General features: G+C 39.5%; 1 protein-coding gene and 1 long non-coding RNA gene across 4 annotated transcripts in view; one reads left to right on the top strand and one right to left on the bottom strand.

The window, feature by feature from the left end:
* Nucleotides 1-3409, bottom strand: part of CCNL1 (cyclin L1) — a 13064-nt gene extending 9655 nt beyond the window's left edge. The window contains exons 1-3 of one of the 2 annotated variants that reach the window (XM_043595047.1): nucleotides 2650-3409; nucleotides 2277-2351; nucleotides 1727-1836 (exon numbers count right to left, since the gene is read on the bottom strand). In XM_043595047.1, the coding sequence (XP_043450982.1) occupies nucleotides 1727-1836; nucleotides 2277-2351; nucleotides 2650-2952 (488 nt within the window). In that variant the 5' untranslated portion in view covers nucleotides 2953-3409. The remainder of the gene's footprint in view (nucleotides 1-1726; nucleotides 1837-2276; nucleotides 2352-2649) is intronic. The other variant, XM_043595045.1, reaches the window with a different exon arrangement.
* A 10172-nt stretch (nucleotides 3410-13581) lies between these two features.
* Nucleotides 13582-51943, top strand: LOC122491809. Of its 2 annotated transcripts, XR_006299448.1 has the most exons (9): nucleotides 13582-13963; nucleotides 20007-20039; nucleotides 24032-24098; nucleotides 27324-27530; nucleotides 30461-30652; nucleotides 31158-31262; nucleotides 32030-32123; nucleotides 50747-50834; nucleotides 51594-51943. It is a non-coding gene; the product is annotated as an uncharacterized LOC122491809 (long non-coding RNA). The 2 variants fall into 2 exon arrangements; XR_006299449.1 differs by lacking the exons at nucleotides 50747-50834; nucleotides 51594-51943 and adding an exon at nucleotides 48467-48629 and having other exon boundaries at nucleotides 13607-13963.
* The last annotated feature ends 20146 nt before the right edge of the window (nucleotides 51944-72089 follow it).

The raw sequence follows: 72089 nt of genomic DNA, 5'->3' as shown, positions 1-72089 counted from the left end.
GAAAAAAGAGTTGAAGTTAATAACATATACAAGTTACGTGTCTGAGTAAACTTGTAATATGCATAGAAACACTTTTACATCCTGCTTTAAAAAAAAGGCTTCCATGCAATTAACAACTCCTTTTAAATTTCATGCTATAATCAGACTTGTAAGACTGAGACAAAGTCAATTTCTCTGTAATAATGACCAAAAACACACCATTACATCAGGCGCAACAGTCAAGTGAGATGTTTTAAATTCCAAAGTTTGTATAGTTAAGACGACCTACTCTGACCTCAAGGAAGAATACTCTAAGTCTCATAGAAAAAGTTCAAAGTAGATAGTCATTGTTAAGTTACAATACAACAGTTGGCTCAATGGTTCAAAGAATACAGACCGAAAACTCCTTTAGGCAAACACTGAATCCTCGGATTAAAAGCCTTTTAATTACTGTCAATTTGTTTTAAACACCCTGAAGAGTCCACTGAATATCTAAAAACAAATTTTAGCTCAGACCACACTAAATACCAATTTGAAATCTTCCCAATTTCCAGGGATTCCTCACCAAGAAGCTAAAGGATAGTTTAAAATAAAATATTAGTCTGTCCCTGGACGTGGTTAGGGTAAATGAGAAAAGATGGAAGAAAAAAGAACATAAGAAAACTGAAAAAATGCTGTGGAAACTATCTGGGTAGCAATGGCTCAGACTTTCTAACTAAAGGTTACTTTACTATGTCTCTGCATAGTTCCATTACTGACAACTTATAGATTCAGCCAATAAAGCCCACACATGTAGGATACTAATTTGGCACTGACACCCAACCCCAACAACTTAAAATCCTTTTGAAACTAACTTCCTTTCAAACTCAGTACAAGTTTATCTAACATCACCACAATTTCTTAAGAAGTGAACACAGAACTAATCTATGCCAAGTGTATCCTTCTGCAGGATGTACTAGAAGTCACCTCTAGATGCAGGAAGCCTGCAACTAAAACTTTTTGCACTGCCTCTCATGAACCCATAGGTCCACACAAAGTGTTGTCACGTAGCCACAAAATCTCCAAGACACTATTTGGTTTCTATTTTCTTCTTACAAGATCAAATAAAAACGGTCCTTATCTAAATGTAACCCAATAGTTATTTCTCTACCCCACTCACTGATACTGTATCTGACCAAAACAAAATACCTGTGTAATCCCTTTGACTTCAAACTTCAACCTTTATCCTGCAGTCCTTTCAGATCCGGTATTATGCGATATATCGTAGTTCAATGTTGAGAAGTATTCTAACAAAAGCCAACCTCAATTGATAAAGAATTAACTGGGACTTCGCGTAGAAAAACATGATCTACACAAAACTTTGCCACAATATTAACTTGAACTGCAGTGTTTAACACTTCCAACCTTCAGTCTTCCAAGAGGGGAGGGAGGAAAATAACTTACAGAATACACTCACACTTGAGCCAAACGTATTCCCTTTCTTGTTTAATCTTAAACCACAGGACTGGCTTCACAGCACTGTTAGGATTGTCCATAAATGCAACTGCCTCTACAAACTTTAGATAGCTGGTTAATTGTGTTTTTTTTTTAAATTGAGTATTAGTTAGCTCCTATGTGAATTTTAACACCTAAATTAAAGCCGGTTTTCCTTTGCATCAGTTTTGAGAAGAAAGAATGTTTTGAGTTGATGATTGGTGCACAATGCAGTAGCAGCAAGAAACACTGTGTTCAATAATGCCAATCTTACCTTTTTCCTCTTAACTGGCGTAGGTGGTGAAATACATTAATCACATCTCTTATTCTTCTAGGTGCTTCTTCAATTTTTGATGCAAGATTAATACAAGCCATGGCAACAATCTGAAAGAACCCATAATCCAATAAAAAAATTGTTAGACTACAACACTATCAAATAGGAAAGCCTCTTTCAAAGTCTAAACAACTTATTCTGATGGGAGAATTTCAGGACACAACTGGGACTTTTGGTGAAATAGAGTACGACACACATTTCTACTCCCCATAGGCATACCAGATACGCTGCTACTATGCTTTTTTTTAATGCTGAACTAATCTTAATTGAATTTGATTGAAAATTGTGATTTTTGATGACAGCACATGGGCTCAAGAGAAGCTTTATAGTTTTAAAACACATTCCAAAAGTCTACTTCTCGTGGGTGAGAACTAGGTACAAAGGCCTAAACTAACCACTCCCTTTTTAGAAAAGCTGGGTGGAGACACTACCCCCTCCTCCTCGTTTCCGGATGAAGAAATCCCTTTTCACCCGCCCCCGCAGCGCTTACCTCGAAACTGTGTTTGACGAAAGACTTGGAGTAGAAAAAACGATGAAACAACACCTGCCCCGTTGCCATCGCCACCTGCAGACAAGAGAGAAGAACGGAAGCGCAGGGGTCAGGCGGGCCCGCACCAGGCGCCGCCGCCATTTTGTGCCGCCGCTCTCTCCCCCTCCCCCTCCCGCCGCGAACTGTTCGCTGCCGGGTCCTCCTTTCGCCTCGGCGCCCTCCCACCCTCGACACGCCCGGGATCCGGCTGGGACCTGTGGCTGGAGAGCCCGAGGAGGCATCCCCAACCTGCCGAGACACACTGGTACCGGGATGCAGCGGAAGGGACAGCGGGGAGAAGCGCGCTGGGCCGGCCCGGGGCCGAAGCACTGACCTGCGGCAACCGGAGGAGAATGCCGGCGGCTTGGATGAGCTCGCAGCCCAGGATGCGCAAGTCGGTCTCGCTGGGCAGGTCGAGCCCGTCCTGCATAGACGGGGTAGGGGAGAGCCGCTCCTCCGGAATCAGCGAGTGGTCGATGGTGAGCGAAACTTCCGAGTACAGGCGGTCGCCGATCAGGATCCCTCCCGTCGTAGTCGTCGTCGTGGTCGTCGTGCCGGAGCTAGAGCCGCCCGCACTCGGGGCGGCCGACGAGGCGGCGGCGGCAGCGGTCGCGGTCGGGTGAGGCCCGGACGCCATAGTCTCAGCGAGCTGCACGCACGCCCAACGCAGCCGGAACCCGGAGCGAGACTAACCAGCGTCCTCGGCGCGACGGATATTCCCGTGACCGCCTGATTCTGGGCCGCTTCACGCAGCGTGCGCTTCCGCCCTGACGTCACCACGCCCGGCTGGTGCGCGCCAACTAGTCCCTTCAGGCCTCGCCTAGGCCTGCGCCGCCCGCGAGCAGAGGACGGAGTGAGAAGTGCCGCCTTTGTCACCTGATGACCTCTCTCCTGGGGCCACGGAGTGGTCCAGGAGGTCGTCTGTTTAGCTAAAAACAGGTCTCAGTCTCCGCGTTTTTAATATTATTAGCCACGAGAATAATAAGGAAGCTTTAGCCCCAAGTTGGAGTTGGTAGAATTTTGCTATAATCTCTGCGCGATTTCGGTAATTTGTCAAGGACCTGCGTCTCTCTGCTTCTGTCTCGCCCTCCTAACTTTTAGCATTTGCGCGGCGCAGAGTCAGCGTGTACAAGAGGAGTTTAGGGCCGACCTTTGCCCTCATTGGCGGGTAGGAGCGGTTACTGTGATGTGGTGTGCAGACTAATTTGTGATTTAAAGTGATCCGCGAGGAATGTGGAGAGGACTGCCGTACAGTATTTTTAGAAAACATTAATGTGAACTACATTGGTTCCCCGAAAAAGCTCTACGATGAGCATGTAATTCCCCCTGGTATTCAAGTAAGACTAAGGCTTCGTAACGACAAGGAGAGCGGCTGCTTTCGCCTGTTAGCTTCTGAAACTCTGGCCTGAGCCAGTGACAGGGCCCCCGTAATCTGGAAAATCCCTAGTTTCCAAAAATAGGGCGAGAACTTTACAGAGATAATTTGATTATGTCCAGGGGTCAATGTATCCATGTTGGTTACTACAGTTAGGCAGAATAGAAGAAATAAATCTCATTTGTGTTTCTTTCTTCTGGGATTTTAGCTAGCGATTCCTGAAATTTCCTCATGTTTGAAGTAAAAACAGTGATACTGATAGGAACAGGTAGAGTCTGGAGTTGGGAGTAAATGAGTAGATCTTGGTTTATTCCAACTATCTTTTTATCCCACACTTGAACCTCTGATACGTTAGGCTAGAGATGAGAAATCCCATTATCTTTCTATTCATAGCTTGGGTCTGTTAAATTGTGACAAGTGCATTGAAACTTGGATCTTTAGAACAAAGGAAGTTTGAATACATTTCAGTATTTGTCAGTGGTGTCATTAAAGCAAAACATTCAGAAACCTCATCTTTAAAAAAGCATTACATCAATTTTATTTGGTAAATCCTTATATGAATAGTTCTGAACCCTGGCTGTGAATTAGAATCTTCTGAGTTTTGAAAACATATTGATGCTTGAGCCTTACCTTCAGCCTTGCCAACCTTATAGAGGTTGATGTAATTAATTTAGGGTGGGCTCAGCCAGTGTGTGGATTTTGCCTATCCTCCAATGTTCAGCCAGGGCTAAGAAATACTACTCCAATGGAGTGTATGTAATTCAGGTTCTGGCTAAAGCACTTAAACTCTCTGATTTTAACTTTTTTTTTTTTTTTTTTTTTTTTTTTTTAGTGTTTATTTTTGAGAGAGAGATAGCTGGAGAGGAGCAGATAAAAAGGGGACAATCCAGAGTGGGTTCCATGCTGACAGCAGCAAGCCTGATATGGGGCTTGAACTCACGAATCATGTGACTTGAGCCAAAGTCAGAAGCTTAACTGAAGAGCCACCCAGGCACCCCTCCTTGACCTTTCTGACTAGTCTGCTTCCAGGGAAACTTCCCTAGCCAATATTCAGAAGTCATTTAAAAATAATATTAATAAACTTTGAAATCTTTAAAAACTATTTAATGGTACACTATTTTTCTGGTTCTGATAACCTACTATGGTTATGTAAGATAGTGTTTTAGAAGTTTGGATCAATGATACATGGAACTCTGCTATTTTTGCAACTTTTTGTGAGTTTTCAATTATTTCAAACTAAAAAAAAAGGCTAATTGGTAACATGATTCATTGAAACATAAAGTTTCAGTGAAATCACCACCTGTATTTATAATGACCTGAGAGTAATATAATTTATTTTTAAGATATTTCTTAATGGAAATTTATTCCTCTTTAGAGGGTCTTCCACCATACCTCTTCAATATGCTGCCAATAAACTGACTTGTTGATGTCTTGATATATTTTATAATATGTTTTTACTCTCTAGATCCATGATTTTTAAAAACTTACAAGCGTAGGAGGGAGTTATGGGAGGAGATGGGGTTCCTTTTCTATTCCTGATATCTTATCCCAGTAGACCTCTCTGCTCCCCACCTCCTTCCTGTGTCTGACATTCATTTCCAGAAGAGCAGAAACACCCAGATCATTCCACACTTGGGCCTATTTCCCACTTCCTCGGACTGTACCCCCAAATTATGTCCAATAGAGAGGAGTATTTTCACTGTTCATCCCTTTAGCATCAAAAAAGGTGGTAGAGGAGGTGGGCCAACATTTTATTTGCTTAGCATTAATTCATCAAACTGATGTTATTTTTAATTTTAACTTTTTTTTTAAATCCATGACTAATCCATAGGATGGAAAGCAATAGGTCTAGTGGTTCTGCTCCACAAGGTTGTCTAAGGATAGGGATTAAAAAAAATTATGATTATCCTTTTCAGGGTCAAATTCTAGATAAATCATAGTTTAGAAAATTGTTATGTTATTTCTAAATTATTTTGAAGAAAGTTTGTTTTTCCATATACCTACTTCCAAAACATAAACATTAAAATGTAGAAAGACTAAGACCTATTCAGAGTTATAAAGGTTCTAGACCTGGGACTAGTAAAGCATATGTTTTAATTGTATGAAAGCATTAGTAGAAGTGCATTGAGGCAAGTGAGAGAGTTCCATTAGGAAGGTACATGATTGAGTTTTTTGTCACGCAAAAGAAAAATGGAATGGTGTATCTGTAATTTTGTATATTCTTTCAACAAACAGAGGTCCTGCTAGTAGACCTGGAGTTCACCATGTGTAAAAGAAAATCCATGATAAAGTTGCAGTTTTTATTGTTTTAAGCCTTGCAGCCTTCGTATGATGGCTCAAGAGACCAGTGCAATTATGAGTGGCCTTCCTATAACTATTGAAGAATCATATTCTTGATGCTTTGATCAGTTCTCATTCCATTAAACACTGTAGCCTTTCTGGGGAACATGTTTTTCATATTATTTAACAGGTTCTTTAATCCTAAAATCATAATTGATAAAATTTATTAATTTCTTCAGCAATCAGTTATTCACCAGTAGACCACCAGAGTTTAATAACACTGTAATTAGGGCTAAGGGCAAATGAAGTGTAAGTCCCCATCAGAAGAAGCTACACTCTTAATAAAGGGAATGATACACACAAAGCTAAATGTTAAGGTGACCAGTAAGTGCAAGAGCAGGCAGAGAAAGGATAAGTCATTATGGTAAATGTGACCAGGAGAAGTTATAACCTTAAGAAGTTCCTAAGCAAGTTTCTGTTTATAGAAGAGATCATAGAATATTTGATTTTACACATGAACTATTCATGTGGCTTCATGACTTTTTAGTCTTGTGGTTATGTGACAATACATTCTGATCTGGTTGCTCTCATCATTAGTTCTGAAATTGATTTATATGTAATTAAGGCTTAGGCATATACTGCTTGGTAAATCTCATAACAGCACTGGGCATTCTGCTGCTAGCTCTGCTGAGAACTACTTCTGAGATTTTAAGCAACCAGTTTACTCAAGAGGGACTCCAGCTGGAGCCCTTGCAGGTCTAAACTTCGGTGATTCTGGTCATCCAAACATCTTGAACCTCAGACTCCTCTTTGGTTCTTATTTCTTCTTTATTTTAGTCACCTAGTCCTGTTGTTACTTCTTTCAAGGAAGGAAATTGTTCTTGAATCTTCCTGTTCTGTCTATCCTATCATATCTACTGGTATCTCATGCATGGACCATTATAGTAGCTGTCTAAATGTTCTTCTTCATTCTCACCCATTCCTCATTCAACTGGGGAAATCTCTAATCTTTGAAATATCAGTTTCCTCACCTCACTTCCTCAAATAAAAACTTTGGAAATAAAAGATAGAGATCAAACACCTTTTGGAAGTTGAAGCTTTGTACAGTATAAACTTGCTTTGTCAATGATTCCTTATCAAATTACCAGCTTGCCTAATTCCCTTCCTTTCTCAAGCTCACAACATTCTAACTCTTCCTCTCTGTTAATCAAATCTTTCCAATTTTTTTGAGATCTAGATGAATTTCTACCTCTTGCCAGAAGCCTTCCCCACCTGTTCTAGCTTTCATTACCTTTTCCCTTTGTTTAGGTTCCCTCCTGGCATTTATGACCTTCACTATATGTTTTGACACTTGATTTTATACTGTTATGCATTGTTACTTGATCACCTCATGAGTGTGTGTCTTGACTTTAAAAATAGGACCATATTTGCATTTATTTTGCATTGTGCACAGAACTTGGCAGACACTGTGCCTATGGTAGATACTTAATCAGGACTTGTGGAACTGAATTGACATTTGTTTCCTCGTGCTTGGCCTAGGAAGCCTGGTTTTGCCTTTTCCTTTCCGTCCAAACAGCCAGTTCCATCCTCAGGTATCTGTCCTACCACTGTAGCCATCTCCCTAATGGAGAACTACTGTACTCCCAAATAGAGGTCCCCATTTGCCCTGTTCGCTTTGCAGCACTCAGCCGTGTTTCCACTTCTGCTCTATTCTGTGTCCTTCTTATAGTGGGCTGCTTAAGTAGCCCACAAGTTCTGTTCTATATAGGCATGAGCTACAGAACAGAATGCCTGTTGGCATTGTTATAACCAGAGTTGTGGTGCGAGGATGGGAGCTCACAGAAGGTAATACAGTGGAGTAGTTTGGTGTTTGATGTAGACAGAGGCTCAGTTTTTGGAGGTATGTCCAGAAATTGGTCATGTGTGACCAAGAGTTAAGGACAGTGCCAGTTAGATAAACTGAACTGTAGAGCCAACAAAACCATAGGTTTGCTTTTGGAGCTAGACTAATGTTAATAGTCCGATGTCTTTTTCACACAAGGAAACTAAGGTCCAAGGAGGAGGCTGCAAATGTAGCTACTCATTAGTATTTGCTAATTGCAAATAATTCAGTGCAGCCTATCCTTGGATGGATTCATTCTTTATGGTATTTAATGTCAGAAATTGGCCAGCTAGTGTTGGTTTCAGTTACCTATTCAAGAATAATAAGAGCTTGTTGGTATGACCTCCAGACAGACTACATCAAGGAAGTATGACCCTGCCAACACCTGGAATTTGGCCCAGGGAAACTAATTTAGGACTTCTGACCTACAGAACTGTAAGATAAAAATTTTTGTTGCTTTAAGCCCTAGGTTTGTTGTAATTCTTCATAGCAGTTTTAGAAAACCAGCGTACTAAGAGTAGCTATTTGCTGATATTTAAGAAATGTTTCTCAAACCTTAAGATGCTCCACCTGGGTGGAGCCTACAATCCCCAATTCTAAAAATGACTCCTGAGTGATGCTGAAACTGCTAGTCCAAGGGCTATACTGAGCAGCAAGGCTTTGAGGCACATTAGATGATTTTGTCTTTTATTACTTCCAGTATGAGGAAGTAGACCCAGTGGTTAAGAGTACCGGAGGCTCTGGAGTTAACATACTGGGGGGAAAATTCTGTCACTTAATAGTTACACAACTTTTGGCAAACTACTTAATTTGCTTAAATTATTTAGGCAATTATTTAAGTTCAGTTTTCTCACCAATAAAACGATACTAATAACACCTACCCCAGATTACTGTTTGTTAGGTGAAAGGGTTATACATGAGTTCATTTCCCAGTCCTTGGAAATGCAAATTATTTACCTGATGTTGGCCAAAGGGTAATGCCTATAATCCTGGTCCCAGGGACTTTTGGGTTGCCAGGTGTGAACATTTTGTATTCATTCATTCATTCATTTTTCACTTTTATTTATTTTTTTATTTTTTTCAACGTTTTTTATTTATTTTTGGGACAGAGAGAGACAGAGCATGAACGGGGGAGGGGCAGAGAGAGAGGGAGACGCAGAATCAGAAACAGGCTCCAGGCTCCGAGCCATCAGCCCAGAGCCTGACGCGGGGCTCGAACTCACGGACCGCGAGATCGTGACCTGGCTGAAGTCGGACGCTTAACCGACTGTGCCACCCAGGCGCCCCCATTTTTCACTTTTAAACTCTTATTTGTTGACAACTAAGTACTAGACTTTATTCTAGGCATTGGGGATATGGTGATAAATAAGACAGATTCTGCCTTCAAGGAGTTTGTAGATGATACACAGATATACAAGTGTGATAATTTTGGCTAATTCTTTTTTTTTAATAAAATGATCTTTGAGATATATTATTAAGTGAATATTATTATTGAAAAGTGAACATGTATATGGCACAATATGTGTAGTGTGATCCTTTTTATATGAAGTTAACTATACATATATATGATGAATTACTAGTGAAATGAAATTTTAAGATGTTGAAAATGCAAATCTGAATAGTTTGTTATTAGATTTAATAGATGTAAAATTACTTTGTCAAATTTCCATAACAATTTCTAGACACTGAATTTCTAGATTTATCTCATTGATTACTCATAATAAATAGTTCAGAGTTTGGTGTCAGCCCATGGGCCATTCTTTGAGTGATATTATTGTTTTCATTTTTTAAAATACTATAACATTTCTTGTATAATTGCAATTGTTTTGAAAAAAAATCCTAATTTGGTCTGATAACAGACACAGTAGAGAAGCGGTTCTGAGGATGGGGTAATTTTATGGACAAGCAAACAAAGAAGGTGGCAAAAAGGAGGTGATATGTGATCTGGATTTTAAAGGCTACATAGGCATTTGTCAGAAGGATAAGTGTGGAAGAGTATTTCATTTTCTTTAATTTTTTTTAATGTTTATTCTTGAGAGAGACAGAGCACAAGCAGGGGAGGGGCAGAAAGAGAGGGAGACACAGAATCTGAAGCAGGCTCCAGGCTCTGAGCTGTCAGCACAGAGCCTGACGCAGGGCTCAAACTCACTAACTGCAAGATCATGACCTGAGCCAAAGTTGAATGCTTAACCACCCAGGCACCCTGGAAGAGTATTTTAAACAGAGGGAAAATGGGAGCCATGGCAGGGAGGTGTGAAATTGCTCGTTGTGTTGAGAAAGATAGTGGACATCTGTTGTTTTAGCCTGCTCAGCATCTAGTCACCCTTCTTCCATTTCCCTTAGGGACCCACAACTTCTCCATTCCCAGCGTAGGTGGTTTGGGTAGGGCTGACCTCTTCCCTAGCTCACAAATCAATCAGCATTTCTCACCCCACTGCCCTTCCAGTGATTGGTTCAGGACATCAATTATGTCAAGAACTTTTGCTGTAACCCTGGCCAGTGGAGGGGAAAGAAGTGCTTGTTCCTTCTGGGGCTGTTGAGAAGGGAGATGTAAGCCCAGACTGACAGAGTACCCGTTTAACACTGGACAAATGAACCAGTTTGAGAATGGAGACTGCAGAGAAAAAGAGCAGAGACCAGAGATAGAAACTCAATCCAAAGACTTTATGCCCTCACATGTAGCCATACCCTATCTTCTACCCCTGAGATTTTCAGTTACATGAACAAATAACTTCTTTTTTATTCATTTAATCTTAACTGAAAGACCTACACAAGGAATATTTTGGTGTGCTAGAATATTGTGTGTGTGTGTGTACACACTAGGGACTAAGGCTGCAAGGGTGGGCAGGGGCTAGAAGAGTTTAGGAACAGGCCCTCATTTACGGAGACTCCCAGGAGCTCTGGAGGGTCTAAAGCAATGTTAAAAAGGAGTCACTAGTGCTAAGCCTACATCACCAAACCAAAGCAAAACTAACATCTAACTTCACTGCAGTTTCAGTCTCCTCCAGGAATGTAATCTTAACTCATTGATCTGGAATTTCTTGGTTGGCAGTAGTGAGGTAATTTAGCTAATAGGCCCTCTTTTATCTCCCAAAGGAAGGTGACCTTGACTGAAATAATCCTTTCTTTTTTTTTTTTTTCTTCATTTGTGACTTCCTTATCCCATCCCTTCTCTGCCTTTAAAACCTTTCCTTTTCTGTAGCTCTTTGGAGTTCCTTTCTATTTGCTAGATGGAATACTGCCCAATTTATACATCATTCAATAAAGCCATTTAGATATTTAAAACACAGTTGAATTTTTTTTACTCTGTTGAATTTTTATTTAACAGCGGTGATTACCTCAAGAAAATGAAGAGCTATAACTCAGAAACTAATATTAAGAACATTTACTTCCTCAGGTTTTTCTAGCAGTTTCATTTTTATTCTCTTTCTTTCCCTCTGGTTGGGGCTAGGCAATTAAACATAGAAAGGACCTAGCAAGTCCCTGAAAATGACATTTTAAAGTGTTTTCCTATGAAGAAGTGAGAGTTGTTATTTTATTTTGAACAATGAAGTAGCAGACTCCATTTACTTGTGTTTTCTAATAAGCAGTCAGTATAAGCAGACTTTCACTGTAGAAACTTTTAGGAATATTAAGAATCTTCTTTTCTGAAGCACCCTACTCACTGAATTCATTTTCTCAGCAGGAACAAGAAGTAACACTTCAGCCATTTTGGACATTATAACAAAAATAAATGAGCTTCACATCAACTTCCCTACATATATTTGTCCTGTCTCTTTAGTCTATAACAATTCCCTAGGCTTTTTTCTTTTATATTTTTCATGATTGCAAGTTAGTGGTTTTACAGCATGTCCCTTAATTTGGATTTGTCTGATTGTGATTAGATTGTGATTAGATTCAGGGTGAACATCTTCCCACAAACACTCCATAGATGATGTTGTATCTCCAAGTTTAAGAGCAAGGGTCTTATGATATCTAGTTATTGTCCAATTTTTATTTAATTTTGATGGTTTAGTTAAGGTGGCGTCCACCAGATTTATCCATTATACCTTTACACCTTTTAATAACCTGTGGGATGATTCTTTGGCAATAAATAACACTCTCAATATCTTTTGTACATTGTTTCAAAGAAGAAAAATGGCCCAGTTGAAACCTTACAGAGTTGGAAAGGATTATTTCAACAAATTTCTAGTTACTACCCACTAAACTATGTCATCCTAGGTGCTACGACCACACAGTAGTGAGACTGACCAGAGTAAAACAAAGCGCAAAATACCACAGGAGAATTTGGGAGAATGACAGAGACCACATTAAAAGTGAGGAAGAGGAAGTTCAGAGATAGGCAATGACTTGACCGAGATTTTACTATCAAATGTCAGAAGTGAGATTAGAACTTTGGTTTTTCTGATATCCAATCCAGCGTTCTTTTCGTGACAGCATAAGAAGACTGTATTGTAAAGCTGGTTTTCCAGGACAGGTGTAACATTTGTTCTTACAGTGAAAACAGTTCATGACACCTTACTATGTAACTAAAAGAACAAGCTTTCTCCAGGCCCACCACAATGTGTTTTAGAGAAAATGTTATTTAGATTGATTTAAATTATGTACATTGTGACATTTAACTCCATTGGACACCTAGTCTAGTTTTAGCTCCGAGAAATGCTTCCTCATACTGACAGTGACAAACACACTTGCAGATCTGATGTTGCTCATCTGCCACACCTTAAATCTACTACGGAACAAGATTTTTCTATTCACAAGTCAGGAAACAATTCAAAGGTATTTAAATCCTACATCCTGAGAGCGCTTACAGTTGACACATAATTGCTTTATGAGTGCATACATCTCACTGGAATCTCAAAAACGACCCACTTACTCCTTAAGGTGGGAAGTGCGGATCGGTACATATAGTCTGGATTGCTAAATGCTTTGCCTTTACATTTAAGAATCTCTAGTGTATACTTTTCAGAATAGAAACATAAGAGAAATAGTCTTATACATACATTCGTTCAAGTATGTATTATACATTCGTGCAGGACTATCGGCTTCAAATTTAAAAGCTGGTTCTGGAGATGAACTGTTTTAGGCATTGGTTTGGTGAGTCATGAGATTCTTTTGGGCTCAGTTTTGGATCTATAGACCCTGAAGGCCACAATATCATTTGACCTTTGTTCGTGCTTCTCAATACCGAACTTTGTAACATTCTGCGTGCTTTGGGATAAATGAATTTAATTAAACAGTTAAATATTACATTTACAATTTTTTACATATGACTCTGGAGAGAACTCCCTCCGCCAACTGCTAAAGAGCCCGCCTTCCCGATTCTGGAGGACAGGCAGGTTTCCCAAAGGGCTCTACCGTGGGGGTTAGTGACTGAAGTGGGCTGGTCAATCGGAAAGTCCTTTTCCCCTTGCTACGAGCTCGAGCTCGGAGAAAGCTCAGCACCCACAGGGCGTCAGACAAACAACCCACCACCCCAGGCTCTCAGGCCCCGCTGAGCCTCACGGTCCGTCCAGGGACAATCGAGCCCAGCTCTGCCGCTGAACCCATGCAAGGCCTGGCTGGGCTGACGTAGGCTCCAGGCGAGAAATTATTTCACAACTGTCAAGAGGAAAGCGCTAGGCCACTCCGTCATTTCTAGGAAGGCCGGGGCCTGCCAGGCTGCGGGGGCGGACGGGAAGGACCGCACACTCCCCAAAACAACTGCAAACCCAGGGACTACCCGCGCACGCGCAACGCTCTCTTGTGCCTGAGGTGGCGCGGCTCCCTCCGCCAGCTGCCGGATCTAACTTGTGGGCCTTCTCGGCGCGCCGACTTCCGCGCCTGAGCGGCCGTGACGTAGCCGGTCTCCTCCTCTCGTCCTCCCGCCGCGCCGGTCTCTTGTGACGTCAGCAGCAGAATCCTCTCAGTCGAAATAGTGCTAAGTGAGGGGCGGGCCGGATGGGCTGGTTGCCTGCTCCTCCCCCAACCTGAACTTGTTTTGTAAAGGAAACCTCTTGTAATTTCCTAAGACTTTAGATTAAGTCTTTAAACTGTTCCCGTTTCCTAATAAGGGAGAAAACGGCCCTCACCCTAGTTCCAGCTCCTTCCAAGCTGAGAGTTCTGTTAGAAGTAAGCTGCAAAATGTGTTGTTATTTGGATTTATTTGGAGGCTTTTTGCTTGTTGTTTTTATGTGTTCTCTTGGTGTGTAAATTGGCAGAAAGTGACATCCATAAAATCGTAACTTTGTATATTGGAAGCTGGGATAAGCAGTACCTAGTCTGGGTTAATGAAATTAATGTAATTTTAATTTAGTTTAAATTTAGTTTCCATTTGAATTATCCAGGAGTGTCATCAAGAAAGCGTGGGTATAAAAAACGGTTAAAGAGCTTCCAGGAGTATTTAATCGTTTTGTAATCTGTTTAAAGCCAAAATGAAAATCAGGGTGTAATACAAGTAAAAAGAATTTAAACTTGTAAGGGGTGAAGGTTTTGTTTAGGGATAGTGAAATAGACACAGAGATTTGTGTGACTTGCTCAATAGGGATGAAATTCAGGACACTGCTTTCACAACGCCAATACTCTTCCCAGTTTGACTAAAGCTGCCTTTAGAACCCGCTGCTGGACCTGGGCATCTATTGCCACTTTTCTTGGCTTCCTCCCTCACTGGTCTTTTCCCCTTTTCCATGATTCTGGTTCTTGCCCTCTCCTCCCTTTTGCTTTCTCTGTTTAACTTACTCTGTTTCCTTGATAGTTGAATCAGCCTTTCCTTTCCTTTGAATACCTCTTTTTAAAAAATACCTGTAAAAGTGGGGGCACCTGGGTGGCTCGGTTGGTTGAGCCCTCCCTCCGACTTTGGCTCAGGCCATGATCTCCCAGTTAGTGAGTTTGAGCCCACCTGGCCTCTGTGCTGACAGCTCAGAGCCTGCTTTGGATTCTGTGTCTCGCTCTCTCTCTGCCACTCCTCTGCTTGCACTGTCTCTCTTTCAAAAAAATTTTTAAATACCTGTAAAAGGAAGTAGAAGGATTTTTAAAGTTTATTTTTTTGTGTTAAGGGAGGTTTTTGGGGGTGCAGGTAAGTTTGTATATGGATAGATATAAAACTTCCTCTGGTAAAAGCTGCCTCATAGCTTTTTTTTCATTCATAGCAATACAGTGAAAGTAGGAGTGTGTGTGTGCGTGTGTGTGTGTGTGTGTGTGTGTGTGCATATGTGCGTGCAGTGAAGAAAAGAGAAAGAGAGGAGAGAGGGGAGGGAGTGCTGTGGTGCACTGTTTGGAATCAGAAACCGGAGAAAAAATATATAAACAGAGGGGTGCTCTACTCAATTCAAAATGACACAACTGTAGGTTCTATGAAAGAAATACATCGTTTCCAATCAATCCCTGCAAGTGCTTCAGTAATGCATTTCCTTAGATGATTTGTGTCTTTCACAGAATAAACCTGTAGCTTTAGCAGCGTTAGCTGCCCCAGAAAAAGTAATCCTAGGAGTTCTGTTGATCTATTTCATAAATAATGAAATAATATATCAGTGTTTCCAGACTACATGGCCACCCAATAGGCTTCTCAGTATGGTGGCACCTGTTTCCAGTTCTGCCAGTGGATGTTGTTATCCTTCTTCTACACGTGGGGAACCTAAAGCACAGAGTCCCTTGCCTACCTTACAGACCTACAATGAGAACTGCTGTGTTTTTTTTTCCATTTTCTAGTTTCTGGGTGAACATATCTAGTAATAATATCTAACTTTGAACGAATAATAGAATTCACTAAAATACACCAACTGAGTGAAGTATGTTGTCTTATTACCAATTTATTTCTTTGGTGTTTGTCTTACTCTGCTTGGTCAACAGTAACTTGCAGAAGTTGATTGGAAACATTTTTTATATTGATTTGAGGGTAGTCCTGAAGTTTGATTTATGTGTTATTTCCCTATATTGAAAGAAAATACACTGTTCTGTATTCCATAATTTAAAAATAATTGGAGAGGCACCTGGGTGGCTCAGTCGGTTAAACATCTGACTCTTGATTTTGGCTTAGATTGTTGAGTTCGAGCCCTGAGTCAGGCTCCACATGGAGCCTGCTTGGGATTCTTTCCCCCTCTCTCTGCCCCTCCCCTGCTTGCAAGCTCTCTCTCAAAATGAATAAGTAATCTTAAAAAAAAATTGGAAACTCGAGTGCATTAACCTAAGTGAAACAGACAAATACTATTCCATATTCACCAGGATGTACATTACATCCCAGAACTTATTCCTCTTATAATTGGAAGTTTGTATCCTCTGACCAGTTGTCTCCCCATTCCCTGCCTCCTTCCACCAGCCTTTGGTAAACACTACTGTTTCTCTGAGTTTGGCTTTTTAGATCCCACATATAAGTGAGATCATACACTGGCTTATTTTGCTTAGCATAATGCCCTCAAAGTTCATCCAAGTTGTCTCAAATGGCAGAATTTCCTTTTTTCTCATGACTGAATAGTATTACATTATACACCATATTTTTGTTATATACATCCATTGATGGATGCCTACATGGTTTCCATATCTTGGCTATTGCAAGTAACACTGCAGTAAACATGGGATTGCAGATATCTCTGTGAAATCCTGATTTTAATTCCTTTGGATTCAGAAGTGAGATTGCTGGATCATTTGGTAGTACTGTTTTTAATTTTTTGAGGAACTTCTCTATACTATTTTTCATAGTGGCTGTACCAATTTATATTCCTACCAACAATGCACAAGGATTCCTTTTCCTCCACAACTTCACCAACACTTGTCTCTCGTCTTTTTGATAATAGCCATTCCAACATGTATGAGGTGATATCTCATGGTTTTGATTTGTATTTCCCTGATGATTAGTGATGGGAGCACCTTTTCATATGCTAGTTGCCCATTTGTATGTCATCTTTGGAAGACTATTCAATTTCTCTGCCTATTTTTTTTAAATTTTTTTTTTAATGTTTATTTATTTTTGAGACAGAGAGAGACAGAGCATGAACGGGGGAGGGGCAGAGAGAGAGGGAGACACAGAATCGGAAGCAAGCTCCAGGCTCTGAGCCATCAGCCCAGAGCCCGACGCGGGGCTCAAACTCACAGACTGCAAGATCGTGACCTGAGCTGAAGTCAGACGCTTAACCGACTGAGCCACCCAGGCACCCCTCTGCCTATTTTTTAATCAGGTTTTTGTTTTGTTGTTTTATGCTATTGAGTTGAATTCTTTATATATTTTGAAAATTATCCCCTTATTAGATATATAATTTGCAAATATTTTCTCCCATTCTGTAGGTTGCCTTTTAATTTTGTTAGTAGTTTCTTTTGCTGTGTGGTTTTTTTAGTTTGATGTGGTCCCGTTTATTGATTTTTGCTTTTAAAAAAAATTTTTTTTAACGTTTATTTATTATTGAGAGACAGACACAGAGCGTGAGCAGGGGAGGGGTAGAGACAGGGGGAGACACAGAATCTGAAGTAGGCTCCAGGCTCCGAGCTGTCAGCGCAGAGCCCGATGCGGGGCTCGAACTCACAAAGTATGAGATCATGACCTGAGCCAAAGTTGGACGCTTAACGGACTGAGCCACCCAGGTGCTCCTATTGATTTTTGCTTTTGGTGCTTGTGCTTTTGGTGTCATATCCAGAAAATTGCTGCAAGACCAATGTCAAGGAGTTTTTTGCTGTTCCCTTTATGGTTACAGGTCTTATGTTTAAGTCTTTAATCCATTTGAGTTCATTTTTATGAGTAGTGTAAGATAAGGGTCCAATTTCATTTTTCTGCATGCAGTTATCTAGTTTTCCCAGTAACAGAGCAGATATTAAATGTTCTCAACATAATGACAACAAAAACAAAGTGGTAATTATGTGAGGGGAGGGATGTGTTGACTACCTTTGTTGTGGTCAATGTTTCATAATGTATGTGTTTATCAAATCATCACATTGTGTGCCTTAAACTTACATAATATTATATGTCAGTTATATCTCAGTAAAACTGGGGTGAAAAAATAAAGAGAATTAAAAAAAATTGTTGATTTCAATGAAGAATGAAAACAGAAAAAATATGATCTGTGATATTTAATCCAAACATTTATATTAGGATAAATTATTCCCATAATGTCTGTGTAATGTTATATGTGTATCCTGAAGTTTGCAATTCACAGAAGCACTGTTATTTTATGTTATTCTCCCCCCCCAAAAAAAATTCTACCTTCGAGAGTAGTGATTTTTATCTTTTATATATTTTTATATCTTTTATATCTTACATTTATCATAAAATTAGAAACCTGGATCCCAGGATGGTAGAAACACAAAACTTATTCCAAAAAACTTTTTATATATTTATAGGACTTTATTATTATCCTTACTATATACACTATTTTAAAGACAAAATATAAAGCAGGAGCATTGTTGGGGTTTTTTTGTGGCTTCGTGGCTTTTTGTGTTGGGGTTTTGTGGGTTTAAAATACAAATAAAAATAATGTCTGTATTAATGTTTAAAATGTCAGCAATAGTGTTGACATTTTTACTGCTAGAACTATAAAATATAGACATGAATTAATATAATCACCTGAGAAGTTAGGCTAATCAATTCTTTTATTGGAAAACTTGAGGATGTCTTTTAGTAACGTCATTCATGAGATACAATTTGAAATGGGGGCTCAAAGAGCAAGGTTTAGGGGCACCTGGGTGGCTCAGTCATTTAAGCATCCAACTCGATCTTGGCTCAGGTCATGATCTCAGAGTTGTGACATCGAGCCCCACAGTGGGTGCTGTCCTCCTGGAGCTGGTTGGGGTTCTCTCTCTCTCCCTCTCATTCTGCCCCTCCTCCATGTGCACATGCCCTCTCTCCCCCTCTTTCTCAAAATAAATAAATAAACTTTAGGAAAAAAAGAGCAAGGTTTACTGACTTTATTCTTCTATCTTAGAACTAAGATAGAGGCTCATACAACTAACAAGTAGTTTGAACAGAAAGCATGAACTAAAGGGACTAGGCTTTACATGTTCTGAATCTCTCAAGTGGGACAACATGTATGTACAAAAATTTCTTTAGATTATTTGGAAAAACTTTATTCCAAAGTATTGTGAACTTCCATTCTGCAGATGATTGGAATATACTTGGATAATGAATCTGTCCATTCATACCCATATGTCTTTGACCCTCATATTCCATTGCAGTTACTTTTTCTGCATAACAAGCTGACCTAAATTTGGCATCTTAGAAACAACCATTTTATTATGTTCATAGATTTTGTGGCTCAGAAATTCCATCCAAGCACAGCATGGTTGATTCTTCTCTGAGGAGTCCCTTGGGCTGGTCTGGCTCAAAGACTAGGAGCAACTACTCTTGGCTACTTTGTGTGGGTTGGCTTCCTTACAGCTAGTGTCATCTGGGTAATTAGACTTTATGTGGCAGTTCAGGGCTCCAGCCTCAAGTGTTCTAGTGCATAAGGCCAGTGCTGCATTGCCTTTTATGACTCAGCCTCACTATTGTGTCTGCTGTAAACTATTGGTCGAAGGAGTCATAAGTCTACCCAAATTCAGAAAGTGCGTGTGCTCGTTTTGTGTGATTCATCTTATCGTGCCTCACAGATATTGGGTTGTTTTTTTTGTTTTGTTTTGTTTTTTTTACAAATTGAAGTTTTGTGGCAACCCTGCCTTGAACAAGTCTATCAGTGCCATTTTTTCCAACAACAGTCGCTTATTTCATGTCTCTGTGTCACGTTTTGGCAATTCAGTATTTCCAACTTTTTCCTTATTTGTCATGGTGATCTGAGATCAGCAATTAGTAATTGCTGAAAGCTCAGGTGATGGTAAGCATTTTTTAGCAATAAAATATTTTTTAAGTTTTTTATTTATTTTGAGAGAGAGAGAGAGAGCAGGGGAGGGGCAGAGAGAGAGAGAGAGAGAGAGAGAGACTCCCAAGATGGCCCGGTGCTGTCAGTGCAGAACCTGATGCGGGGCTGGAACTCACGAACTGTGAGATCATGACCTGAGCTGAAATCAAGAGTTGGAAACTTAACCAATTGAGCCCCTAGCAATAAAGTACTGTGTTTTTTAATTAAGGTATGTACATTATTTTTTTAAGAGATAATGTTATTACACACTTAAGGGACTATAGTGTAAACATAATTTACATGCACTGAGAAACCAAAAAATTCATTTGACTCACTTTGTTGCAATATTTGCTTTATTACAGTGGTCTGCAAACAAAACCCACAATATCTCTGAGGTAAGTCTATATGTGCATTTTTGTAGGTTAGCGCTTGGAATTAAGCAGATGCCTTGTACCCCCAAAAGTCTGCTCCTGTGACCCGGCCTCTCCAGAGACATGCCCTGTTTCTGGTCCCTAGCTACCCTAACCTGCGCTGCCCACAAATGTGCAGACTGCGCTCTCTCAGCTGGCCTTCGGTTGTTAGCATCCTCCAGGCCTGTTGGGCTCAGGCTGGTCTCCAAAACCTGCATAGCCTCCAGGATGGAAAGTGCCCACTCCTCAAAAATCTTTCTGAGGTAGTAGCTTTAAACCAATGACGAACAGTCTGCATTCGGATTGACTGCCTGATGTGGTCCTGGTCTTAGTCAGCCATCAACGCTCCCAGGTGGCTATTCTTGGACGGTACCCAACAGTTCTGGCTGTTCCTTGCTGGCAGGTTTGTGCACTTTCCTCCACCTCTGCCTTCAGGAGAAATATGCACATTTGTGTAAAATAAGGCTTGGAATTAGACAGATGCCAGGTACTAGAAAAAGACTGCTTCTGTGATCTGGCCTCACCCTGTTCCAGGTTCCTGGCCACCCTGACTTGTGTGACATGCACATGGGCAGTGCGTCCCCTGTCAACCATCCTTGGGTAGCCAGAACCCTCTAGGCCTGTGGAGCTACGGCCTACACTTAACCAACTGCACATCTTCGGGAATGGAGGGAGACCTTCCCCTGAAAACCATTCTGAGACAACCACTGAAATGGGTGACTGGGGACCCCATGTGGACCTACTGTCTGCTGGAGTCCCGGGCTTCGGGCGGCAATCAAGGCTTCCAGGTGTCTCTTCTTGGAGACCACACATTCCATCCCTGGCAAGACAACCCAGATTACTCAGGCTCTGCCATCAGTGGGAATAGGCACATTTGTGTAGATTATGGCTCGGATTAGGTAGATGCTTTATAACCCCCAGGGCCTACTCCAGTGACCTGGCCTCTCCAGCTGCCTTGCCCTGTTTAGGTCCTTGGCCACCCTGACCCATGCCACCTGTGCATGCTTGCTTTGTTTGCATGCACTTTTTTGCACTCTTGGGCAGACTCGGCACTGAAGCCCGTGGAACTCTGGCCAGGCCCCAACCACCTGCATAGCCTCTGGTGTAGTGGGAGCCCACCTCCTGAAAATCACTCTGAGATGGCAACTGGAAATGGCTAACAGCGTTTCTATGGATTTGCTTCCTTACTCGAGGCTTCAATGGAGACTAGTGCTTCCAGGTGTTTCCTAATGGAGGATACCCTGCCCTGCCTGCCTGGCTCCTTCCTGGCAAGGAAGTTGAAAAACTTCCAGCTCTGCCTTGGAGGGGGAGAATTGTGTACAATGGTAGGTAGGCCTTGCAATTAGGCTAAAGTTTTTTCTACCCCCAAAGAACCTGTGGGGGTTCTCCTCTCAGTTCTCAGTTCTCCTGTGTGAGAACCTCTCCCAACCCTTACCCTTTTCCAGGACCCTGGCCACAGGCACATGTGAGTGTGGCACATACACAGCACACACACTGACAGCTGCCCTTGGGCAGAAAGGCCCTCCAGGCCTTCGGAGCTTGGGCCCATCCCTTACCACCTGCATTGCAAAAAGTGGAGGAAGCCCACCCTCCACCCCCCAAAATCACTCTAAGGTGTTAGCTGAAATGGGAGACTGCCAGTCTCCTTGTGGACTGCTTGCCAGATGTGGTCCTGGCTTGTGTTGTAGTCGGGCTCCCAGGTGTCTCTCTTTGGAGGATACGTTGGTGAGCCAAACCAATGTAGACCTTGCAAAGCAGTCCAGATTCACTCAGCTCTGCCTTCAGGTGAATATGTGCATTTGTGTACCAGAAGGCTTGGGATTAGGCAGATCAGTTACCTCCAATACTCCCTTCCCCTGCCTGGGCCTCACCTGACATTGACCTGTTCCTGGCTACTCTGATCCATGAAGATATCCTTCAATAAGAGGCACTTAGGGTTCTTGATTGCTGCAGAAGCCTCCAACCTCATCATGCAGCCAGGCCATGTGGGCTGACTGTAGCCAGTTTAAAGCTGCTTCCTCAGAAAGATTTTTGGTGGTGAGCTACATCCACCCAAAATGCTATGTAGGTGATTGGGGACTTGGCGTGAAATCCTAGGCCTGATGGGCACTGGCTGCCTGGGCAGGCTGACAGGTGCGTACTGCACATGCATGGGCTATGCAGGTAGCCAGGGACAGGTGTATGCGGAAGCCAGATAACAGGTGCAGGCTATAGGGGCTATAACATATCTCCCTAATTCCAGGCTCTAACATAGACAAATCTGCCTGTTCAACTGGGGGTAGAACTGGAGGAATCTAGATGACCTTACCAGGGTGGGGACGCACGGGATGGTCAGGTACACCCAAATGTGTACTGACAGTCCTCAATGTAAAATGGAGCCTCAGAAATACTTTCAGCTGGTGGGCTCCCTACACCCGGAGACCACTCAGGTGGTTGATGTCCTACCAGAGCTCCATGGACCTGGAGTGCCCCTGCAAATGCTAACAGTGTGCAGACGGCACATTCATCGTCCGTGCAGGTCAGGGTGGCCAGGACAATATCCTGAAGCGCCTGTTCACAGGGAGAAGCATTGGGGGTTCCTGACATCTGCCTAATTCAAAGCATTCACTTACACAAATGCTCATATTCCACCTGAGGGCAGAGCTGGAGGAATTTGGACAGACCTGCCAAAGTGGGTCAGCCCAGGATAGTTAGGGTACTCTCTAAGAAGAAACACCTGGGAGCCTTGGATCCCTGAATCCAGGTAACACCTGGAAAAGCCTAGGATTACATCGGGCAATCCATTCCAAATGGGGACTATCTGTTGCCAATTAAATCTGCAGCCTCAGAAGATTTATAAGGAGTGTGCACTCTCCACATTTGAGCTTGTGAAGGTTTTGGAGAAAGGCCTAAGCCCAACAGACCTAGGGGGCCTGGGCACCCAAAGGCCAGCTGACAAAGTACAGACTGTATGTTTATACGTAGCACAGGGCAAGGGAGACAGGGACATAAAACATGACAGCTGTAGGGAGAGGCTGGGTCCCAGGAGCAGGTTACTGGGGGTACTTCTAATTCCAAGTGCTAATTTTCACAAATGTTCATATTTCCCCTGAAGGCAGAGCTGGAGGAATCTGGACTGCTTTGCTAGGGTGAGTCCACACAAGATGGTTGGGTATACCCCGAGAAGAGATATCTGGGAGACTTGCTTGATGGGGAACCCCAGGACCCCACCAGGCAGCCAGTCCACATGGAGACCGATTGTCACCAGTTTAAATCTACTGCCTCAGAAAGATTTTTCTAGTGTGGGCTCCCTCCACCCCAAGGAAATGCAGGTGGTTGGGGGTCCTCCTGGAGCACCAGGGGCCTGGAGTGCCCCCTTCAGCCAAGGGCCAGCTGAGGAGGTACAGATTGTACATATGTGGGCTGTGCAGGTCCAAGTAGCCAGGGGCTTGTAATAGGGCAACTGTAAGGAGAAGCTGGGTAACAGGAGCAGGCTAGTTGTGGTACCTGGAATCTGCTTAATTCCAAGTCTTACTTTAAAGAAATGAGCATATTCCCCCTAAAGGCAGAGCGGGAGGAAAGTGGGCTGCCTTGCTAGAATGGGGCCAGGATGACTGACCAGGATCTCCTCTAATAAGAGGTACCTGAAAGCCTTGATTGCTGGAGCAGCCAGGGGCCCCATCTGACGCTGGTACTGACTGTTTAAAGCCAGTTTAAAGCTGTCACCTCAGAATTTCAGGGGCGGGATTCCTCTGCCCAGGAGGCTATGCGGGTGGTTGGGACCAACCAACTCCACTGGCCTGGAGGGCACCAGCTGCCCTTGGTGGGCTGATGAGGTGCCTACTCTGCATGTGCAAGCTTTGCAGGTCAGAGACCAGCGATAGGGCAAGTGTCTGGAGAGGCTCGGTCATAAGATCAAGCTGTTGGGGGTACGGGGATCAGCTTAATAATTCCAAATCCTAACCTATTCAAACATGCATACATATTTCCACCCAAAGGTACAGCTGGAGGAGTCTGGACTGAATTGCCAAGATGGGGCCTGTTGTGCTGCTGTGGTATCCTCTGGTAAGACATATCTGTAAGCCTTGATTCCTGGTAAACCTAAGACCCCATTGAGCAGCCCGTCCAAAAGGGTTCTGACTGTTGACAGTTTAATTTTTTTTTAATGTTTATTTTTTTTTTTGAAAGAGAGAGACAGAGTGTGTACGGAGGAGGGGCAGAGAGAGGGAGAGACAGAATCTGAAGCAGGCTCCAGGCTCAGAGCTGTCAGCATGGAGCCCGACGCAGGGCTCAAACCCACGAACCGTGAGATTGTGACCTCAGCCAAAGCTGGATGCTTAACTGACTGAGCCACCCTGGAGCCCTATGACAGTTTAAAGCTGCCATTGCACAAAGATTTCTGGGAGGTTGGCTCCCTCCACTCTGAAGACTATACTGGTTTGGGAGACTAACCCAAGCTCTGCCAGCCTGGAGGACCCTGACTGGCCTCAGCAGGTTGACAGGGTGTGTTACTACACATGTGCAAGCAGCACAGATTTGGGAAGCCAGGGACCTGGAACAGGGCAAGTTTCTGGAGAGACACAGGATCGGTCTGTTGGGGTTTCAAGGCATCTACCTCATTGTAAGTTTAGCTTACACAAATGTGCATATTCTCCCTTAGGGCAGAGCTAGAGGAATCTGGACTGCCTTGCCAGGGTGGGCCTGCACAGGATGGTCTGGGTACCCTCCAATAAGAGACACCCAGGAGCCTTAATTGATGGAGAAGCCTGGGACACCATCAGTCAGCCATCCAAGTGGGTATTGACAGTCCCCAGTTTAAAAAGAAGCCTCAAAAATACTGGTTTGTGGGCTTTCTACACCCAAAGGCCATTCATTCTGGGGGTTGGGGTCCTGCTGAGCTGCATGGCCTGGAGTGCCCCTTATAGCCCAATGCATCCTTCTAGGGTGTGATCTGAGCATGCACAACCTCAGCAGGTCAGGGTTGCTAAGGTCCTGGAGCAGGCCGGTTTGCAAGAGGGGGATATTGGCAGTACCTGGAATCTGCCTAATTCCAAGCCTTCACCTATACAAAGGTGCATATTCCCCCCAAAGACAGAACTGGAAGAATCTGTGCTGCCTTACCAGGGCTGCATAGAGAAGAATGGTCAAGGTACCCTTTAATAACAGACACCTGGGAACTTTAAAGGGCTGGAGAAGCCAGGGACCAATCAGGTATTCAGTCCGATGGTGCTGTCGCCAGATTAAAGCTGCAGCCTCAGAAAGATATAAGGAATGGGCACTCTCCACCCTGGAGGCTAGGCAGGTTTTGAAGGACAGCCTGAATCCAACAGGCTTAGGGGGCTTCGGTAGGCAAAGGCCATCTGACAGAGCGTACACTGTGCGTGCATGGGTGGCACAGGTTGGGGGAGCCAGGGACCTGAACCAGGGCAGCTGCAGGAAGTGGCTGGGTCCCAGGAGCAGGCTCCTTGCATCTAATTCCAAGTGCTGATTTTCACAAATGTGCATATTCCCCCTGAAGGCAGGGCTGGAGGAACCTGGACTACCTGACCAGGGTGAGTCCACACAGGGTGGTTGGGGTATACTCCAAGAAGAGAGATACTTGGGAGCCCTCATTGCTGGGGAGCTCCAGGACCCCATCAGGCAGCCAGTCCACATGGCAACTGACTGTCACCGGTTTAAATCTGCCTCAAAGGTTTTCCTGATGTGGACTCCCTCCACCATGAGGCCAGGCAGGTAGCTGTGGTGTTTCCAGAGCTTCAGGCACCTGGACTGCAGCTCTGTCGCCTATGGCCAGCTGGACGAAAGTGGATGGCCTTGTCAACATGGGGCTGGGCCCACAGGCCAGGGTCTCCCCAGTATGAGACACCTGGAAGACTTGTAAACTCAGGACCCCATCAAGCAGCCAGTCCAAATGGGGACTGTCACCAGTTAAAAGCTACCATCTCAGAATTTGGGGAGGTGGACACCCTCTGCGCTGATGGCGATACAAGTGGTTCGGACCCACCCTAGTTCTGCTGGCCTGGAAGGCCATGGCTGCCCTTGTCAAGTTGATGGGGTGTGTGTTACACATTCTCAAGCTGCTCAGGTCAGGGTAGGCAGGAACCTAGAAGAGGGTGAGTATCTGGAGAGGTTGGACCATGGGAGTACATGCTGAATGTGCAAGGAATCTGCCTAATTCCAAGCACTAATCTACACAAATGCACATATTCCCCTTGGGGGCAGAGCTGGGGGGATCTGGTCTGCCTGCCAGGGCAGGTGAGGCAGGATGGTCTAGGAACCCTCCCCTAAGAGACTTCACGACCTCACAGTTTGTGGGTTCCAGCCCTACATCAGGCACTGCACTGACAGTGTGGAAGCCTTCTTGGGATTCTCTTTCCCTCTCTCCTTGCTTCGTCTCCCACTCACACTTTTTCTCTCTCTCTCAAAAATAAATAAACTAAAAAAAAAAAAAATATATATCTAGGAGCCTTGATTGCTAGAGAAGCCAAGAAAGCATCAGACAGCCAGTCCAAATGGGGACTGACTACTGCCAGTTTAAATCTGTGGCCTTGGAAAATTTTTCTCAGTATGGGCTCCCCCCACCCTGAGGCTTTTCAGTTGATTGGATTCACCCAGAGCTCCAGGGGCCTGGATGGCCACCCGCAGCCCAAGGCCAGCTAACAAGGTGTGAACTGGGTATGGGTGGGACAAGCAGGTCAGGGTAGCCAGGGACCTGGAATGGGCAAGTGTTGGGAGAGGCCAGGTCACAAGTGTGGGCCATTGTAAGTCCAAGGCATCTGTTTAATCCAAGCCCTAACCTATAAAATGTACATGTGGGGGCAAATGGCAGAATGCCCCCAAAATGTGCCACTTCAGCATATTATTTTGGATTAAAGTCACTTAGGAAACAGCCAGTACAAGAATAACACTCCCAACAGCTTTGTCTCTAGAAAGCAGGAAATAAATCTCCCATGTGAAAAGTACCCTCCCTGTACCAGGATGTAAAGATAAATTTTAATCACCAGATAAGGAATTCAGAGATAAGAAGGCTGTGTAAACATCTTGTTACTTTTACTAATTTACTACCCTAGCTCAAATTCTGTTAGAATTTCTTTAAAACTGAAGCTTGTGAACCTAAGTTTTCTTTGTCTCATCAGTTTCTCACAGATTTATTGATTCTTTGATTATAAAGCATGAAAATGCCTGCTTTGGTTAGTTCATCGAGTCTCAAATTTAATATCAGCCCTCCTTGTGCATATAATTAAACTATTTTTCTCCTGTTAATCTGTCTCTTGTCAATTTAATTCTTAGATCACCTAGAAGAACCTTGAAGGTAGAGAATCATTCTTCCTCCTCAACAGTTGGCATAGCCAGCAGGATAAACTTTAGCTGGCTGGACACTGCTGCGGCTGAGAGATTATGGGACATCTGACAAAAGCTGGCACGAGGGAAGAATCCCCATCACCACATCAGCCAACTGGATCTCTGCCTGCCAGGTCTCGTGCAAGTGAGAGTGATGTGAGTCCTTTTTCTCTCTCTTCCTAAATCTAAGTTAGCAGGAGAAAATATTTGTGGAACTAGTGCCTTGGCTCTAATGGCTCTGGTGCATTTGGTAGAGTTCTCTTGGCTTGGCACATCGATTTCCACCCAGAGATGACCACAGCTTTTCTTTATCATTGTATTTTGTGTCATTTGTCATCAAAATGAATTACCATAGGAGAGCACACAGACATAGTCCCGGTCAGCCTGTTGTTCGAGGTGGCCTCACAGACTGGTGAGGTCACAGTTACCATCACATCTGTATCTGTTTAGACGAACTTTGCTGCGGGTCGTCTATGTAAAAGCCGGATGAGGTTTTTCCTTTTGTCTTGTTTTATGTCCTCAGAGCTTGGCTTAAGTAATTAAACTTAAGATAAAAATTATTGTCCATATCCAATGTAAATTCCCCTTCTTGAAATCCAGCCCCATCTGCCTGTTTTAACTTCCTTTTTCCCCACAAGATTTACAAGATTTGTGACCAGTGAGAATATTCTCTCTGGTCTCCACCATCCACAAGATGGAATTACCAGAGGGTACTGTGGTGGCCTGTCAAGTAGAATGTGGTTCTGAGACACACAGTTACAAGCAGTACTCTCATTGTCTGGCCTTGCCAGCAATCGGGAGTTCTATGTTATAAGAGGTCCCAGCCCATAAGGGACCCTTGTCTTCGTAACTGCCATTAGTGCTAGAAAAGTCTCATTACAGTAGTGCCTGCCCCATGTCACAGATTAGTGGGTCTGTGACTAGAGATGTCTCACATTTTTGTGGGAGACCAAAGGTATTATTTTCTTTACACCATCCTAACTGCCTGTGCAATGAAGGCCTGTGCTGTCTTAGTCTATTTTGGGAGTAAACTTTTGGACCATGGGGGATGTATCATCTATGCCCTCACCCAGGATGCCTCTTGGGTTCTGGTCTAAGCCTGAAGAATTGCCTTTAGGTTTTCCCATAAAAAGCCTTAATCGTTTGAGTCATGGTTGAGATTAGTAAGATCCTACTCATCATTGCCAGACGATGGATCCTTTCAATTGGCTATATTTGAAAGAAAAATATTATTTACAGAGAGTTTTCAATTATCTTTTTTTTTTTTTAATTTTTTTTTTCAACGTTTATTTATTTTTGGGACAGAGAGAGACAGAGCATGAACGGGGGAGGGGCAGAGAGAGAGGGAGACACAGAATCGGAAACAGGCTCCCAGCCATCAGCCCAGAGCCTGACACGGGGCCCGAACTCCCGGACCGCGAGATGGTGACCTGGCTGAAGTCAGACGCTTAACTGACTGCGCCACCCAGGCGCCCCGAGTTTTCAATTATCTTATTAGGATGATGGCTACCCTTTGAAGCTCCTTTGACAAGATGAAAGAACAGTAATTAAACTTAAGATAAAAATTATTGTCCATATCCAATGTAAATTCCCCTTCTTGAAATCCAGCCCCATCTGCCTGTTTTAACTTCCTTTTTCCCCACAAGATTTACACAGAGCACTCCAGCCTAATTTCTAGGTTCAATATATACAGGTTAATCATGTAAATGCCAAAAGCCAGGAAATAAACTTAACAGTTTATTATTAAACTTAACAGACTGACAGTAAGGCCTGCTTTGCTCCTGCTTTTCAGGGCTCCATAATTGGACTCTGCCAGCTTCAGGCATTTCTATGCAATATCCTTTATAGATGTATCCTAGACACTCCCACCTTCACCATACACGCGATAAAATTTATGCCCGCTGGACAGCAGCATAGCCCTTTTACTTCCACTTTCAGAAGTTCCTACCAAATTTAGAGAGGAATTAGGAAGATTAGTGGTCATCCACAACACCCCCACCCCTCACACAAACGGATGACCAAAATGTCTCCTAGGAGACATTTGGCCTAATAGAGGCCAAGGTTAAATTGTATACCTCAGAAAGAGGTTTTTGTAAAAAATGCTTTGTACAGACTTTTCAAAGGCATAAGTATTTTGACTCCCATTTTAGTTATAAATCTCCCTGATATAGGAAGCAAGTTCCATTTTAAAAGGCAGGTCAGTCCCTTGACACCCTAGTACTTTGTGGAAATTAAAAAAAACCTGCCTTTGTCTTGCAAATCTCTAATGTGTTAAAAGACTATCGCTTGTAATTCTACTTATTATCTTGAATTGTGTGTCACAGAAGTAACCAAATTTCCATCTCAACTGCATCGTGAATTCTAATCATATTTTTAACCACTGTCATTTTTAAATCTTTTATCATTTATAAACAGCTTTACTTTTATTCAATGCTTTCACAAGTGTTGCTACAGAAATGCTTCATCTTCAAGGAAACTCATGAAAAACACTCTAGGATACAGGTTTCTGAGAACTTTAAGATCTTTAGGTAAAAAATCCAGAGTTAATGGAAAAACTGGATTCAAACAAAACAAGAATAATTCCACATGAGTGAATAAACTGATGAAGAGGAGTAATATAATTTTTATGACTTTTGGTTAGAAATATTGTTGATTTTTTTTTGAGAGAGAGAGAGAGAGTGAGAGTGCACGTACATGAGCGGGAGAGAGGTAGAGGGAGAGAGAATCTTAAGTAACTCCATGCCCACTGTGGAGCCCAACTGATAGGTCTATCCCATGACTTTGGGATCATGACCTGAGCCAAAATCAAGAGTTGGATGCTTAACCGACTGAGCCACTCCAGTGGCCCAAAACATTGCTGATTTTTAAGAATGTTTTATTTCCAGATTTAAGAAAACTTTTTTCCCTTAAGCTAATGGGTTTACAGCAATAAATTACACATTTGTAAACAGATTTGTAAACCTTTATCTTCTCCTTACCTGATCTCCCCCACCACCCAGAATGTGGAAACTCTCTGTTACTTTATATTTTCATGGCAATATATTTATTTGCATGAATTCAATAAGAATCTGTTCTCCTTGTAACAGGACACAATTGGAAACATGAGCTATAATATCATCAAGACTTTGACGGGGATGTCATATTTGAGGGAAACATGCATAGACTCAGATATGACCAAATAGCTTTAAGGAACTGAAGTTGACTTAATGGAGCTAATAAAGCCCATTGCAAATATCAGCCTGACACCTTGCTTACAGAGTAACCGGCAGCCTTACAAGGTAAGTAAGGAAGATCACTTCATTGTAGGTACAAGAACCTCAGGACATTTTGGGGACATCAAGAATAAAGGAAGTAACACAAATTCATAGGTATTATAGGCAAAGTTTGATGATAAGTGTTTGGCTAGACTTCTTAGCCTCGAGAGTCTATTAAAATTTCAGTCTGAAGATTCCTTATGAAAAGTTCCAGCAAAGCAGATTTAAAAGACCACAATCAATTACTATACTTGCTGTCCTTATGTAAAGAAGGCCAATTTTAATAAAAGCAAACTTATTTTATAGACAAGTTAGTCTTAATTTGGCTAACTTTGAAAATGAGGGTGACCTCAGAGAGAAAAATGGTTTCAGTAATACTTTTGTGGATATTAGATTCCAGTTCTGTTGACTATCTTTGAGGTTTTGTGTTCTACCTGTAAACCAGACTAGATTCTGAATTCTGATGTCTTGTGACTGGCTACAACTCTCCAAACAATGTTTCTGATTTTCTCCCATCCTTTTGATTTAGAATCATTGAGAATTAAAACAGACTTCTCTCCCTGAAGCCCTGCAAACTAAATATGAATGACTTGATATAAACTTCAGGAAAATCAGCACAATAGATAACATAAAGGTAATTTTCATGCCTGATGCTCTCTGGGCCATTCAAAAAACTCAGGAGAGACATTCAAACTACACACTAGGAAAATCTCTCAGACTTCCATTACCTTCCCTTGCTGTATTTGAAGACGCTTCAAGCCTGACATCTATGCAAGTGGTTGCAGATGGCCCCAGCTCCACACCCTGGAGTGCCCTGCCTACATGAGGCTGACAGACTGGGTCAGGCTAAGTAGGGACCTGGAACAGGTCAAGTGTTAGGAGCAGCTGGTGATGGGAGAGGGCTACTGGGGACACAAGGAATCTGCCTAATTCCAAACCTTAACATACATAAATGCACATATTCCTCCTGAATGTAAAATTGGAGGAATCTGGACCATATTGCTAGGGCAGAGCTGGGAGGACTAGCTAGGGGTATCCTTCAGTAACAGACATTTGGGAGCCTTGATTGTTCAACATGTTCTGGACCTCATCAGGCATCCAGTCCAAAGGGGGGATTACTGCTGCCTCAGAAATATTTTTGGAGGGAGGATGTCTCTATCCTGCGGCCATTCACAGGGTTTTGGTGTGGCAGGAGTTCAACAGGCCTGGAGTGCCCCAGCCGCCCAAGACTGGCTGATAAGGTGCAGACTGTGCATGCTTGGGAGGTACAGTTCAGGGTAACCAGGGCCCTGGAATGGTACTGTCGGGCAAGGCTGGGTACAGGAGGGGGCTATTGGAGGTAACTGGCTTCTGCCTAATTCCAAATCTTAATCTGTACACATGTGCGTACTTCCCCTGAAGTCAGCGCTGGAGGAATATGGACTACCTTACGAGGGCTAAATTGGGTGGCTTGCTAAGGAACTTCACTAAGAGATGCCTGGGACCCCAGCAAACAGTAAGTACACATGGGGACCAACTTGGCTATTTCAGTGGTAGATAAAACTGAGCCCGATTTGGGAATCTATATTTTGGTTAAAAGTTCTGTATACTAAGTTACAAAGTATAGGCTACTATTGTGGCTTCTACTATGACCATGAGAGGCTTTCTTAATATAAGTTCCCATATTCTTAGAATAAAAATTTGTGGTGAGACAGAAGCCAGATGTATACCACCATGGATAATGATATGTACCAAGTTTCCTATGTGTCCTTTGTAGACCTTACTAGGTGTCTTTGTTCTTATGAAGTCTGGACATAGTGTGCATGAATGTATTCTTAATTTTCTAATAAATTGAGAGTATAGTAAAGTTCAATTTTTTGGCTAATTTATATTTACAAATATAATTGCCCATTCTGAATATTTAGCAGTTGCTCTTGTAAGATAAAGTGCTACTACACAAAATAAGTCAGGAATTAAATTGATGTTATTTTCAGAATCTCTGGCATGTGTCCAGTGCTACATTCAATTTTGTAAGATAAAAATTACAGAAATCAGTACCTGGTTGTCTTGGTATATACGCTAGCTTATAATACCAAGAGACAGTTAGTGGTTCAGGCCAATCTTTCTCCTTCAAGTCAGTTTCTAATAGGGCGTGTTGTTCAGGATCCATAATGATTCTCATGGAGATTGAAGTAGAAGTTTCCACTTTATCAGCTTCCCTAGGTATTTGGTTTCCCCATTGATTGAAGGTTTCACAGTGAATAGATAGATCTTATAGTAAAGGGGAGGGGTGGCAAGGTTGGATTTGGTGATGCTGGTCATGTTGTTGAGTCCTCAGTTGCAATAAGGTGATAGGGGTAGTAATCTGTGGAGGAGAAAAAGATGTCACAGACCCTGGAGTTGTATCTGCAGCAGAATGTGGCAATCTATTTTGTATAACCACCATTGCTGAATAGGTCATGGAAGTATCCAAAGCTGCAATGAGTATGGTATCCAATAGTGAGCAGTAAGGTAGCATACTGCATTGACCCCCATAGTAATACTTAGGGGTTTAATAATGCATAGCAGATTCATGCCTACAAAATTAACATAGTGTCCTATAAATTTGTAAATCTTGGCAGCTGTTGTTCTTGCCACTCAAGGAGATCTATAGTTTATGGCCAATATTGGGCCATAATTATTGCGAATACCACCCCAAGCATAATCATCCTGCATCATACTAGGCTAAGTATTAAACATCTAGTGTTGATACAGTAAAACATGGTGTTCTTCATACCTGAAATTTTTATAGACGATTTTTGATATTTTCCTTAGTTTGATGTAGTATTCTTTCTTCTTTGGTCAACCAGATTGTTTTTTTTAATGGCAGGTGCTATAATTTCTGCAGTACTCTAATGATTGTTTTTAAATCAGATTAGTTTTGATTCTGGAGTGTTGTTAGTGCTAATTCCTATCTCTGTGGATGTCTGCCATATTACTTCAATAGAAGTTTTTTCTACCATTCTATATCTATGGTTTAGAGATCTTGCTGCCTCCCAGATCATCTTAGTCCAGACTTTCATACCTAGATTGTTACTAAGCAACCTAAGCTTTTACTTGAATAAGCCATACTTCTCAACTGATCCAGAAGCAGTTGGGTTGTATAGTATCTAGAAATTCCACAATATGCTGTATTTCCCAGCCCATTCTTATATTAGCTTTCCTGTGAAATGTGTGCCCTAATCTGATTTTATGATGTTTGGGATACAATCAGAAATGATTCAGATTTTTAAAGCTCTTTTGGTGGATTTTTAAAAATTAAGTTTAAAAAATTTTAATTCCAGTAAAGTTAACATACAGTGTTAGATTAGTTTCAGGTGTACAATAAAGTGATTCAACAATTCTATACATTACTCAGTGCTCATCGTGATAACTGTACTCTTAAACCCCTTCACTTATTTCACCCATCCCCCCTCCCCACCTCCCCTCTGGTAATCATCAGTTCTCTATAGTTAAGAGTCTGTTTTTTGGTTTGTCTGTTTTCTTCTTTGTTCATTTCTTAAATTCCATACATGAGTGAAATCATATGTTACTTGTCTATCTCTGACTTACTTCACTTAGCATTATACTCTCTAGATCCATCCATGTTGTTACAAATGGCAAGATTTCATTTTTTATGATTGAAATAATATAATAATTCCATTCTTTATCAATTCATCTTTCGATGGGCACTTGGGCTGCTTCCATAATTTAGCTATTGTAAATGATGCTGCAATAAACAAAGGGGTGCATGTATCTCTTTGAATTAGTGTTTTTGTATTTGAGGGGTACATACTCAGTAGTGGGATTACTGGATCATATGGTAGTTCCATTTTTAACTTTTTGAGGAATGTCCGTACTGTCTTCCACAGTGGCTGCAACAGTTTGCATTCCTACCAACAGTGCACAAGGGTTTCTATTTCTTTGCATTCTCTCTAACACTTACCTATTTCTTTTGTTTTTGATTTTATACATTCTGACAGGTTTGAAGTGATATCTCATTGTAGTTTTGATCCATTTCCCCGATGGATGAATGATGTTGAGTATCTTTTCGTGTGTTTGGCTATCGGTATTTCTTCTTTGGAGAAATATCTGTCCATGTCTTCTGCCCATTTATTTTTATTTAAAAAATTTGGTAATGCATGTTTATTTTTGAGAAAAAGAGAGAACGAGAGCATGCAAGTGGGGGAGGGGTAGAGAGAGAGACACACAGAATCTGAAGCAGGCTCATACGGGGCTCCAACACACCATGAGATCATGATCTGAGCCAAAGTTAGACTCTCAACCAACTGAGTCACCCAGGTGCCCTGTCTTCCACCCATTTTTAATTGGATTGTTTTCTGGATGTTGAGTTGTACAAGTTCTTTATATATTTTGGATACTAACCCTTTACTAGATGTCATTTACAAATATCTTCTTCCATTCAGTAGGCAGTCTTTTAGTTTTGTTGATTATTTCTTTTGCTGTACAGAAACTTTTTATTTTGATATTGTCCCAATAGCTTATATTTGCTTTTGATTTCCTTGCCTCAGGAGACATATCTAGAAAGATGTTGCTATGGCCAATGTCAAAAAGAATTATTACCTGTGCTCTTTTCTAGGATTTTTGTGGTTTCAGGTGCCACATGTAGGTCCTTAATCCATTTTGAGTTTATTTTTGTGTATGGTGTTAGAAAGTGGTCCAGTTTCATTTTTTTGCATGTAGCCACCCAGTTTTCCCAGCTCCATTTGTTGAAGAGGCTTTTCCCATTGCATATTTTCAGCTATTTTATAAAAGATTAATTGACCATATAAGTGGGGGCTTATTTCTAGGTTTTTCTGTTCTCTTGTTTTAATCTCTTTGTCTGTTTTTGTGCCACTTACATCCTGTTTTGATTACTATAGCTTTGTAGTATAACTTGAAATCTGGAACTGTACTAGCCCCAGTTTTGTTTTTCTTTTTTCAAAATTGCTTTTGCTGTTTGGGGGTCTATTGTGGTTCTATAAAAATAATAGGATTGTTATAGTTCTGTAAAAAAATGCTGTTGGTATTTTGATATAGATTACATTAAATCTATTAATTAAATCTAGATCACTTTGGGTAGTATGGACATTTTAATATTCCATTCCATAAGCATGGAATATCTTTCTACTTGTTTGTGTTGTCTTCAGTGTCTTTCATCAGCATTTTATAGTTTTCAGATTACAGGCCCTTCACTTCTTTGTTATGTTTATTCCTAGGTATTTTATTATTTTTGGTGCAATTGTAAATGGGATTGCTTTCTTAATTTCTGTTGCTTAATTATTAGTATATAAATACATTATATATTTGTATCCTGCAACCTTAATGAATGTATCAGTTCTAGTACATTTTTGGTGGAGTCTTCAGGGTTTTTATATATAGTATCATGTCTATATATAGTATCATATGATACTATATAGAATCACTGCAAATAGTGAAAGTTTTACTTCTCCCTTCCTGATTTGAATGCTTCTTATTCCTTTTTCCTGTCTGATTAGTATGACTAGGACTTGTAGGACTACGTTGAATGAAATTGATGACCGTGGACATCCTTGTCTTGGTCCTATTTTAGAGGAAAGTTCTCAGTGTTTCACCATTGCATATGATGCTCACTGTGGGTTTTTAATATATAGCCTTTATTATTTTGAAGTATGTTCACTCTAAACCTACTTTGTTGAAAGTTTTTTTTTATCATGAATGAATATTGTACTTTGTCAAATGCTTTTTCTGCATCTATTGAAATGATCATATGGTTTTTATCCTTCCTCTTGTTAATGTCATATATCACATTGATTTGCAAATATTGAACTGCCTTGCATTCCAGGAATAAATTCCATTTGATCATGGTGAATGATTTTTTAAATATATTGTTGGATTTTTTTTTTTTTTGCTACTATTTTGTTGAGGATTTCCCATATATGTTCATCAGAGATATTAGCCTGTAGGCTTTTGTTTTTGCTTTTTTGCTTTTTGTAGTATCTTTATCAGGTTTTGATATCAGGGTAATACTGGCCTCAGAATGAATTTGGAAACTTTCCCTTCCTTTTCTGTTTTTGGAAGAGTTTGAGAAGAATAGGTATTAATTCTTCTTTAAATGTTTGGTAGAATCCACCTGTGAAGCCATCTTATCCTGGATTTTTGTTTATTGGGTGTTTTTGAATTACTGATTCCAATTTCATTGCTAGTAATCAGTGTATTCATATGTTCTATTTATTCCTGATTCAGTTTAGGGAGAGTATATGCTTCTAGGAATTCATTTCTTCTAGGATGTCCAAATTGTTAGCATATCATTTTCCTTAACATTCTCTTATAATCCTTTGTATTTCTGTGGCATTGTTATTTTTCCTCTTTCATTTCTTTAAAAAAATTTTTTTTAAATATGAAATTTATTGTCAAATTGGTTTCTATACAACACCCAGTGCTTATCCCAAAAGGTGGCCTCCTCAATATCTATCACCCACCCTCCCCTCCCTCCCACCCTTCATTAACCCTCAGTTTGTTCTCAATTTTAAGAATCTCTTATGCTCTGGCTGTCTCCCTCTCTAACCTCTTTTTTTGTTTCTTCCCCTCCCCCATGGACTTCTGTTAAGTTTCTCAGGATCCACATAAGAGTGAAAGCATATGGTATGTCTTTCTCTGTATGACTTATTTCACTTAGCATCACACTCTCCAGTTCTATCCACGTTGCTACAAAAGGCCATATTTCATTCTTTCTCATTGCCACCTAGTATTCCATTGTGTATATAAATCACAATTTCTTTATCCATTCATCAGTTGATGGATATGACATTTAGGCTCTTTCCATAATTTGGCTATTGTTGAAAGTGCTGCTATAAACATTGGGGTACAAGTGCCCCTATGCATCAGCACTCCTGTATTCCTTGGGTAAATTCCTAGCAGTGCTATTGCTGGGTCACAGGGTAGATCTATTTTTAATTTTTTGAGGAACCTCCACCCTGTTTTCCAGAGTGGCTGCACCAGTCTGCATTCCCACCAACAGTGCAAGAGGGTTCCTGTTTCTCCACATCCTCTCCAGCATCTATAGTCTCCTGATTTGTTCATTTTGGCCACCCTAACTGGTGTGAGGTGATATCTGAGTGTGGTTTTGATTTGTATTTCCCTGATGAGGAGCGACATTGAGCATCTTTTCATGTGCCTGTTGGGCATCTGGATGTCTTCTTTAGAGAAGTGTCTATTCATGTTTTCTGCCCATTTCTTCACTGGATTATTTGTTTTTTGGGTGTGGAGTTTGGTGAGCTCTTTATAGATTTTAGACACTAGCCCTTTGTCCGATATGTCATTTGCAAATATCTTTTCCCATTCCGTTGGTTGCCTTTTAGTTTTGTTGATTGTTTCCTTTGCTGTGCAGAAGTTTTTTTTTTTTTTTTTTTTTTTTTTTTTATCTTCATGAGGTCCCAATAGTTCATTTTTGCTTTTAATTCCCTTGCCTTTGGAGATGTGTCAAGTAAGAAATTGCTGTGGCTGAGGTCAGAGAGGTTTTTTCCTGCTTTCTCCTCTAGGGTTTTGATGGTTTCCTGTCTCACATTCAAGTCCTTTATCTATTTTGAGTTTATTTTTGTGTATGGTGTAAGAAAGTGGTCTAGTTTCATTCTTCTGCTTGTTGTTGTCCAGTTCTCCCAGCATCATTTGCTAAAGAGACTGTCTTTTTTTCCATTGGATACTCTTTCCTGCTTTGTCAAAGATTAGTTGGCCATATATCTGTGGGTCTAGTGTTGGGGTTTCTATTCTATTCCATTGGTCTATGTGTCTGTTTTTGTGCCAATACCATGCTGTCTTGATGATTACAGCTTTGTAGTAGAGGCTAAAGTCTGGGATTGTGATGCCTCCTGCTTTGGTCTTCTTCTTCAAAATTACTTTGGCTATTTGGGGCCTTTTGTGGTTCCATACAAATTTTAGGATTGCTTGTTCTAGCTTCGAGAAGAATGCTGGTGCAATTTTGATTGGGATTGCATTGAATGTGTAGATAGCTTTGGGTAGTATTGACATTTTAACAATATTTATTCTTCCAATCCATGAGCACGGAATGTTTTTCATTTCTTTATATCTTCTTCAATTTCCTTCATAAGCTTTCTATAGTTTTCAGCATATAGATCTTTTACATCTTTGGTTAGATTTATTCCTAGGTATTTTATGCTTCTTGGTGCAATTGTGAATGGGATCAGTTTCTTTGTCTTTCTGTTGCTTCATTATTTGTGTATAAGAATGCAACTGATTTCTGTACATTGATTTTGTATCCTGCAACTTTGCTGAATTCATATATCAGTTCTAGAAGACTTTTGGTGGAGTCTATCGGATTTTCCGTGTATAATATCATGTCATCTGCAAAAAGTGAAAGCTTGACTTCATCTTTGCCAATTTTGATGCCTTTGATTTCCTTTTGTTGTCTGATTGCTGATGCTAGAACTTCCAACACTATGTTAAACAACAGCAGTGAGAGTGGACATCCCTGTCGTGTTCCTGATCTCATGGAGAAAGCTCTCAGTTTTTCCCCATTGAGGATGATATTAGCTGTGGGCTTTTCATATATGGCTTTTATGATCTGTAAGTATGTTCCTTCTATCCCGACTTTCTTGAGGGTTTTTATTAAGAAAGGATGCTGAATTTTGTCAAATGCTTTTTCTGCATCGATTGACAGGATCATATGGTTCTTATCTTTTCTTTTATTAATGTGATATATCACATTGATTGATTTGCTAATATTGAACCAGCCCTGCATCCCAGGAATGAATCCCACTTGATCATGGTGAATAATTCTTTTTATATGCTGTTGAATTCGATTTGCTAGTATCTTATTGAGAATTTTTGCATCCATATTCATCAGGGATATTGGCCTGTAGTTCTCTCTTTTTTTACTGGGTCTCTGTCTGGTTTAGGAATCAAAGTAATGCTGGCTTCATAGAATGAGTCTGGACGTTTTCCTTCCCTTTCTATTTTTTGGAACAGCTTGAGAAGGATAGGTATTATCTCTGCTTTAAATGTCTGGTAGAATTCCCCAGGGAAGCCATCTGGTCCTGGACTCTTGTTGGGAGATTTTTGATAACTGATTCAATTTCTTCGCGGGTTATGTGTCTGTTCAAGCTTTCAATTTCTTCCTGTTTGAGTTTTGGAAGCGTGTGGGTGTTTAGGAATTTGTCCATTTCTTCCAGGTTATCCGGTTTGTTGGCATATAATTTTTCATAGTATTCCCTGATAATTGCTTGTATTTCTGAGGGATTGGTTGTAATAGTTCCATTTTCATTCATGATTTTATATATTTGGGTCATCTCCCTTTTCTTTTTGAGAAGCCTGGCTAGAGGTTTATCAATTTTGTTTATTTTTTTCAAAAAACCAACTCTTGGTTTCATTGATCTGCTCTACAGTGTTTTTAGATTCTATATTGTTTATTTCTGCTCTGATCTTTATTACTTCTCTTCTTCTGCTGGGTTCGGGGTGTCTTTGCTGTTCTTCTATTTCCTTTAGGTGTGCTGTTAGATTTTGTATTTGGGATTTTTCTTGTTTCTTGAGATAGGCCTGGATTGCAATGTATTTTCCTCTCAGGACTGCCTTTGCTGCATCCCAAAGCATTTGGGTTGTTGTATTTTCATTTTCATTTGTTTCCATATATTTTTAAATTTCTTCTCTAATTGCCTGGTTGACCTCTTCATTCTTTAGTTGGGTGTTCTTTAACCTCCATGCTTTTGGAGGTTTTCCAGACTTTTTCCTGTGGTTGATTTCAAGCTTCATAGCATTGTGGTCTGAAAGTATACATGGTATGATCTTGATTCTTGTATACTTATGAAGGGCTGTTTTGTGACCCAGTATGTGATCTATCTTGGACAAGGTTCCATGTGCACTCGAGAAGAAAGTATAGTCTATTGCTTTGGGATGCAGAGTTCTAAATATATCTGTCAAGTCCATCTGATCCAATGTATCATTCAGGGCCCTTGTTTCTTTATTGATCCTGTGTCTAGATCACCTATCCATTGTTGTAAGTGGAGTATTAAAGTCCCCTGCAATTACCACATTCTTATCAATAAGGCTGCTTATGTTTGTGATTGTTTTATATATTTGGGGGCTCCCGTATTTGGCGCATAGACATTTATAATTGTTAGCTCTTCCTGATGGATAGACCCTGTAATTATTATATAATGCCCTTCTTCATCTCTTGTTACAGTCTTTAAGGTCTAGTTTGTCTGATATAAGTATGGCTAGTCCAGCTTTCTTTTGGCTTCCAGTAGCATGATAAATAGTTCTCCATCCCCTCACTCTCAATCTAAAGGTGTCCTCAGGTCTAAAATGAGTCTCTTGTAGACAGCAAATAGATGGGTCTTGTTTTTTTATCCATTGTGATACCCCATGTCTTTTGGTTGGAGCATTTAGTCCATTTACATTCAGTGTTATAGAAAGATATGGGTTTAGAGTCATTGTGATGTCTGTAGGTTTCATGCTCGTAGTGATGTCTCTGGTACTTTGTCTCACAGGATCCCCCTTAGGATCTCTTGTAGGGCTGGTTTAGTGGTTATGAATTCCTTCAGTTTTTGTTTGTTTGGGAAGATCTTTATCTCTCCTTCTATTCTAAATGACAGACTTGCTGGATAAAGGATTCTCAGCTGCATATTTTTTCTGTTCATCACATTGAAGATTTCCTGCCATTCCTTTCTGGCCTGCCAAGTTTCAGTAGATAGATCGGTCACTAGTCTTATTGGTCTCCCTTTATATGTTAGACCATGTTTATCCTTAGCTGCTTTCAGAATTTTCTCTTTATCCTTGTATTAAAAAAATTTTTTTGGGGGCACCTGGGTGGCGCAGTCGGTTAGGCGTCCGACTTCAGCCAGGTCACGATCTCGCGGTCCGTGAGTTCGAGCCCCGCGTCGGGCTCTGGGTTGATGGCTCAGAGCCTGGAGCCTGTTTCCGATTCTGTGTCTCCCTCTCTCTCTGCCCCTCCCCCGTTCATGTCTGTCTCTCTCTGTCCCAAAAATAAATAAACGTTGAAAAAAAAAATTAAAAAAAAAAAAATTTTTTTTAATGTTTATTTATTTTTGAGAGAGAGAGGCAGAGCATGAGTGGAGGATGGACAGAGAGAGAGGGAGACATAGAATCTGAAGCAGGCTCCAGGCTCTGAACTGTCAGCACAGAGCCCAACGTGGGGCTGGAACCCACGAACCTTGAGATCATGACCTGAGCCGAAGTCGGATGCTTAACCGACTGAGCCGCACAGGAGCCCTTCCTCTTTCATTTCTGATTTTGAGTCCTCTCTTTTTTTTTATGGGTCTAGCTAAAGGTTTATCAATTTTATTGATCTTTTCAAAGAAGTAGGTTTTGTTTTCATTAATCTGTTCTGATTTTTTAAATCTCTATTTCATTTATTTCTGCTCTAATATTTAGTATTTCCTTCCTTCTGCTAGTTTGGGGCTCTGCTCCTCTTTTTCTAGCTTCTTTAGGTATAAAGTTAGGTTGTTTGAGATTTTTCTTGTTTCCTGATGTAGGCCTATATTGCTATAAATTTCTCTCCTAGGATAGCTTTTGCTACATCCCAAAGATTTGGGGCCATTGTATTTTCCTGATCGTTTGTATGTATGTATTATTAAATTTCTTTGATTTCTTCTTTGACCCATTTGTTGTTTGATAGAATGTTATTTAATCTCCATCTATTTATGTTCCAGATTTTTTTCTTGTGGTTGATTTCTGGTTTCATAGTGTTGTAGTCCGAAAAGATGCATGTTATGATTTCAGTCTTTTTGAATTTGTGGCCTAATGTGATCTATTCTGGAGAATGTTCCATGTGTACTTGAAAAGCATGTGTATTTTTGCTGTGTCTGAATATATCTATTAAATCCATCTGGTCCAGTTTGTCATTCAAAGCCACTGTTTCCTTGTTGATTTTTCTTTCTAGGTGATCTATTCATGTAAGTGGGATGTTAAAATTTCAGTTCACTAGTATTGTTGATTTCTTCTATTATGTTTATTAACTTATTTATGTTATTTGGGTTCTTTCATGTTGGGTGCATAAATGTTTACAATTATTATACCTTATTGTTAAATTGTTCCCTTTATGATTATATAGTGTCCATCTTTATCTCTTGTTACAGTCTGTTTTAAAGTCTGTTTTGTCCAATATATTGTTACCAGCTTTCTTTTCACTTCCATTTGCATGATAAATGTTTTTCCATCTCTTCCCTCTAAATCTGCATGTGTCTTTAGGTCTCTTGTAGGCAGGATATTGATGGGTTTTACAATTTTATCCAGTTAGGCACCCTATTCTTTTGATTAGGTAGTTCAGTCCATTTACATTCAAAGTAATTACTGGTAAGTATGTATTTATTGCCATTTTATTACTTGCTTTATGGTCACTTTTGTAGTTCTTTGTTCCTTTCTTACTCTCTTGTGGTTTGATGGCTTTCTTTAGTGATATGCTTGGATTCCTTTTTGGTTTTTTTTTGCATATTTATGTCAGGTTACCATTAGGTTTGTGGTTTGATTTGTGGTTACCATTAGGTTTATATATAATATCCTATGCATATGGCAGTCTATATTAAGTTGATTGTTGGTAAAGCTTGAACCCGTTCTAAAAGCACTAATATTTTATTTCCCCCACCCCACATTTTAGGTATATGGTGTTATACTTTACGTCTTTATTTTGTGAATACCTTAACCAATTTTCATAGATATATTGATTTTAATATTTTTAAATTTGTGGCCTAATATTCCTGCTATTGTGCTTTAACCTCCACACTGGTTTTATAAGGGATTAATATACTGTTTTTATAATGTTTATATGTACCTATGAAAGTGTTCCCTTTCCTACTTTTATTACTCCTGCTTATGGGCTTTCCTTCCCACTCAGAGAAACCCTTTAACATTTCTTGTAGGAAATGGATTAGTGGTCATGAATGTCTTTAACTATTTTTGTCTGGAAAACTACTTCTCTCTCCTTCTATTCTGAATGATAGCCTTGCTGGATAGAGAGTATTATTGGCTGCAGATTTTTCTCCTTTTAGCACTTTGAATATATTGTGCCCAAACTCAGCTGATAGCATTATATGGGATTCCCCTTGTATGTAACTGTTTTCTCTGGCTATTTTTAAAATTCATCACTTTTTTTAAAATGTCATTTTAACTATTCTGTGTCTTGGTGTGGAGCACCTTAGGTTGATTTTGTTGGGGCTCTCTGTGCCTCTTGGATCTGGATTTCTGTTTCCTTCTGCAGATTAGGGAAGTTTTCAGCTATTATTTATTAAATTTTCTGCCCCCTTTTTTCTCTCTTCTTCTGGGATCCCTATAATATGAATGTTATTATACTTGGTGGGGTCACTGTGCTCCCTTAACCTATTCTCATTTTCTAATATTCTTTTTTTCTTCTGTTCCATTTGGTTGCTTTCCATTACTCTGTTCTCCAGGTCACTCATCCATTCTTCTACTTCCTCTAGTCCTTTATTCCATGTAGTGTATTTTTCAGTTATTGAGTTCATCTCTGGTTGGTTCTTCTTAATATTTTCTCTTTGTTGAGGAACTTGCTGAGATCCTCCACTCATTTCTCAAGCCCAGTGAGTACCTTTATGACCATTACTTAGAGTTCTGTATCTGGCGTATTGCTTATTTCCATTTTGTTTAGCTCTCTTGCTGTGTATTTGTCCTGTTCTTTCATTTGAGACCTATTCCTCTCATTTTGTCTAACTTTCTGTGTCTGTGTTAGGAAAGTCAGCTAGGTCTTCTGCTTTTGAAATTGGTGGGCTTATGAACAAGAGGCCCTACAGTGCCCTGCAATGTGAGGTCTATGCAGCAGAAGCTGGCACTTTGGGTTTTCTGCTATGTGTTTTGTGTGCATCCTACTGTTGTGGTTGAGGTGTGTTTGACTTTAGTCTAGTTGTCTGCAATGACTCTTCGCTTGTTAGGGGTAGGGTTTGGTACCTGTGCTGTTTAAGGGCCCAGTCTGAGAGCCACAATGGGCTTGCGTTGGGTCAGTCAAGATGCATGCCCTCAGCTCATTTTCCAGAATTGTGGTTGCACTGAACTACAGGGTACACTCCCAGCATTGTCTCCTGAAAGGCTTTTGTTGGTGGGTGGGACCTACAGTCAGACCAGCTGTCTGCCCCAAGCCCACTGGTTGGCCTGCAAACTAGTGTGTGTGATTATTTTCCACCTTCCCCAGGGCAGGAGTCACTTTGAGTGGTGCTGGCCACTGTCAGTGCTGCTTACAGAATGCCATGCTTGTGGTGCCATTTTGGATGGACTCCTGCCAAGTGGGGTGGGTTGGATGGGATAGTCTGCAGGAGAACACAAGGGTGGGATGCATAACATAAACAAGGTTTGTACTTGTCTGCTTATGGGAAGAGACTTGGAGCCATTTTGGAGGAACTCCTGCCCAGTGTGGCTGGTTGGAGGGGGAGATTCATAAGACAGTGTATCTATGGAACAAAGTAAGCCTAGGATCCTCCTATTCTGACATCTTCCCTGGTAGTCTGATTAGGTTACAGAATTTTCAACAAGGAGAGTAGCTGAGTTTGATATCTCATGAAGTTTTTATGAGTAATCTAAATATAATTGTTAAGAGTTAAGTAAATTGTGGGCACTTTGGTGGGTCAGTCAGTTGAGCATGCAACTTTAGCTCAGGTCATGATCTCATGGTTTGAGCCCCACATAGGGCCTGCTGCTGTCAGTACAGAGCCCACTTAGGATCCTCTGTTCCCCTCTCTCTGCCCCTCCCCCACTTGTATGTGCTGTCTCTCAAAAATAAACTTAAAAAAAAAAGAGCAAGTAAGTTGAAGGAAAAAGGTTTGAGCCACTCAGGCACCCTTTACCTATAATCAGTTAAGCATCTGCCTCTTGATCTCCGCTCAGGTCTTGATGTCAGGGTTGTGAGTTAATACCCTGTGCTCTGCTCCGCACTGGATGTGAAGCCTACTTAAAAAAAGAAAACATAAAAGTTTATAGATCAACTATTTAAAATAGTTTCTCCAAGTCTTTTGGTACCCTGAAACCTTTAAGTTTTGCTAAATGAGTTAATGTAGATATCATTGAATTTAACTTATTTCCCAATAAGTAAAGAATAAAACATTAATTAATGACTATAGGTTTATTCTTTTGGCTTTCCTATCACAGAGGAACTAAAACTTGAGTCTCTTAGTAAACAGTGTTTTGTGCTTTTTGAAAGATTGTTATGAATAAGCACATATTTCAAGAAATTTATAAATACCTTCATAGTGCATTTTTAGATTGGCAAATTAAGTAAATGTAATAATTCATAATTGCTTAGTATTTTTCACTATAAAGTTTCTAAGGGTAAAAGACTTTTTTTTAATTTTTATTTTTTTTAATTCACATCCAAGTTAGCATAGAGTTAGTAGAGTGCAACAATGATTTCAGGAATAGATTCTTTAGTGCCCCTCAACCTCTCCAGCAACCCTCTGTTTGTTCTCCATATTTAAGAGTCTTATGTTTTGTCCCCCTCCTTGTTTTTATATTATTTTTGCTTCCCTTACGTTCATCTGTTTTGTATCTTAAAGTTCTCATATGAGTGAAGTCCTATGATATTTGTTTCTAATTTCACTTAGCATAATACCCTCTAGTTCCATCCACATAGTTGCAAATGGCAAGATTTCATTCTTTTTGATTGCCGAGTAATACTCTATTGTGTGTGTGTGTGTGTGTGTGTGTGTGTGTGTGTGTGTCTTCTTTATCCATTCATCCATTGATGGACCTTTGGGCTCTTTCCATACTTTGACTATTGTTGATAGTGCTGCTGTAAACAGTGGTGCATGTGTCCCTTTAAAACAGCATACCTGTATCCCTTGGGTAAATACCTAGTAGTGTAATTGCTGGGTCGTAGGGTAGTTATGTGTTTAATTTTTTGAGGAACCTCCATACTATTTTCCAGAGTAGCTGCCCAGTTTGCATTCTTACCACCAGTGCAAGACAGATCCTATTTCTCTGCATCCTCACCAACATCTGATGTTGTTAACGTTAGCCATTCTGACAGGTGTGAGGTGGTATCTCATGGTGGTTTTGATTTGTATTTCCCTGATGATAAGTGATGTTGAGCATCTTTTCATGTGTTGGTTGGCCATCTGGATGTCTTCTTTGGAGAAGTGTCTATTCATGTCTTTTGCCCATTTCTTCACTGGATTATTTGTTTTTTGGGTGTTGAGTTTGAGAAGTTCTTTGTAGATTTTGGATACTATTTATCTGATATGTCATTTGCAAATATCTTCTCTCATTCTGTCAGTTGCCTTTTAGTTTTTCTGATTGTTTCCTTTGCTGTGCAGAAGCTTTTTATTTTGATGAGGTCCCAATAGTTCATTTTTGCTTTTGTTTCCCTTGCCTCTGGAGACATGTTGAGTAAGAAGTTGCTGTGGCCAAGGTCAAAGAGGTTTTTTCCTGCTTTCTCCTCAAGGATTTTGATGGCTTCCTGTCTTACATTGAGGTCTTTCATCCATTTTGAGTTTATTTTTGTGTATGGTGTAAGAAAGTGGTCCAGGTTCATTCTTCTGCATGTCACTGTCCAGTTTTCCCAGCACCACTTGCTGAAGGGACTGTCTTTATTCCATTGGATATTGTTTCCTGCTTTGTCAAAGATTAGTTGCCCATACGTTTGTGGGTCCATTTCTGGGTTCTCTATTCTGTTCCATTGATCTGAGTGTCTGTTTTTGTGCCAGTACCATACTGTCTTGATGATTACAGCTTTGTAGTATAGCTTGAAGTCTGGGATTGTGATGCCTCCTGCCTTGGTCTTCTTTTTCAAGATTGCTTTCACTATTCCAGGTCTTTTCTGGTTCTGTACAAACTTTAGGATTGTTTGCTGTAGTTCTGTGAAGAATGCTGGTGTTACTTTGACAGGGATTGCATTGAATGTATAGATTGCTTTGGGTAGTGTTGACATTTTAACAATATTCTTCCTATCCAGGAGCATGGAATCTTTTCCCATTTTTTTTTGTGTCTCCTTCGATTTCTTTCATAAGCTTTCTATAGTTTTCAGTGTATAGATTTTTCACCTCTGGTTAGATTTATTCCTAGGTATTTTATGGTTTTTGGTGCAGTTGTAAATGGGATCGATTCCTTGATTTCTCTTTCTGTTGCTTAATTTTTGGTGTGTAGGAATGCAACTGATTTCTGTGCATTGATTTTATATCCTGCCACTTTGCTGAATTCATGGACCAGTTCTAGCAGTTTTTTTGTGGAATCTTTTGGGTTTTCCGTATAGAGTATCGAGTGAAAATTTGACCTCCTCCTGGCTGATTTGGATGCCTAAGGGTTAAAGCTTCTAATATGTGATTAGAGCTACTAAAAATAATAGGGAAACATCTCCATATGCAAGAAAATTAGAACATGTGTTTTTCTCCTCCATTTCTTATAGCTTCTTTATCAAAAATTTTTGTCCTCAAGTGAGACTAATGTTTTTTTTCACATTCAGATTTTTTCCTCTTTAAAAAGTCTTAGAAGATTGTGAACAAGGAATCTTTAAAATGATTTTAATGTATGATCATTCTGGCTAAGATTAAAATGATTTATTTGAAAAATGAGTTTTAATATAAAAAGCTGGTACAAATTAAAATTTGTTTTTTGTCTGTTAAAATCATAACAGTAATCTAAGAAAATGTCCTTTTAATTGTAAACAATTTTTTTACTTTTAATGCAATGTACCTAGAAAAATAAAGGTTCCATGTTTTGTCTTCATCAAGTCTTTGATTACTTAGAAAAAAGAGTGTTTATTTGCCTATGAAGTCTTTAACTGCCACTTTAGATAAAATGGATAATTATTGTATGATATGTTACTCTGTTTAATGAAAAGTCTGAACTTTTTTTATTTTTTATTTTTTGACAAAACTCCCAAATTCTAAAATGAAGTCTTCTTGAGTTTGAAACTTCCCAGAGGATCTTTGGAAGATTTCAAGGGTTTGTTCTTCTCATAAAAGAGAGATGTTAAAGGCAGCAACCTCTTTGACCTTGGCTGCAGCAACTTCTTACTTGACATGTCTCTGAAGGCAAGGGAAATAAAAGCAAAAATAAACTATTGAGACGTCATCAAGATAAAAAGCTTCTACACAGCAAAAGAAACAAAACTGAAAGGCAACCAGTGGAATGGGAGAAGATATTTGCAAATGACATATTGGATAAAGGGTTAGTATCCAAAATCTATAAAAAACTTACCAAACTCAGCATCCAAAAAACAAACAATCCAGTGAAGAAAAAGGCAGAAGACATGAATGGACACTTTTCCAAGACACATGGAAAGATACTCAACAATGCTCATCATCAGAGAAATACAAATAAAAACCACACTGAGATACCACCTCATACTGGTCAGAATACCTAAGATTAACAACTCAGGAAACAACAGATGTTGGCAAGGATGTGGAAAAAGGGGAGCCCTCTTGCACTTTTGGTGGCCTGCAAACTGGTGCAGCCACTCTGGTAAACAGTGTGGAGGTTCCTCAAAAAATTAAAATTACAAATACCCTACCATCCAACAATTGCATCATTAGGAATTTATCCAGAGAATACAGGAGTGCTGACCCGAAGGGGCACATGCCCCCTAATGTTGATAGCAGTGCTATCAACAATAGCCAAATTCTGGAAAGAGCCCAAATGTCCATCAACTGATAAATGGGTTAAAGAGGTGTGTGTTTATACACAATGGAATTGTATTGCAATGGACTACTACTCAGCCATCAAAAAGAATGAAATCTTGACATTTACAACATGGATGAAACTGGAGGGTATTGTAAGCAGAATAATTCAGAGAAAGATATCTTATGATGTCACTCATATGTGGAATTGGAGAAACTTAAATGATCATAGGGGAAGGGTAGGAAAAATAAAAACAGAGAGGCAAACCATAAGAGACTTTTAAATACAGAGAACAGACAGTTGATAGGGGTTGGGTGATGGGCATTAAGGAGGGCACTTGGGATGAGCTCTGTGTGTTATATGTAACAGATCACTGGATTCTACTCCTGAAGCCAAGACTACACTCTATGTTAGCTAACTTGAGAATAAATAAAGAGATGTTAATTATGTTTATTTGGTATGTTAAATTGCATGGGAATCATTGTCAAGTAAGTGATGCTAAACCTTCTTAGATTATATTTCCATAAATATAATTAAGTGTTCTAGAAATTGTGTGAGACTCCTAGAAATTGATTATGTTATCACTTATAATTCTAGTTATCTTGAAGTATTGGTTATTTCTGTGATGATTAAATCTCCATGATGATTAAATCTCCTTGTCAATTGCATTGTAACGATGTTTTTTAATTGTTTTTGAGAGAGAGCAGAGGGGCAGAGAGAAAGGGAGAGACAGAGAATCCCAAGCAGGCTCTGCACTGACAGTGCAGAGCTCAAATGAGGGCTCAAAGTCACAAACCGTGAAATCATGACCTGAGCTGAAATCAAGAGTCGGATGCCTGACCCACTGAGCCACCCAGTGCCCCTGCATTGTAATGAATTCTAATCAAATCATTAACCATTACCATTTTTAAGTCATTTGCAGTTATTGTTTTACTTTGATGCTTTTGCAAAAGTGCTTCATCTTCAAGGAGATTCAGGAAAAAGACTGATAAATACCTAGAATATCGGTCTCTTATAACTTAAGATCATACCGTTGAACTGAGTAAGAATTTACACAGCTCTATTGGAGAAACTGATGGCTTCACAAAAGTAACAGAAGGTCAAGATGAAGGGAAATTAATTATAGGGGTGCCTGGGTGCTTCAGTTGGTTAAGCACTGGCTCTTGGTTTCAGCTCAGGTCATGATCTTATGGAGCCCTGCATCTGTCAGTGCAGAGCCTGCTTGAGATTCTCTCCCTCTCTCTCTCAAAACAAAAAGAGAAATTAATTACGAATGGGAGTGAATAAACTGAAAATTTTTAGGATTTTTATTTTTTGAAATACTGCTTTGTAAAAAAAAAATGTAAGTTTGAGAGAGAATGCAAGTGGGGTAGGAACAGAGAAAGAGGAAAGAGAGAATCCCAAGCAGATTCCCCACTGTCAGTGCAGGCCTGATGTGAGGCTTGAACTCATAAACTTTGAGATCATGACCTGAGCCGAAACAAAGAGATGGACCCTTAACTGACAGAGCCACTCAGATGCCCCAAAATACTCGTTTTTTTCATCTTTTTTCCCCAGATATAGGAAAACCTTTCCTCAGCAATTTGGCAATTTATACCTTTGTAAGCTCTGCCTGCCTGATCACCCCAGAATTTGGAAACTCTCAGTGAGTATTCTTGTATACTTATTGAACATATATAAATATATTGCCATAAGAATCTGTCTTCCTTATAACAGGACAGTTGGGAACACTGGTTTTATTACTAAGGTTTTGACTGGAATGTCATATTTAAGAGAGATAGGCTCAGATATAACTAGACAGCTTTAAGCAACTAATACTGACTTTATGGAGCCAATAAAGTACCTTGGAAATAGTGTGATACTTGCTTACAGGTTTTCAGCATTCTTACCAGGTAAGTAAAGAGGGCCACTTCCAGGCAGGTGCAGGAACCTCAGGATATTTTGGGGACCCTGTTAAAAAAGGAAGTAACCTAAATCCATAGGTATTGCAGGCAAAGCATGATGGCAAGTATTTTGCTTTATTTCTTAGCCTCAAGACGCTGTTAAAAATTCAACCTGAGATGTTTTATGAAAAGTTCCACCAAAGCAGATGTAAAAGATCCTATATGATCAATCATGACTCTCACGTCACTTATATATAATCAAGCTAAGTTCATTGAAACTAGCCTTATTTGCAAACAAATTAGTCTTAATGGTTATAATTGATAGAAATGGGGGTAATTGTAGAGAGAAAAATTGTTTTGACTGAAACTATGAACTTTTAGATATTAGATTCTAGTTCTATTAATTGACTTTGTTCCACCTGTAAACTAGACTAGATCCTTAATTTTAGTATCTCAAATCTGGTTACATCTTTCCAAAGTAACATTTCTGATTATCTCCCATTCTTTTGAAACACTGAAAGTGAATATTAATGACTTGGATGGGACCAGAGAAACCACCAGAACACCATATGTATAGATAATCTTTTACTGGTTGTTGTGTGGCCAAAGATCACCACAGACATTTAACCTGCAAACCAGAAAGATCATTTGATTGTGACTTGCTGCCTTCACTCCATCTAAGATGCTTTGAAATTGGGATCTAGACATCTTCTCAACTGGCTACCCTCAGAACTAAGAAACCGTTTTACAATTCAGTCTCCCCAAACTGAGGCAGCACTCTGGGATATAGGCAGTATCATAACCAGTATCATCACTGGATCTAGACTTTATGACATGGTGATTTGTCACCAATATCACCGTGACATCCAGACCTTATGTGACATGTTCTTTGCTATTGTAATTGAGGAGGAAAGCCAATCCATGGTTGCATTTATGTGGCAAGGCAGGCGGTATCAGTTTGCTAGGCTACCACAAGGATACCTTAGCAGTCCAGTAATAGCCTATAACGTTCCAACACAAGACATCCAGGCCTTTGATGAAAACACACACAAAAACCCAGTATTTCCTATATATTGATGACATCCTTATTTATGGCGGTAACTAGGAAAAACACATTAGGGTCAAAATAGAATTAATTACTTACACTCAGAAAATGGAAAATTGACCCAAGTGAGGTCCACACACTACAGTAAAAGTGCTAGGCAAAATTTAGTCCTCTGGAGGCATAAAAAAACCCACACCCAGTCATAAACAATATCAATTGTGTATTGACTCCTACCACAAAAGAAGAAGCTCAGAAACTGATAGGACTGTTTGGATATTTGGTATAGCACATACCACTTCTGGTGATAATATTAAAACACATTCATGAAATAGGATGAGTAGAGACTTTAGATGGCTAGAGACTCAAGACAGCCTTTATTTGAAAAATGCTGTCAGAATGTTTAACACATTGGCATCATCTAATGAGGACTTTAAATACAAATTAGAGTGCCTGTACTCAGGAGAGTTTGCAGCAGCATCACTGTGGACCGAAACACCACAGAACTCCAAGTTTTACCCAACTGGGCTTTACACTAAGGAGTTCCCATTGTCTGAGAACATACACCAACCAATTGAAAGGCTCACCTAAACATTCCACAAGGCCCTAGAAAATACACACTAAGAAAATAAGCCAATTACACTTAAACTCCAAAAAACCCTTCTGTAGTAGATAAAGCAGACCTCTACAAAGAGATGGGAAGTACTCTTGACTATAAAGCTATAAAATAACAACGATACATATCTGAGTGGGGCCACAGATTAAAAGTTGACCTGCATTAACTAAAAAAAAATCTCAGCAATGCCAATAGTGGACTTGCTGGATTTTGAGGAGTAAGCTCAAGTGGTTAGGTAATAGGGACCACAGCAGTCAATGGTGCATGGTTTTATTTTATTTACTTTATATATGTGTATATGTATATATATATGCATATATATATAGTAAATTTATATACATATGTAAATTTGTGTGTGTGTGTGTGTGTGTAGAGAGAGAGAGAGAGAGGGAGGTGGAATATGAATGTGCATGAGTGGAGGAGAGGGGAAGAAGAAGGAGAGACAGAGAATCTCAAGCAGGCTCCATGCTCCACATGGAGTCCAATGCAGAACTCAATCCCACGGCCCTGGGATCATGGCCTTAGCTGAAAATCAAGAGTTGGACACTCAACCAACTGAGCCAGCCAAGTGTCCCAACAGTGCGTGATTTTAGATGGATCAGCTTTCTTACCATAATACAGAATATCCTGGCAATCTGTAGAGGAATGACTAATAATGGACAAACCAGGATAGAATCAGGCAACGAGAATCAGCACAACATCAATTTATGGCTAAGCTAATAGCTATAAAATTGACAATTGAACAGTCTGTTAAGGAAAGTCACAATGAGGTATGTAATTTTTGGATACAAGGATGGTAGGTAAATGAATAGCTAGCTCTCTGGTCAGGTCATGGCAGGACCTGGGAAATACGATGTAAGAGCGTATGGGGTAATGACAACATATGGCAGAAAATAGCACTGGATGACATCTCCATATTGGTTACATACATCTCTGCACATCAGAAGTACAACTATGAAGTTACCAAACTTAATAACCAAGTAGAATTTATGAAATTCTAAATTTATGAAAAAAAACAATGATTCATGGATAAGGATGAAATCAATTCAAAACAATCATACATAAATAAGGACAATGGAACATAAAATGTGGACACACACATATGCCAATGGATAGGATCATTGTATGGGCACATCACCAAACAGGTCATACTGGAAAACATGGCACTAGAACATTGTTGGAGAAAAGAAACATGTATATATCCACAAATACCTTTAATTTAAAATTAAGGGATGTAATTGCCACGATTTTGAAGCTTAGAGGATTCATTCATTGATTCTTCATTAATGAATCATCCAGATACATTCAAAGACAACAAACCCTTCCAAATTATACAAAGTGATTACATGGAATGCTAGCCTGTATCAGAGAATAAATTATGTGTATCAACAATTTTATACACATCAATTACTCTATCCTTGTGGAAGAAATAATAAAAAAATCCACCATCTGAGCCTTAGAAATCTGGATTCCCTGCTCTGGTAGTTCAACCATCATAAAATCAGATCAGGGCACCTACTTCACATAAAAGCTAATCTAGAATGGGCTAAGGAACAAGGCATAATATGGAGCTTCCTCTTACTCTACAACCCAACTGTCTCTGGATCAATTGAAAGGTATCATGGCTTAAGCAAAAGCTTAGGTTGCTTACTAACAATCTAGATATGAAATCTTGGACTAAAATGATCTGGAAGGTGGCATTTGCTACACCATAGATATAGAAAGGATGAAAAAACTCCTATTGGTATTGCAGGCAGCTACAGAGTTAGGAATTAGCATTAATACCACCCCAGAATCTAAAATAGGAAAAGTATTAACTAAAAAACATAAGAATATGGGGAAAATCATAGCACCTGCCATAATAAAACCCTACTTGGTGACCAAAGGAAAAGGTATATTACAACAAATTAAAGACCATAATATGATGCATCTGTAAAAATTTCAAGCATATAGAACATCTTTTATCAACACTGAATGCCTAATATTAGCTAGTATAATGTAGGATGATAATACTTGGGACAATGTCAATAATTGTCATAACAACTATTGTTTCCCTTGAGTGGCAAGAACAAGAAAGAATTACAAATTTATGGGATACTGTATTTTGCAGGCATGACTCTGCTTTGCATCTTCAACTCTATTATTAAGTAGGTCAGTGCAGCATGCTGCTTATTGGCCATACTCTTCTATTGCTTACTTTGGAAAGCATACTCAGTAAAGCTACAGATATTCCTCTGTAAAATCAGTTGTGCCAGTGTTCCAAAATGGACTACCTTCTGCTCCAAATTTAATTTGAGTCTGTGACATCCTCTTCTTCCTCCATGGATTGCCATTTTGGTCACCTTATAGCAACTGATGACTTAACTGCATTACAGGCATCACCAAGCTCAACCTCTCCACTTCTCCCTTCACTGTCAGCACCATCTACTCAGAAAACTTTAGTCAATGGAGAAACCAAATGGTTAGAGAAGCTGTTGAAGCAGTTGAAACTTGCCCTTCAATCTCCACATGAATTCCCAAGGATCTGAATGACACTAGGATGGAGTGTTGTGTATTGGTTTCAAAAGCACTAGTATATGAGAAAGACAAAGTTGTTTTTAGAAGTTGTCTTGATATCACAATAAAGTAAGCCCTATCAGGATGTATTCATCTCATCTGTTTTTACCCACAAGAATTAGCACAACTTCTGAGGGTCCCTGCTGGGAGCTTATCCATAAAAAACATATGAAGAAGTACCATGGCAAGGGGAAATTTAGACTAAATACTGTTTGTGGGGAGTATCCAAGAGTGTTTCATCTGAGCAAGGCTGTAGTTTCTAATGTAAATAACCAGTTCCAACACTCTGCATCTACCTTGATAGCACCCTGTATCTCACCCCAGCATTCTCCTATAGACCAACTCTACCCAAGCCCCTCACTTTGGCAGGCATCCCTCCAAAGCAGCTCCTGCCAAGCCACACTTGGAAGGTATATCTGGCTGGGACCAGTGCCAGTCTAAAGTAATTTCTTCCCTGAGGCAGAAACTAGCATACTTTAGTTCCAACAGCTGGGCCTCTTTGTTGGCTGTGAAGGGATGAAACCCTGCCCATTAGTACACCTGTAGCTATTGTAGAGGCTAATTACAGACAGCTAGGCTGAGTGCCAGGGCCACCAGACAGATCCTGCAGTGGATTCAGTCAGGCTTCTTATCAGCACAGGGAACAAACCCTGCCTATTGTGCTCCCAGCATGTGATTTTGGTCATTGCAACCATCTGGCCTGAAGACCAACCCCATCCACTAGCAGACCCACAGGAATCACACAGCACAGCCATAACAAGATGATGCATGCCATTCACACAGGAGATACTCCTAGGATGCCTGATTCTTATGACCAAGGGGGATTGCACTACTGGGCACCACAAGAGTTCTACACAAGGTCACTCTAAGACCAAGAGATGTACCTAATCTACCTAATACATAGAAACAGAGTTAGAAAAAATTAGAGAACAGGTTATTTTCCAAATGAATGAATAAGAAATCACAGAAAAAGATTGAAATGAAATGGAGATAAGTAATATGTCTGATAAAGAGATCAGAGTCATGGTCATAAAGATACTGGACTTGAGAAAAGAGTGGATGAACTCTGAGAACTTCAACTAAGAGATAAAAAATATTTTAAAAAGGATCATTTAGAGCTCAAGAATAAATGAAATAAAATTTAACTAGAGGGAATCTACCACAAATTAGGAGACTCAGAAGAGGAAGAAGGGCCAACATTGTGGAGAAGTAGGGGGATCCAAGGTTGCATCCTCTCAAACAAAGCAGTGTTGAAGCCAAAGGACTTTGAACCCCAAGAGTCCAGGAGGCAGAGTTGCTTCCAGGGACCCACCAGGACATTCTGACAGGGCATAGGTGCATGATTGCAAACTGGGAGAGAGAAAACAAACAGAGGGGAGGGATCCCCTTCTGCGGAGAGACAAAGGGAAGAGAAAGAGAGGCTGGGGAAGCATAGGACTGTATTTGGACGAGAGAAAAACCTCGGACAGGGACAGAGAAAGATCCAGCCTCTAACTGAGAGACTTTCTCCTAACTTTCTCCTGCCAGCATCAGGCACCTGGGGAGGAGGGGGACCAGCCCTGGGCTCAGCGGCTAGGTCAGGGGTGCAGTCTGCAGTAGGAGAAAGCAATCCCCTCCCTGGAGTGCTGTGGGAAGAAGGTACAACCGTTCAAAGGACAAAGCCTGCCTGCATCCGCCAGCCAGAGACCACATATCTAGCAACACAGACTGGTGCTTCCCCAGTACTGGGGGCCCATGGAGCAAGAGTTTGAATCCCAGCCAAGCACTAGGGCATAGGAGTTTTAGCAAGACAGCCACCTCATTTGTGCCCTCAGCACAGTGAGGACGGCTCAAATAGAGTGGTTTGGTACACCTGGTCTGTGGAGGAGACACTGGGTTATCGCCATTTTTCTCCCCACCACCACCAAGGAGGGACCCTCAGGGATGAGACAGCGGGCCCACAGTAGAGGCAGGATCCACCTACATCAAACCACACTCCTCCGCACCTGGTAACTTCCTATCTACTGGAGCAGGATTGACCCTGAGGAACCAGATGGCCCCTCTTCCAGACCTGCACTCCTGCATTGCCTGGTTTAGTTCTTGGACAGTTCTTATTATATAGACGTGTTCTTCCTTCCTTTTCTCCTTCTCGTCTCTTTCCTCTAGTCTGGTTACTCTGGTTGTTGGTTTGCTTAAGCATACATATTTAATCCATTCTCTTGATACATGTTCTACAACTCCTTCTTTATTTTCCTTTCTCTCTCTCTGGATTAAGCCATATGGTTTCTCTGGTCAATTTTTATTTTTTCTTTTTCCCCGCTCCTGTCATTTCTCTCTTTGTATAGGATAAGGCCTCTTCCACCAGCACTGCCTCCATCCTGTTGTTTACTTGTGGCTGGTGTTTCTGGTGTGTGTGTGTGTGTGTGTGTGTGTGTGTGTGTTTGTGCGTTCGTTTTCTGTTTGTTTTTTTTGTTTTCCTTTCCAGGGCTACTTCAGTGAACAAATCAAAGCACATCTGGTGGAGGGTCCAAAACATCACTATGAGTGGGGAGATAAAGTAACCAAAGTCACAACAACAGAGAGCAAGTAACACTCTCCAAAAAATACCTCCTGAAGGGCCAGGCCCTGGACAGTGTATGATCCCTCTTTAATATAGTAGTGCTTGCAGGTGCAGGGCACATAACAAGCTTTTAAAACGTATAAGGGACAGAAAACTAGCCAAGATGATGAAAAGGAAGAATTCTCCTCAAAAAGATTCCAGGAAAAAATTACAGCTAAAGAATTGCTCAAAACAGATATAAAAAATATAACTTAATAGGAATTTAGAATAATAGTCATAAGATTAATTGCTGGGCTTGAAAAAAAAAAGCATAGAAGACAGCAGAGAATCTATTGCTGCAAAGATCAAGGAACTACAAAATATTAACGATGAATTTTAAAATGCTGTAAATGAGGTGTAAAATAAACCAAGTGGTCACAGCGAGGATTGAAGAGGCAGTAGGGACAATAGGTGAAGTAGAAGATAAAATTATAGAAAAAGATGAAGTTGAGAAAAAGAGAAAAAAATTCTGGATCATGAGGGGAGAATTAGAGAACTAAGTGAATGAAATGGAACAATATCTGTATCATAGGAGTTCCAGAAGAAGAGAGAGAAAGGGGCTGAAGGTGTATGTAAACAAATGATACTTGAACAAATGTACTTGAACTTTCCCAGTCTGGGGAAGGAAACAGACATTGAAATCCAGGAGGCACAGAGAACTCCCTTCAAACATAACTTGAATCAATCTTCTGCACTACATATCATAGTGAAATTGGCAAGAGAGTATTCTGAATGCAGCTAGGGATGAACAGGCCTTAACCTACAAAGGTAGGCACATAAGGGTAGTAGCAGACCTATCTACTGAAACTTGGCAGGCCAGAAAGGAGTGGCAGGAAATTTTCAATGTGATGAACAGGAAAAATATGCAGCCAAGAATCCTTTATCCAGCAAGCCTGTCATTCAGAATAGGAGAGAGAAAGGTTTTCCCGAACAAAAACTGAAGGAATTCATCACCACTAAACCAGCCCTACAAGAGATCCTAAGGGGGACTCTGTGAGTGAAATGTTGCAAGGACCACAAAGTACCAGAGACATCACTACAAGCATGAAACCTACACATAACACAATGACTCTAAACCCATATCTTTCAATAATAATACTGAATGTAAATGGACTAAATGTTCCAGTCAAAGACATAGGGTATCAGAATGGATTAAAAAACAAAACAAGACTCATCTATTTGCTATCTACCCATTTTAGACCTGAGGACACCTTCAGATTGAAAGTAAGGGGACGGAGAACCATCTATTATGCTACTGGAACTCAAAAGAAAGCTGGAGTAGCCATACTTATATCAGACAAACTAGATTTTAAACTAAAGGCTGTAATAAGAGATGAAGAAGGGCATTATATCATAATTACGGAATCTATCCATCAAGAAGAGCTAACAATTATAAACGTCTATGCACCAAATTTGGAAGCACCCAAATATATAAAACAATCACAAACATAAGCAATCTTATTGGTAAGAATGTGGTAATTGCAGGTGACTTTAATACTTCACTTATAGCAATGGACAGATCATCTAGACCAATCTAGATCATCTAGAAAACCAATAAAGAAACAATGGTCCTGAGTGATACCCTGGGCCAGGTGGACTTGACAGATACATTTAGAACTTTTCATCCTAAAGCAGCAGAATATACATTCTTCTCAAGTGCACATGTAACATTCTCCAAGATACATCACATACTGGGTAACAAAACAGCCCTCAATCAATATAAAAGAATTGAGATCACACTATGCACACTTTCAGATCACAATGCTATGAAACTTGAAATAACCACAGGAAAAAGTTTGGAAAATCTCCAAATGCATGGAGGTTAAAGACCATCCTACTAAAGAACAAATGGGTCAACCAGGCAATTAAAGAAGAAATTTAAAGATAAATGGAAAAAAATGAAAATGAAAACACAACAATCCAAACCCTTTAGGATGCAGCAAAGGCAGTCCTAAGAGAAAAATACATTGCAATCCAGGCCTGTCTCAAGAAACAAGAAAAAAAATCCCAAATTCAAAATCTAACAGTACACCTAAAGGAACTAGAAGCAGAACAGCAAAGACACCCCGAACCCAGCAGAAGAAGAGAAATAATAAAGATCAGAGTATAAACAAACAATATAGCATACAAAAAAACCCAGATCAATGAAACTAAGAGTTTTTCCTCTTAAAATAAACAAAATTGATAAACTTCTAGCCAGACTTCTCAAAAGACAACCAATAACTCAGAAATACAAGAAATTATCAGATTACTATGAAAAATTATATGCCAACAAACTGGACAACCTGGAAGAAATGGACAAATTCCTAAACACCCACACACCACCAAAACTCAAACAGGAAGAAATAGAAAATTTGAATAGACCCATAACTAGTGAAGACATTGAATCAGTTACCAAAAATCTCCCAACAAGTAAGAGTCCTGGACCAGATGACTTCCTGAGGAATTTTACCAGACATTTAAAACAGAGTTAATACTTATCCTTCTCAAGCTGTTCCAAAAATATAGAAATGGAAGGAAAACTTCTGGGCTTATTCTATGAAGGCAGCATTACCTTGATTCCCAAACCAGACAGAGACCTCACAAATAAGGAGAACTACAGGCCAATATCCCTGATGAACATGGATGCAAAAATTCTCAACAATATACAAGCAAATTGAATTCAACAGTATATAAAAAGAATTATTCACATGACCAAGTGGGATTCATTCCTGGGCTGCAGGGCTGGTTAAATATTTGCAAATCAATGTGATACATCACATTAATAAAAGAAAGGATCAGAACAACATGATCCTGTCAATCGATGCAGAAAAAGCATTTGGCAAAATGCAACATCCTTTCTTAATAAAAACCCTTAAGAAAGGATAGAAGGAACATACTTAAATATTATAAAAGCCATATGTGAAAAGCCCACAGCTAATATCATCCTTAATGGGGAAATACTGAGAGCTTTCCCCCTGAGATCAGGAACACGACAGGGATGTCCACTCTCACCGCTGTTGTTTAACATAGTGTTAGAAGTCCTAGCATCAGCAATCAGACAACAAAATGAAATAAAAGGCATCAAAATTGGTAAAAAAAGAAGTCAAACTTTTACTTTTTACAGACAATAGGATGCTCTACATGTAAAATCTGAAAGACTATACCAAAAGACTGCTAGAACTGATACATGAATTCAGCAAAGTCTCAGAGTATAAAATCAATATACAGAAGTCAGTTGCATTTCTAGACACCAATAATGAAGCAACAGAAAGAGAAATAAACGTATCCCACTTATAATTGCACCAAGAACCATAAAATACCTAGGAATAAATCTAACCAAAGATGTAAAAGATCTGTATGCTGAAAACTATAGAAAGCTTATGAAGGAAACTGAAGAAGACACAAAGAAATGGAAAGACATTCCATGCTCATGGATTGGAAGAATAACTATTATTGAAATGTCAATACTACCCAAAGCAATCTACACATTCAAAGCAATTTCAATCAAAATTGCACCAGCATTCTTCTTAAAGCTAGAACAAACAATCATAAAATTTGTATGGAACCACAAAAGACCCTGAATAGCCAAAGCAATATTGAAGAAGAAAACCAAAGTGGGAGGCATTACAATACCAGACTTTAGTCTCTACTACAAACCTGTAATCATCAAGACAGTATGGCACAAAACAGACACATAGACCAATGGAATAGAAATAGAGAACACAGAATTGACCCACGAATGTATGGCCAACTAATCTTTGACAAAGCAGGAAAGAATAGCCAATGGAATAAAGTCAGTCTCTTCAGCAAATGGTGCTGGGAAAACTGGACAGCGACATGTAGAAGATTGAACCTGGACCACTTTCTTACATCATACACAAAAATAAACTCAAAATGGATTAAAGACCTAAATGTGAGACAGGAAACCATCAAAACTCTAGAGAAAAAAGCAGACAACAACCTCTTTGACCTCAGTTGCAGCAATTTCTTGCTTAGACACATCTCCAAAGGCAAGGGAATTAAAAGAAAAAATGAACTATTGGGACCTCATCAAGATAAAAAAGTTTCTGCATTGCAAAGGGCTAGTATCCAAAATCTATAAAGAACTCACCAAACTCCACACCCAAAAAACAAATTATCTGGTGAAGTAATGGGCAGAAGACATGAATAGACACGTTTCCAAAGAAGACATCCAGATGGCCCTTGGAAAGATGGGCATGAAAAGATGCTCAACATCACTCATTATCAGGGAAGTACAAATCAAAGCCACACTGAGATATCACCTCACACTGGTCAGAGTGGCTAACATTAACAACTCAGGAAACTATAGATGCTGGCTAGGATGTGGAGAAATGGGAACCCTTTTACACTGCTGGTAGGAATGCAAACTGGCACAGCCACTCTGGAAAACAATGTGGAGGTTCCTCAAAAAATTAAAAAGAGAACTACCCTGTGATCCAGCAATAGCACTGCTAGGAATTTACTCAAGGGATACAGGAGTGCTGATGCGTAGGGGCATATGTACCCCAAAGTTTATAGCAGTGCTTTCAACAATAGCCAAATTATGGAAAGAGCCTAAATGTCCATCAAGTGAATAACGGATAAAGAAGATGTGGTTTATATACACAATGGAATACTACTTGACAATGAGAAAGAATGAAATCATGCCATTTGCAGCAATGTGGATGGAACTGGAAGGTATTATGCTGAGTGAAATAAATCATTCAGAGAAGAACAGATATCATATGTTTTCACTCGTGTGGATATTGAGAAACTTAACAGAAGTCCATGGGGGAAGAGAAGAGGAAAAACTAGTTACAAACAGAGAGTGAGAGAGGCAAACCACAAGAGACTCTTAATATAGAGAACAAACTGAGGGTGGATGGGGCATGGGAGAGGGGAAAATGGGTGATTGGCATTGAGGCGGGGCGCTTATTGGGATGAGCACTGGGTATTATGTAAGGCAATGTGACAATAAATTATATTTGAAAAATAAAAAAAAGAAGTCTAAAAAATATGAAGAATGGATCATTAATCTGGAAGACCAGGTAATGGAAACAATCAAGCTGAACAATAAAAATTATAATAAATGAAACTAGATTGAAGGACCTCTGTGACATCATCAAGCATAATACTCATATTATAGGGATCCCAGAAAAAGAAAAGTGGGCACAAAACTTATTTGAAGAAATAATAACTGAAAATTTTCCTAATCTGGGGAAGGAAACAGACATCCAGATCCATGAAGCAGAGAGATCCCCAAACAAGATAAACCCAAGGAGGTCTGCAGCAAGACAAATAAAATGGCAAAGATTAATGATAGGGAATCTTAAAAGCAGCAAGAGAAAAACTAACAGTAACATATAGGTGAAACCCCATCAAGCTATTTTTCAGCAGAAAATTCGTAGGACAGAAAGTGCTGAAAGAAAAAAAAAAAAAGACTTACAACCAAGAATACTCTATCCAGCAATGTTATCATTCAGAATTGAAGGAGAGATAAGGCATTTCTCATACAAACAAAAGTTAAAGGAGTTCATCACCACTAAATCAGCCTTACAAGAAATGTTAAAGGGAATTCTTTAAGTGGAAAGAAAATGCTATAACTAGAAGAATGAGAATTATGAAAGGAAAAAAATTCACTGGTGAAAACAAACATATAGTAAAGGTGGTAGATTAATAACTTATAATGCCAAAATGGAGATTAAAATACAAAAGTAGTAAAATAAATTATATGTACTGAAATTAAACATGGGATACACAAAATGCAAGGATGTAAAGTATGACCTTATTTGTATGAAATGTTGAGGCGGTAGTAAAAATGTAGTGCTTTTAGTTCATGTTTGAACTTAAGCAACATCAACTTAATATAGACTACTGTATACATGCAGTATTATATACAAACCCATGGTAACCACAAATCAAAGCCTATGATACACAAAAAAATAAAAGGAAAGGAATCAAAGTTAACACTAAAGCATAACCCCCCCCACACACACACACACGCAACCAGAAAAGAATGAACAGTTGGCACAAAAACAGACACTCAGATCAATGGAACAGAATAGAGAACTCATAAACGGACCCACAAATGTGTGGCCAACTAATCTTTGACAAAGCAGGAAACAATATCCAATGGAATAAAGACAGTCTTTTTAGCAAGTGGTGCTGGGAAAATTGGACCGCGACATGCAGAAAAATGAACCTGGACCGCTTTCTTACACCACACACAAAAATAAACTCAAAATGGATGAAAGACCTCAATGTAAGACAGGAAGCCATCAAAATCCTTGAGGAGAAAGCAGGAAAAAACCTCTTTGACCTTGGCCACAGCAGCTTCTTACTCAACACATCTCCAGAGGCAAGGGAAACAAAAGCAAAAATGAACTATTGGGACCTCATCAGAATAAAAAATCTTCTGCACAGTGAAGGAAACAATTAGCAAAACTAAAAGGCAACCGACGGAATGGGAGAAGATATTTGCAAACAGCATTATCAGATAAAGGGTTAGTGTCCAAAATCTACAAAGAACTTCTCAACCTCAACACCCAAAAAACAAATAATCCAGTGAAGAAGTAATCATGGGCAAAAGACATGAATAGACACTTCTCCAAAGAAGACATCCAGATGGCCAACCAACACACAAAAAGATGCTCAACATCACTCATCATCAGGGAAGTACAAGTCAAAACCACAATGAGATATCACCTCACACCTGTCAGAATGGCTAACGTTAACAACTCAGGCAACATCAGATGTTGGTGAGGATGCAGAGAAAGAGGATCTCTTTTGCATTGCTAGTGGGAATGCAAACTGGGCAGCTACTCAAGAAAACAGTATGGAAGTTCCTCAAAAAACTAAACATAGAACTACCCTATGACCCAGCAATTGCACTACTAGGTATTTATCCTAGGGATACAGGTATGCTGTTTCGAAGGGACACATGCACCCCAATGTTTATAGTAGTGTTATCAACAATAGCCAAAGTATGGAAAGAGCCCAAATGTCCATCAATGGATGAATTGATAAAGAAGATGTGGTATATATACAATGGAGTATTACTTGGCAATCAAAAAGAATGAAATCTTGCCATTTGCAACTATGTGGATGGAACTAGAGGGTATTATGCTAAGAAAAATTAGTCAGAGAAAGACAAATATCATATGACTTCACTCATACAAGGACTTTAAGACACAGAACAGATGAACATAAGGGAAGAGAAGCAAAAATAATATAAAAACAGAGAGGGGGACAAAACATAAGAGATTCTTAAATATGGAGGACAGAGGGTTACTGGAAGGGTTGGGGGGGGATGGGCTAAATGTTATAAGGAATCTACTCCTGAAATCATTGTTGCACTATATGCTAACTAATTTGGATGTAAATTAAAGAAGAGAAAAAAAAAAAACCAAGAAGGAACAGAAAAGAACTATAAAAACATTTCAGAAAACAATGATCAAAATGGAAATACATACATATCAATAATTACATTAAAAGTAAATGGAGGGGCACCTAGGAGGCTCAGTCGGTTTAGTATCCGACTTCGTCTGAGGTCATGATCTCTCAGTTTGTGAGTTTGAGCCCCACATTGGGCTCTGTGCTGACGGCTTGGAGCCTGGAGCCTGTTTAGGATTCTTTCTCTCTCTCTGCCCCTCTCCCGCTCATGCTCTTTCTTGCACACGTGCACGTTCTCTCTCACAAATAAATAAACATTAAAAAAAAAGTAAATGGACAAAATGTTCCAATCAAAAGAAATATGGTAACTGAATGGAAAAAAAACCAAAACCCATCTCTATGCTGTCTACAAGGGACTCCCTTCAGACCTAAAAACAGATAGTCTGAAAGTGAAGGCATGGAAAATAATATTTCATGCAAATAGAAGAAAAAAAACCCTAGGGTACCAATACTTTAGTGGACAAAATATACATTAAGACAAAGGCTATAACTAAAGACAAGGAAGGGCATTCATTACATAATGATAAAATGATCAATAAAACATGGGAACATAAATATTGTAAATATATATGTACCCAATATAGAAGCACCCAAATACTTAAATATTAAGAGACATGAAGGGAAAAATAGTAATATAACAATAGAGGACTTTAATATTCGATGTACGACAATGGATAGATCAGACATAAAATGCAACAGAAAATCAAGAAAAACACATTAGATCAGAAAGACTTAACAGATGTCTTCAGAACATTCCATCCCAAAACAACAGATTACACATTTTTTCAAGGGCACATAGTACATTCTCCAGGATATATGCCATATCAGGCCACAAAACAAACCTCAAAAAAATTTAAGAAGACTGAAATCCTATCAAGCATCTTTTCTGATCACAACAGTATGACTAGAAATCAATTACAAAGAAACAACTGCATAAAAAACACATGTAGGTTAAACAACAGGATATTAAGAAAAGGAGGGGTCAATGTAGAAATCAAGAAATTTAAAAAATACACGGAAACTAATGAAAACAGAAACAAAATGATACAAACATTTTCAACACAGCAAAATCAGGTCTAAGAGGAAAGTTAATAGCAATACAAGCTTACCTCAAGAAACAAAAAAAGTCTTAAACAATTAACCCATACACCTAAAGGAATCAGAAAAAGAAGAATAAAAAATCCCAAAGTCAGTGGAAAAATAATAAAGATTAGAGCAGAAACAAACAAGATACTAAAAAGAAACAAAAGTTTAATAAAAAGGAGAGCTGACTGAAAAAAAATTGATAAATCTTTAACAAGAATAAAGAAAAAAGAGAAAGAGAAATAACATCAGATAACACAGAGACAAAAAGGATTATAAGAGAATATGAAAAATTAAATCCCAACAAAATGGACAATGTGGAAGAAATAAATAGAAACACACAATCTTCCAAAATCAAATTAGGAAGAAATAGAAAATGTAACAAATTATAAGAAAGGAAATAGAATCAGTAGAAAAACAAAAACAAAAACAAAAACAACTCTCAGGAACTTAAGTTCAGGAAAGATAGCTTCACAGGTAAATTTTCCCAACATCTAAAGAAGAGTTAATACATACTTAAACTATTCAAAAAAACAGAAGAGGAAGCAAAGTTTCAAATTCATTCTACAAGGTGAGAATTGCCCTGATACCTAAATAAGACAAACACACTGTAGAAAAAGAAAACTTCAGGCCAATACTTCTAATGTCCACAGATACAAATATATTGCCAAATATTCTTACCAAACCGAAATGAAAATCACATTAAAGAAATGATTCACCATGATCAAGGGTATATATTACCAAGAACCAAAGAAGATTCAATAGTCCAAATCAACCAATCTGATACAACATATCAACAAAAGGATAAAAACCATATGAGTGTCTCCAAGATGTACAAAATATTTGACAAAATTCAACATTTGTTCAAGATAAAAATTCTCCAAAAAGTAGGTATAGAGAAACATAATTCAACATAATAAAAGTAAAATAGGAAAGACACACAACTACCATAATACTAAATGAAGAGAAGTTGAAAGTTTTTTCTCTATAATCAGAAACAAATATGTCCACACTCACCACTTTAATTCAGTAGAGTACTGGAACTCTTAGCCATAGCAATCATATAATAAATAAAAGACATCCAGGCTTATAAGAAAGAAGTAAAGCTGTCGTATTTTCAGGAGACACTATAATATGTATATATTATATATTATATAAAATAGATAAATACACAACACTAAAGAGTCCACAAAAAACTATTAGAATGAACAAATGTGTAAGTAAAGTTGCAGGGTACAAAATTAATAAACCTAAATTGGTTGTTTCAAAATATACTAAGAACAAAGTAGAAGAAACAGAAATTGCACACACATAAAAATTACAACAGCACCAAAAAAGACAAAAATACCTTGAAATGAACTTAATCACAAACGTTTCTACCCTGAAAACTATAAAACACTGATGAAAGAAATTCAAAAAAGCATAACTAATGGAGAGATAGAACATGCTAATGGTGGAGAAGTACTAATAATTTTAAAATTCCACACTACAAAAAGCAACTACATATTTAATGCAATCCCTATCAAAATTGCAATAGTACTTTTCAAAGAACTGGAATAAATAATTTACAAATGTGTATAGAAATTGCAAAACACTCTGGAGAGCCAAAGCAATCTTAAGAAAAAGCTGGAGGTAACACAATCACTGATTTCAAAATGTATGACAAATATATAGCCATCAAAAGAATATGGTACAGGAATAAAAACAGACATATAGAACAATGGAACAGAATAGGAAGCACAGAAATAAACCCCTGACTATATGATCAGTCTACAGCAAAGGAGGCATACATAGACAATGGGAAAAAGACAGGCTCTTCAATAAATGGGGCAAGGAAGACAAGACAGCTATATGCACAAGAATTAAATGGAACCATTGTTTGTATCATGAACAAAAATAGGCAAAAATGGATTAAAAACCTAAATATGAGACCCGAAGTCACTAAACTCCTAAAAGAGGGGCACCTGGATGGCTCAGTCAGTTAAGTATCCAACTTCAGCTCAGGTCATTATCTCATGGTTTGAGCCTCACGTCAGGTTCTGTGCAGACATCTTGGGGCCTGGAGCCTGCTTTGGATTCTGTCACTCCTCTCTCTCTGTCCCTCCACTGCTCACACTCTCTCTCTCAACAATAAACAAACATTAAAAAAAAAAAAACCTAAAAGAAAACATAGTAGTCCCATGGACATTGGCCTTAGCAACATTTTTCTAGATAGGTCTCTTCAAGCAGAAGAAACAAAAGAAAAAAACCTATTGAGAGTATGCTTAAAAAAAAAAAAAAACTTTTATACAGCAAATGAAACCATCAACAATACAAAAGACAACATACTAAAAGTCAAAACTGTTAGTAAATGATGTATCAGAGAAGCTTAATATTCAAAATCTGTAAAGAAATTATCCTACTCTGGATGGATAAAGAAGATGTGGTACACACACACACACACACACACACACACAAAATGGAGTATTACTCCGCAATCAAAAAGAGTGAAATCTTGCCATTTACAACTACATAGATGGAACTGGAGGATATTAATGCTAAGTGAAATTAGTCAGAGAAAGACAAATATCATATGAATTCACTCATATGAGGAATTTAAGATACAAAATGATGAACATTTTGGGAAGGGAAGCAAAAATAATATAAAAACAGGGAGGGGGACAAAACATAAAAGACTCTTAAATATGGAGAACAAACAGAGGGATGCTGGAGGGGTTGTGGGAGGGGAGATGATCTAAATGGGTAAGGGGCATTAAGGAATCTACTCCTGAAATCATTGTTGCACCATATGCTAACTTGGATGTAAATTAAACAAATTTTTTAAAAATTAAAAAAATAAAAGCATGATTAAAAAGAAATTATTCAACTCCACACAAAAAACGCTGCAATTAAAAAATGGAAGACTAGAATAGGCATTTTTCCAAAGAACTCATCCAACTGGCCACCAGCAGCATGCAAAGATGCTCAACATCATTAATCATCAAGGGAATGCAAAATGAAACAAAAAATCAGGTATAATCACACACCAGTCACATTAGCTAGAATTAAAAAAGTAAGTGCTGGCCAGGATGTGGAGAAAAAGGAAGCACTGTGCATATTTAATAGGAATATAAATTATGAAACACTGTGGAAAATGTATGGTGGTTCCCCAAAACAAATACAGAAGTATGTGATTTAGTAACTCCACTACTAGGTATTTACACAAAGAAAACGAAAACACACATTCAAAAAGATTCAATAAACAGGTCTGTGTTTATTGCCGCATTGTTTACAATAGCCAACATATGGAAGCTACGTAAGTGTCCATCCATAAATGATTGAATAAGGAAGGTGTTTGTGTGTGTGTGTGTGTGTGTGTGTGTGTGTGTATCTCACATGTGATACACACATACACACACACACACACACACACACAGAAATGTAACTCAGCCATAAAAGAGTGAAAATGTCCCATTTGTGACAACATGGATAGAACTACAGGGTATTATGCTAAGTTAAATAAATCAAAGATGAATACCATGTGATTTTTCTTATATGTGGAATCTCCAAATCACAACAAATAGACAAGCAAACAAACAGAAGGAAATCCATAAACACAAAGAACAAACTGGTGGTGGACTGAGATGAGGAGAGTGAGAAGGGAACAATAGGTGAAAAAAATGTGAGGTAAAAACTTCCATTATGATATAAGAAGTCATGAAAACTAAAGTGTAGCATAGGTCATATAGTCACTAGCATTGAAATAGTATTCTATGACGACAGATTAAAGATGCACTTGTGAGCATTGTAAAATGTCAAGAGCTATCACATCACTATGTTGTTTACGTGATGCTAATTTAACATTAATATTAACCAAAGGTTAATAAAATAACCATTAAATTAAAAAAGATTAATACCTAAATTTTATTTTTATTTTTATATTTTTTTGTTTTTATTATTTTTGAGAGAGAGAGAGAGGGAGAGAGAGTGTGGGGGGTGGTGGGGCAGAAAGAGAGAGAGACACAGAATCCAAAGCAGGCTCTAGGCTCCAAGTGGTCAGCATAGAGCCTGACACGGGGCTTGAACTCATGAACCATGAGATCATGACCTGAGCCGAAGTCAACTGACTGAACCATGCCTCAAGATTAATAACTTTTAAATCAATACATAACATAGAAACCAAAGGACAACTTCCAAATTCACTCTAGAGATGAATATCACTTTGATCAAAATTAGACCAAAATCTTGTCTACAAAGACAAAAACCCCCACAAAGTTACTGAAATTTCTGTAGTACAGAAATAGAAAACTTGAGACCAATATCTCAGGTGAACATAGATGGAAAAAGCCTCACCAAAACAAACTCAACATACATTAAAGGAATCATTAAAAAGAAGAAGTGGGCGGGGGCACCTGGGTCCCTCAGTTGGTTAAGCATCTGACTTTGGCTTAGGTCTTGATCTCATGGTTCCTGGGTTCGAGCCCTGGGTTTGGCTCTGTGCTCACAGCTCAGAGCCTGGAGCTTGTTTGGATTCTATGTCTCCCTCTCTCTGCCCCTCCCCTGCTCGCTCTCTCTCTCTCTCTCTCTCTCTCTCAAAAATAAAGAAACATTAAAAAAATTAGGGGAAAAAAAGAACAAGGGGGATTTATTAAAGAGATGCAAAGAGAGTACAATATTGCAAATCATTCAATGTGATACAAAACATAAAAGGGGAAGGATAAAATGCACAGGATCACTATAATCAGTGCAAAAAAAATGTTTAATAAAATTTAACATTTGTTTATGATAAAAACTCTAAACAAAGTTTGGGAGTAAAACATACCTCACCACACTGAAGAAAACATGACAAAACCACATGTGATATTGCTCTCAATAGAAAAGAACTGAAATAATCAGAAATAGACAAAGATGTTCATACTCCTCAATATTTTCTTAACAAATGTCTGGAAGTTCTGGCAATGGCAATAAGACAAGAAAAAGAAAAGACATAGAAAGTGAAAGTGAAAAGTAAGAGTCACATTAAAAAGATGTGATATATATAGAAAATCTGAAGATTTCACCAAAGAACTCTTTAAACGGATACATGAATTCAGTAAAAATTAATATACACAAATTCATTGCATTTCCACAGAAGAATAAGGAGGTAGGAAAAAGAAAGGAAACAATCCATTTACATTAGAACCAAAAAGAAAAAGAAAAACCACCAAAAAGGGCAGAAACATAACCAAGAAAGTGAAAGACCTTGACTTTGAAAATCATAAAACACAGATGAAACAAACTAAAGATAGCATGAATCAGTGTATAGAGACAGGACACCCACAGTGTAGAAAAATCAATTGTGTCAAAATTTCCACCCTACCCAAAACAATTGACATATTGAATGTGATCCCTATCAAAAGGACAACTGTGTTTTCCATAGAACTAGAATAAATAATCCTAAAATGAGCATGAAATCACCAAAGACCCCAAAGAGCCCAAAGTAATGTTGAGGAGGAAGAACAGAACGGAAGTTCTCACAGTCCCTGATTTCATGATATGCTAAAAAGCTGTACGTAACCAAAAGAGTATGGTTCTGGCACAAATGAGAGGACACACGGATACGTGGAACCACGTAAAGAGCCCAGAAATAAACCCACCATTATATGGTCCATTAGTCTAGGAAAAAATTGGCAAAAATAGACAAGGGGGAAAAGACCACATGTTCAATATGTAGTGCTGGGGCAACTGGA

Source organism: Prionailurus bengalensis, chromosome C2 (assembly GCF_016509475.1).
Source record: "Prionailurus bengalensis isolate Pbe53 chromosome C2, Fcat_Pben_1.1_paternal_pri, whole genome shotgun sequence".
In the NCBI taxonomy this organism is placed as follows: Eukaryota; Metazoa; Chordata; class Mammalia; order Carnivora; family Felidae; genus Prionailurus; species Prionailurus bengalensis.
This window is presented reverse-complemented; position numbering and strand designations above follow the sequence as displayed.